We start from the raw sequence: 72,089 nt of genomic DNA, 5'->3' as shown, positions 1-72,089 counted from the left end.
TGGAAAACTGGGCAGCAAACTGGAAAATAAGGTTCAATGTTGATAAATGCAAGGTTATGCAAAAATAATATAAATGCAAGTTATACACTAAAGGGCAGTGTGTTGAGAGTTTCCTTAAATGAGAAGGATCTAGAGTTTTTTGTAGATAACAAGTTGTCTAATTCTGGGCAGTGTCATTCTGTGGCTACTAAAGCAAATAAAGTTCTGTCTTGCATAAAAAAGGGCATTAACTCAAGAGATGAAAACATAATTATGCCTCTTTAGAGGTCCCTGGTGAGGCCTCATCTGGAGTATGCAGTATAGTTTTGGATTCCAGTCCTTAAGAGGGATATAAATGAGCTGGAGAGAGTGCAGAGACTAAGTGCAACTGGTTAGAGGGATGGAAGACTTAAATTATGAGGGTAGACTGTTAAGGTTGGGGTTGTTTTTACTGGAAAAATTACGCTTGAGAGGGGACATGATTACACTTTACAAGTACATTAGAGGACATTATAGACAAATAGCAGGGGACCTTTTTACAAATAAAGAGGATCACCGTACCAGAGGCCACCCCTTTAGACTAGAAGAAAAGAACTTTCATTTGAAGCAACGTAGAGGGTTCTTCACAGTCAGGACAGTGAGGTTGTGGAATGCACTGCCGGGTGATGTTGTGATGGCTGATTCAGTTAATGCCTTTAAGAATGATGATTTCTTGGACACAGCCCCGGACTGGCAATCTGTGGGTTCTGGCAAATGCCAGAGGGGCTGCTATAAGGTGCCATAGAAAGTCAGTATTTAGTGGGTTGGTAGGGGCTGTTTGGGCCTCTGTGTGGGCTGATTGGTCCTCTGTGTACCTGTAATGCCAGGGCCTTTTTTAATTCTCAGTCCGGACCTGATTGGACAGACATAATATCAAAGGCTATTGTGATACTAAGCTCTATAGTTAGTATAGGTATGGGTATATAGAATTTAATTAAAAGTAGGGAGGGGTGTGTGTATAGATGCTGGGTTTTCATTTGGAGGGGTTGAACTTGATGGACTTTGATCTTTTTTCAACCCGATTTAACTATGTAACCTGGATAAAGTTTTACATAGAGATTCCTGACTTCCCACCAGAAGCAATGGTGTTGAGCCCTAAAGAGTTCATACTGAGTTATAATAATAAAAAAAAATGATGCAGTACAAAAAAAAAGTAATGACCATTTATTTAATTATGCAATTAATACACTCGCAATACAACTCATTTTAGTTGCAATAGATCACTGTTACTACACTCACTGTTATTTCTGTTAATCTGTTAATTACATGCATTATTTGCATTAGTTGCATGTTTGAGTGAGTACACAGATATAATATATATATATATATATATATATATATATATATATATATATACATATATATAATATATATATACATATATATATATATATACATACATATACATATATAGAAGAGACTCTTCCGCCCTGCATAGAGATGAATTGTATGCAACTATGGAGTCCTAGTTGCTACCGCACGTTGTAAACACTTGAGAAAAGGAAGGAGGATTCCCCCGAAACGTCGCGTGGGTGCACAAATATGTGGCGTTATCGCTGGACTATGTACTGCTGGACTATGTACAGATAAGTTTATACAATGTTGCAAATGAAAGTACGCTTTGGAATGTTTTAACTTAAGCAAATAAATGCTACGTTTTATCAAGGTGTTGCGATCTGGGTGGAAACTATATATTTATTGAGAGCAGAATTACTCATCGCTATTCAGATCAACACCCCATTAACGACGTGATACGATCCACTTGATTGGTGCATCATAATTGTTGGAATATATATCTATATATAATATATATATATATATATATATATATATATATATATAAAGCTATGTTATATGAGTCACAGTGTAATTATATTGTATATATATATATATTCACATAACTTGTCTGTTTATGTGGTAAATTGGTGCCTATTTGGGGTTATTAGAAAAGGAACTGGTTTGTTCACAGTGACTGAGGGCTAAAAGGGTGTACTTAGACCATCTAGTGTCAGGAAGCAGTAACAGCAGTATTTTGCACACAATATAGTTTATCTACTTCTATACGTGTTTTCCGTCTGTAAAACCTTGTTGACTATATGTGCTACAAACCTTCAAAGCAATAAGTAATTATTAGTTACATTTTAGGAACAGCAGCTCAAGTAGCTCTACTTACAGCTTTCCCTTCCGTATTTTTATATGAAACAATAGCAGGTTACATTTTGCTAATGCCTTACGAACCACAAAATGCTACTTTAATCATTTCATGTACACTATAATAACATTATTTGGATTATTTGTATGCAGTTAGAATGGATACTAACTTGAAAGCACAATTATATTAATATCAGCTAATTTATGGTAATTACAAATTATATATTATAAATCTGGACAGAACTTTAGTGAGTGGCCTTAAACAATTGTGCCCTGGTTTATGCTTGTTATTTATTGGTTAGTTTATTGGTTAGTACTGCTAGTAAGTGACTTAGCATTTATTGACACAACAGGTTATCAAACAATAAACTTTTTTCTCTCTTATAATTAAGTTATAAATCCCAAATCACAGTGAAGAGATGCACTGCTGCTGCACACAAGGCAATTTTGTGAGTTTTACTTGTGTTTTTTAAGAAAAACACCAATGCTGTGCATGGTAATTCCTTGTAAGAAGCAGAACAATAGCTTGTTTGGTGATTCATGCCTGAAAATTTTCACTACTGCATAGAGGAGAGATTTTTGATATTTGGTATATTAGTATGTTGCTTGCTGTCTTCTAGATCTATGTTAAAGGGATACTGTCATGGGGGGAAATGTTTTTTTCAAAATGCATTAATTAATAGTGCTGCTCCAGCAGAATTCTGCACTGAAATCCATTTCTCAAAAGAACAAACAGATTTTCATATATTTAATTTTGACATGGTGCTAGACATATTGTCAGTTTACCAAGCTGCCCCAGTCGTGTGACTTGTGCTCTGATAAACTTCAGTCACTCTTTACTGCTGTACTGCAAGTTAGAGTGATGTCATCACGCTCTACCTTCCCTAACCCCCCCCCCCCCCGCAGCCTATTAACAGAACAACGGGAAGGTAACCAGATAGCAGCTCCCTAACACAAGATAACAGCTGCCTGGTAGATCTAAGAACAGCACTCAATAGTAAAATCCAGGTCCCACTGCGACACATTCAGTTACATTGAGTAGGAGAAACAACAGCCTGCCAGAAAGCAGTTCCATCCTAAAGTGCTGGCTCTTTATGAAAGCACATGACCAGGTAAAAAGGCCTGAGATGGCTGCCTACACACCGATATTACAACTAAAAAATACACTTGCTGGTTCAGGAATGAAATTTTATATTGTAGAGTGAATTATTTGCAGTGTAAACAGTGTAATTTAGAAATAAAAACGACATCATAAAGAATCCCTTTAAAGTATTCAGAGTCATATCCCTGACCCCTGACACAGCACAGCAAGGTTATCGTTATAATGACAACAGGGACAAACTTTAGCTATTATTCTATTCTTGGCTGTCAGCACTTACTAAGGGAGGAAGACTCCGCCACCTCTAGGAGTGAATGACAATGTGTGATGGCCTCTGCTGGGCATAAGGTGTGGATGTGTCTGAGTGCATTTACAGTTTTCCTGCCTGAACTTTACATTGTCAGTCACATTCCTTAGAGTATTTACAGCACCGGGCTGCATTTATGCACTCTATAGGACCAGTACAATATTGTATTCTAATACTGACAAACGTTATTAGATGTTTTATGGTGAAATTTTGATGCAAAGGTGATCATTAACTCTCATTCTTCAAAGTTAAAACCATCAGGATATTGACTTGTTTTGGACAAAGACCAAGCAACACAAACCATTCTATTGTAACAATGCAGAATTCACCTCTATCCAATAAACACACCCACAACTTAATTAATATTTAATAGAACTTACTTGGAGCGGAAAGCATTCACCTTCTTGGAAACAAGGGACACGTAATGGTCAACTTGTGTCTGCAAAGGGAGAGAGAAAAGTTACGATATGTTGTTCTGCAGGGTTCAAGAGGTTCAGTTGGAACCTAAAAATGGCTAGTGCACCTGGCCTGCACTGGCGGGTGTTAATTCCAGGGTTTTTTCCATGTGTTCAAGCACCCTGTAATCTGAACTTTGCACATAATTAGTTCTAAGCCATCCTGAACGAGTATTACATAGGAAACTGACTTCTTTATGTATGGCTACACATGCACAGGTGAAATGTTACAAAACAAAGTTTTGTACGACTGTCCATCATCACCAATATACACTATACTATGGCTATTGGTCTATTCAGGGATTGGGTAGGTTTCAAAATGTAATCTGCAACACATTGGCCAGTGTATGGTGTAACCGTAAGCAAATTGAATAATGTTTATTCATAACAGACAACAGGAAAAATCTGGATATCCCCTGAGAAGCCCTCTTTATAAACAAACCCCTCCATTCCCCAAGCTACAGCCTGTTAGGCTTTTATATAAGAAGCATCTCTTTATATGGAAGGCTTTTTAGATAACTGGTGACTTGTTTCAACTCTTTAAAATAAAGGGGTTCTTCTGATGAATTGTTCTTCTCTGGTGGACTATGATTTCTTTTGAATTTCAGCTTTTGCCCTGTTTAGTGCAAGAAATTGAACTAAAGGGGGAATACCGTTCCTCAGATTGCTAATCATCATGCAGGATGAGCAGGGTCAGACTGGGCCATTGAAAAAAATACCCAGTCCGACACTGATCATGAGTACTTTATAGATGTGCAGTCTGACAAAATACTCATAAGATCCTCATTGTGCAGTAAACATGAAGACACCACACCATGAATGTTGGTAAAAACACCAGTGGGTACTGGTGAAGTATGGGTCAGGGAAACCTCAACCCACAAAATGTTGCCATTGTAGGACAGCACCCAAACAGTAGCTGATGGTTAATAGAAAGAGAATCTTCAGGAGAACTGGAGGAGTGTATCTCTCCAGTCTGACACGCGCCAAACCCTAACTTGATTTGGTTGGCCAAATTTCACCCTGAAATACATTTTACATGAATGTAATGGAAATAACTGGAATGTCGTGGTAAATTATTTTCATTTTTTGTGTGTCTTTAGTCATTTAAGTGGATGGAAAGCGATGATCTGCACTCACCTGGTGATGTTTGTACAGTACAGGAAAGGTAAATGCTCCAATTACACCTAAAAAAAGAGCATGCTCTGTCAGAACACAAATATTCAAGGGGATACTACATCACTGCCCTAAATCCACATCACTTTACCCCACCGCACAAATCAGGCACATGAGCCAGATGGGACCCACCAAGGTTTTCTTACATTGTCGATCACACACTACATAGTTTTGAATACATTTTAACAGTGTGCACTGCATCTTGCCAGTAAATGAGCACTTATCTTTATACCCATATCCCACAGTGGAGCAATACACCAATGGAGGAGCAATGTGAGTAACATTGGCCCTGGACTGGGCATGAGCCAGGGAATCCCTCTGCTGTAGGAAAAAGTGCTTGTGTGACTCAGAACAAGGATCTTCTTCAGGTGTGTCTATGGGCAACTTGTTGATTTCTACACAGCCAGCCTCAAAGGCCATATTACCCTCCAAACAGAGTAATTGCTTATGCACATTTAGCAAGCAAACATAACACTTACATAGAAGTAGTACTGTGATTCCATTGAACACCTCTCCAACATATGTCAGGAGGTAGACAATTACCAAGAACTGCAAAAAGAAAATGAGGATTAGCAGTTATTGGGTCTCTGTAAACCATACAGCTAATGTGAAACGCTGTGACACTGATTAAAAATGTTGTGAATTTACTGTGATTACTGAGGTTTTACTTCTGTTTTAGATACATTTGGTAAATTAATTAGCAATGTTATGGTATTTTCTGTATTCATACATTTTGGGTGTTATTTATTAAAGGAGAAACAAATCCCTTATTAAAAAAAAACCCTACCCGCTACCCCACATAGACCCACCTAGCTGCTACCCCAAGCAAATACCCCTAACTTTTTACTTACCCCTCGGTGCAGATTCAGGGATCGGTGTTCACAGCAGCCATCTTCCGGGTCTTCGTCTCATCTTCTGTCGATTCGCAATTTCCATACATTTTGGTGCATGCGCAGTTGTCAAAACCCGGGAAATTGCTCCGACTGCGCATGCGCCACTCCGCTGGTCTCATTCTCAGATTACCGAAGACCAGGAAGATGGCTGCCTTGAACTCCGGTCCCTGAATCTGCACCGAGGGGTAAGTAAAAAGTTAGGGGCATTTGCCCGGGGTAGCAGCTAGACTGGGGGGAGGGGGGAGGGGGGTCTATGTGGGGTAGGGGTAGGTTTTTTTTAATAAGGGGTTTGTTTCACCTTAAAGCTCTGAATTTTTCCTAGTCGGACTTTTAAAGGGGAAAAATAAAAAATTTTCAGAGAGAAATAAAACTTGATTTATTAAAGTCCGTTGGTGTTAAAAGTCCAATGAAAAAAGTACTCCAACTCAGACCTGCCAAGAACATGTAAAAGTCAATAACAGATGTCCTGTTAACAAGTGGAAGATTTTCTGAGTTGTGCTGGGTTTCTGAAAAGCTTTCAGGCGATTTTACAAAATTAGAAAAATTTGAAAAAATCATAGGAATTGGATTTTTTAAAGGATATAATCATGACTTTTTCCGCACAAGAACATTTTTTGAAAATGTATTGATAATAGGGGAGAAAAGTCTGTGCGGATTTGATCAGAGTAGTTTTAAAAAAATAATGAGCTTTTTGGATTTTGATAAATAACCCCCCTTATATTTGTGCTTCATAATGCTATAAAGCTGTGTGGTTACCTTTAGTGAATCCTTCAGCTCCTCCACCAGGAAGAGGCTTCTAAGGGAGCAGATGGTGGTAGAAGCAAGTGAAAGTGCATGGGCAGTGATTTCTTCGGCTTGTTTTGTGGTTAGTTTGAGGTCAGCATCCAAATAATACCTTGTGGAGAAACACACACTGATTTAGGACCCTTCTAAACCTAGTACTGCCTTGCAGAGTCAACTCACTAAAGGGATTCTTTGCACAAGAACAAATCTTCTTACGTACAAGGGGTGGTTCACCTTTGAGATAACTTTTAGTATGATGTAGATATTCTGAGATAATTTGCAATTTGTTTTAATTTTTTATTATTTAAGGTTTTTGAGTTTTTTTATCTTTTTATTCAGCAGCTCTTCAATTTGCATATTAAGCAATCTGGTAGCTAGGGTCCAAATTACCCTAGTAACTATGCATTGATTTGAATAAGAGACTGGAATATGAAAAGGAGAGGCCTCAATAGAAAGATGAGTAATAACAATCAGCAAGAACAATACATTTGTGGCCTTACAGAGCATTTGCTTTTAGAAGGGGTCAGCAACGTCCATTTGAAAGTTGCAAAGAAAAAGACAAATATTTAAAAACTATAAAAAATAAATAATGCAAACCAATTGAAAAGTTGATTAGAACTAGCCATTCTATAACATACTAAAAGTTGCCTTAAAGGTGAACCAACCCTTTAAAGGGTTATCATTAATTTATTTTAAGTAAGAAGACATAGTCTGTGCAAAGACTTCCTATTCTCTCCATATCTGTAAGAAGAGATATTGCTAAAAGGAATATTTGCAGCTTAATAGGAATAATCCATATATCCTCTTTAAATTAATGCTATTTTGTGGTTTAAAACCACAAGAAGAAGGAACACACTCATTTAAGGTTTTCATTTTTTTCATGCCATAGTTTTAATAGAATGTGCTCCAATACATACAATATATCAAAGGGGCACTTCATTTAAGAATTACCTTTATGTAGGACGGTCACCTTGATATTTACATTTGGTCTTCTTTTACTAAAAATGCTGTCTGGGTCAGTGATGCCTGTACATTGTTATAGTTATTGACTTTTGTTTTGAATATTTTACTAGGGATGCACCGAATCCACTATTTTGGATTCAGCTGAACCCCCTAATCCTTCGTGAAAAATTCGGCCGAATACTGAACCGAATCCGAACTTATGCAAATTAGGGATGGGAAGGGGAAAACATTTTTTACTTCCTTGTTTTCTGACAAATAGTCCCGCAATTTCCCTCCCCGCAAATTAGGAATCAGATTCGGTTCGGCTGGGCAGAAGGATTCAGCCAAATCCGAATCCTGCTGAAAAAGGCCGAATCCTGGCCGAATCCCGAACCGAATCCTGGATTCGGTGCATCCCTATATTTTACTGCTTGCTTGCATGAGTAATTGGGACAACCAGCAGCAGAAAAAAAAACCTTAAATCATTCAAAAAAATTAAAAAGACCAATGGTTAATTGCCTTAAAGGGGCAGTATATCCCCCCTTTTTAAAGGGATACTGTCATGGGAAAAAATTTTAAAAAATTTTAAAAAATGAATCAGTTAATAGTGCTGCTCCAGCAGAATTCTGCACTGAAATCCATTTCTCAAAAGAGCAAACAGATTTTTTTATATTCAATTTTGAAATCTGACATGGGGCTAGACATATTGTCAATTTCCCAGCTGCCCCAAGTCATGTGACTTGTGCTCTGATAAACTTCAATCACTCTTTACTGCTGTACTGCAAGTTGGAGTGATATCACCGCCCTCCCTTTCCCCCCCAGCAGCCAAACAAAAGAACAATTGGGAAGGTAACCAGATAGCAGCTCCCTAACACAAGATAACAGCTGCCTGGTAGATCTAAGAACAACACTCAATAGTAAAAACCCATGTCCCACTGAGACACATTCAGTTACATTGAGAAGGAAAAACAGCAGCCTGCCAGAAAGCATTTCTCTCCTAAAGTGCAGGCACAAGTCACATGACAAGGGGCAGCTGGGAAATTGACAAAATGCCTAGCCCCATGTCAGATTTCAAAATTGAATATAAAAAAACATGTTTTCCGATGACACTCTATACACTCTATCTAATAAGCAGTCCAGGCTCACTTCTGTTGGTCTGGAAAACATACAGCCCTTCAACTACAACCCCAGCATCCTCCAACAGGCAAAGCCGACTTTAAAAAAGAGTGATACGTAATCAGGCCAGAGGCGTCATTATTCATGGGACCTGTGGGGGCTGTTTAGACCTCTGTGTGCTTCAAATGCCAGGCCTATTTTGAATCCCAGTCCAGACCTCTTCTTGATTCTAAAACATGTTCAGTTTATTATAGCAATGCTACCTTGTATATAAAAAACAGTAGTGACATATGTAATAATATTATGAAATTAAATCCCCTGCATTTATCCAATTAATTATACTTCTAATTTATACTCAGAGTCTATTTCACACAAAATATGGGACTAAATCACAGAACTACTCACTGGAAGGGGTTGGCACCATTCCCTCGTTTGAGTGCGTGCAGGAGCTTAATGTACAACCGCAATGTGAGCGTCACACTCAGTATGATGAGACACCCGTAAGCGAACACACTGATCACACTGAACTGGGACGGGCACAGCAAGGATAGTGTTACTCCAGTGAGGCAGCCAGTAGAAAGGAGGGTGTCTCTCCAGTACAGGAGGTCTTTTACTGAGAGCAGGGGAAGCAAAGGGTAGGAAAAGATAGAGAGTGATAGTGAAGGGACAGAAGGAATAGAGAGTTTCATTAGCCACAAGGATTCAGAATTACAGGGATAATATTTAAGGGATGAATTAGTTGCAAGCTAAAAAACTATTATGGATCCTGGGGATAAACAGATGATCAAACTAATCTCTCAGGAGAGAATCCTCCTTCAGTGTTTTTAAAACAAAACTCAAAGACTACCTCTGGGAGCACCTGGATAACACCTGAACTGGCACTTATATAACAGTGTAACAAACTGTAACCCACAGCACCTTAATACCCCTCTGAATTGTGTCTGTATGTTCCCTCTCATTTAGACTGTAAGCCCTACAGGGCAGGGTCCTCCAGCCTTTTGTTTCCTTGACACTGAGCACTTAATCTGTATTGTAATTATATTTTTTATATTTATGTGAATTGTATTTCTAATAATGCACTTATTGTTACTTTTTATTCCAATGACCCCTTGTTTGTTACTACTAATTTATTGTTTTGCTGAACAGTGCTCTGCCCCTGAGGAGCGCTTTACAAATAAAAATATACATACATACATACAACTAATATATGAAACAATGAAACACAAAGGTAGTAACTTCATACTAAAGAAATGTCTTTAAAACACCAACAGTTTTTATTAACAATCAGATCTAAGTTTTACTTTGTTGTCATTGAGTAGTGACTAAGGTCATAACATTACAGTCATGAGACCTGTTATGCAGAATACTCAGGACCTAGAGTTTCCTGGATAAAGGATCTTTCTGTAACCTATCCTATACCTGTACAAGCTGTATTGTAGCTTTGTAGTGACTACATTAAATTACAATATTAATACATTATAAGATACACAGACCCCAAGAAATTAATTAAGGAGGGTAGAACAGGCTGCATAATTCTTTCATTACATGTAAAACTGGTGATCACCAATGCAGCCAGTGACGCACACTTTTGTAGACTTTTATAAAAACATGTTATATATATTTAAATATACAGATATTTAAAGATAAAAAAATGGATTTACATAGCCAAGATGAAAAGCAAATTGGATGCACACAGGACAGAAGGCTCTGGAATAAATAATAAAATTTTCATAGCAACATAAGAATACAAGTAGAGAAAAGAACGTTCTTTGTAAACCTCCCTAGTACTCTGCATTTAGACATGGACAGAGCTCCATAATGCAAGACAGCTCATTGTAGCATTTGTGTCCCTAGGTCCTACAAAATCTAAAATCACACCTACGTCTTGAGCTTCTGTAACATTTAAAGCTAACCGCAGATCTGTGCTTTTAAAGATTCACCTTGTGGATCCCTCATATTCTCTTCTGTTTACAGCACATGCAATGGGCTTCTGTCAGTTACCTGATCTTGGGTACCTACAATTCATAATAATTAATCACCTGCCGATCCAAATTGCTGCACTCTTGCTTCGAGTTGTTTAGTAATCTCTTTCATGACAAATGTAACCTCATGTCCTGCTAAGGTATGTTTATTATCATATGCTGAGATTTTAAGCAGGAAATTATTTTCTTGTGTTTTTTCATGCCGAGATAAGTTGTGAAATTCTGCTTTATTGCTACTCACTGAAAACATATTAAGGTGGCCTGTAAGTTTCTTTTCCTCTCTCTCCAGTTTAGGATCTTGAGTTGAGTTGAGTGACTATTTGAGCAGAGATAAAACTAATAACTAGTCTACTAAGAAACCCTCTGATATTGAGCTGCTCAAAGGCTTGACCATTTGTTCTGAACAAATTGCTCTGTTTATAATGGGAGAGGCGGTAGATGTACAGTGAGAAAAAAAAATTGTGTTTTTAGTGGTAAAAATATAATTTTCTTTTGTCTGCCGTACAAAACAAAAGAGGCTGATCTGGGCCCTTAGTTGTACAGTATTAAATTTAGTGAAGATTCTAACAGCACTTTGGAGTTTTGTTGCCAAACCGCCAATAGCCATATGACAGTCAGCTCTGTAATAATGGTTAAGGCAGGGGTCCCCAACCTTTTTTTACCCGTGAGCCACATTCAAATGTAAAAAGAGATGGAGAGCAATACAAGCATAAAATAGTCCCATGGGGTGCCAAATAAGGGCTGTGATTGGCCATTTGGTTGCCCCTATGTGGACTGGAAGCCTACAAGAGGCTCTACTTGGTACTATACTTAGTTTTTATGCAATTAAAACTTGCTTCCAAGCCTGGAATTCAAAAATAAGCATCTGCTTTGAGGACACAGAGAGCAACATTCAAGGGGTTGGAGAGCAACATGTTGCTCGCGAGCTACTGGTTGGGGATCACTGGGTTAAGGAATGATGTATGTTATTACCCATGCAAATTACAGTACAGGTATAGGATCTATAAAATTGAATTCTTGGGAGATGGTGTTTAGCGGATGAGATATCTTTCCATAATTTGGTGCACAATGTCTGGAAACTGCTAAAAAAACATATACTCAACAAAATAGTTTTGCCATCAATCCTAGTTTAGGGCAGTTTAGCATAAAGCCTAGCTCAATCTCAAAATACAACCCACCTGTCAATCAAAAAAAAAATTAAGCATTGTCATGCGTTTGAGCTCTCTGGATAGTGGTTTCCAGCTAAAAGATCCTGTATCCTGAATGGGGGTGTCTGATCAGGTTTTATAGCACTGTAGTGCAGTCCATCCTTGTAGAGGCCCAGGAATCACATGGCAGAAACTATAATAATGAATGTTTTATCTATTCCCCTTCAGCAAACAACACCTGCAGGCCACAAACACCTATAATGCCATTAAAGGGGTTGTTCACCTTCCTAACTCTTTTTTCAGTTCAATTGTTTTCAGATTGTTTCCCAAAAATAAAGACTTTTTTTTCAATTACTTACTTCCATCTTTTATTTCCATTTTTTTTTTTACAGGGGCAGACTAAACTGTTACAATTTTGCAACATATAGTTGATTTTTCAGCAGCAGCTCTGGAGTATTAGCAACTATTAGCATCTATTGTATCAATTCTAACTGCCTCTAGGGCAAGGCCAGACGTGACGTTTTTACGTTGCATTTTTAAAAAGCTCCATCTGGCTTAAATACGCATAAACTGCACTACCATTGAAACTATTGAAAAACGCACTATGGCATTTCTCACAGGGCGATTGCAAGCTGAAATCCGCCACGGGACACCAGTATTGGCGTTTTTTAGTAGAAACGCCAATACGTCAGGGATCTGCAAGTTTGAAACCACACTTTAGGTAAAGCATATTTTAAATATGGCGTCCAAATTCTTGCAAAATAAATGACGCATATACGTTTTATGGCCAGTGACGTAATTACGTTGTGTTTTTATGATCATTCCTGCTCCATTTTGCATGTAAATAGTTTTTCTATCTCTAAATAGCTTTTCTATTTTCAGCCAGCAGAATTATGGGGAACGAGAACAATGAGAAGTGCATGTTGGGAAAAGAAACTTATGTGCTGAAAAACACATGAAAAACGCAGGTTAACGGTCGCGTGTGTTTCAGTGGCGTATTTACGCCTGACTGAGCTTTTTTAAAAACGCAACTTAAAAACGCCATGTCTGCCCTTGCCCTAAATGAAACTCAGAGATTCTGCTTAGCATAGCAAATATAAGAAATGTATCAACTATATGTATCAATTTAGAACAGTTTAAAGAGTCGGCGACCCCTGTCCGAGAAGGTGGAAAGTGAAACTTTACAGTCACAGTCACACATTGAAGATAGAAAGTAATTGGGAAATTTCTTTATTCCTGGTGAACTATCTGAAACCAACTGAACTCAAAAATAGTGTTGGAAGGTGAACAACCCCTTTAAGTTAGCCATACCTGGCTGAATATCAGCTGTATACTGCAGTCTATTGACTAAAGGTTCCTTACATAATCCTATCTTTGGCTGGAGAGACAATAAGCGGAAAAATCAGTGGGAATTGTGAATGCAAAAGCAAGCTTTGCTAGAAAACTTGAACAGTGCAAGCATTTTTTCCTTTAATGACTGGATTCACACTAGAGAATTATTCCAGCTGTCAAATCTGTAACTCACAGGCACAGAAGTGAGAACAGCTGCAGACCCTGACAATCAGCTGCTTCTTGAGCTGGAAAATGCTCAAATTTGCCCTTGTTCCAATACCCTAAAATCAATTGATGTGGGGTCCAGTAATATTTAATTATAACACTCTCCCTGTAGCAACAAGATATAAGAGTAAATATCTACAGAAAGGTATCAACACAGGCCTTTGTGCAAGATAGAACAAATAGAGAATTGCAAAACATATTGTTATATTCTGCAAAATGATATAACACTGGCTAGACATTTATAATGCACAAATACAGTGCACTGATACATACAGTAAGTAATTAACTTTAAAGAGATGGTTCACCTTCAGGTGAACTTTTACTATGTTATAGAATGGATAATTCTAAGCAACTTTTTAGTTTTTTTTTTATTTAAATATTTTGAAGCTATTTGCTGTCTCTTTCCAGCTTTCAAATGGAGGTCACTGACTAAATAACTCAAAAACCACAAATAATAAAAAATAAAAAAACAAATGCAAATTGTCTCAGAATATCACTTTCTACATCATGCTAAAAGTTAATAAAAGGTGAACGACCCCTTTAATAATAAAATATAAAGCTTTTAAAATCAAATGTATAATTATATGAAAAATATGAGGGATACTGTATGTATTGATAGCCATACTCATATAAATATATTTATAATGAGATGAATGGATAGAAATATAAACTGAGATGGATAAACTGACACATAAAATGGCAACCCCAGTACATCCAACCATCAACAAGCTTACCCCTTAAATAAACTCATCGTGAATCCCCTTTATTTTGTCAGCAAAAAAGTGCTGTATAATTTGGAAATAAATCTGAACCTACTCATTGTATGCAGCATGCAGCTGTGGTAGGGCTGGAGATGCCAATGGACTTTGCCTCACTGGCACTGCCAATTACTTGGATATAACAGTGGGTTGAGCAACAGAAATTGCTTTGCCCTATTTTGAGGTTTGTGGTGCACAATGTATATATTAAATTCACCCCACTGATACAGATATTCAAATATTCTATAACTATGATAGTTGCAAACTAAAATACATACATGTGGCAAATATTCTGTTCTTGCTCACACGTCCCAGTAGTTATTTTAGGTATGTATGTGGGTCTATCTGAGTTTAAGTGACAGCTGCATGTGCATGCCTCTCTTCCTCTCTCTCCTCTCTTCCATGCTCCTTCCTATATTTCTTTTTCTCTGATCTCTCAATGCCTTATTATTTTGCTCACCAACCTTCCTTTTACCCTTTGCTTCACTTACCTGCTTTGTTCATGGTCTCTCTCCCTCTTCTTCAGAGACTAGTAATCAGTTACTCAACACTACTCCTTAATAACTAGTCTCTTGATTCTGGGACCAGTTCCGGTGTGTGCTGACGAGGGAGGAGAGAACTAAATATAGCCTGCTAAGCACTGCCCCTGGTATGTGTGTGTCTGTACAAATATATGATCACTAATGGTCAGTCCGTGCTCCCGCTATAAAAAATATAATTGAATGTTTTCTACTATACTTTGTTTTATTCCACTAGTTACTCTGGTATCAATTAAAACACCCATGATTACACTCACATGAGCATCAGAACATTAAACCATGTTTATATATGGTGACATTTGTATTTTTTACATAGGACTAAATTATGAAAACAACATACATCATGTTATTTTTCTCAAATACCGTGCAGAAATCAGAAATACCACTACACTACAATATAATACCACTGCATTAAGGGGCCTATTTATCATGCTGTGTAAAACATGGTGATTTTGCCCATAGCAACCAATCAGCAATTGGATTTCAACAGTCACCTACAAATTAGAAAACAAAAGCAAATATCTGATTGGTTGCTATGGGTATCAGGCAGATTTGCTTTTAATTTTCTATCTTTAGAGTTTTCATAATATAGCGCTCAGTCTTTCCTATCCCATAATCAGCAATTCTCATACTGTTCTTATGATTTATTGAGGGTTACTGACACTATAATTAATCATTGTAAAGCTTTTGTGATGGTTTCAACTACTGGATCCCATAATGCTAAACTATACTCATTAATTCATTCATTCATTCATTCATTAAAGTGCTTATGAAAACCCAAAAAAGTGGGAAATTATGTGGGAATTGTTTGCTTAAAATGGACTCTGGGACATGGGTTTGCTGTCTTGTCTGATTTTTTTAGACAATGGGCTTCTAGAAAATAGATTCCATACCTGGATCTATTATCAGTTTACATTTTTTTAATGCAAAGGCATTAAGGGCAATGCAAAATGCCACTGTGCTCTTTACTGAGCACCGGATTTTTCATCTGGTGCTCAATGCAGAGAGCAATATCCATGGGGGTGCAAGTTTTTCTAAAATGAGAAATGACGACTTCTCTCAGTGCAGAGCACAGTGTCCAGGGGTGCAAATGCTCCTAAAATGAGCACTAAGGGGTGATTTCATGCTCTTCACTTGCTCCTATTATCTATTAAACAGACCACTAAAATTCACGAAAACAGTTTTTATACCACGACCCAACCCTAACAATCCTCTAGAAAGTACAGTGTACAATATACAGTACATCCAAAACACAACTTATTTATGTGCAGCTAGCTGATTTAAGCAATTTAAAAACGTAAACTGATTTGAGCAATTTTATCCAGTTATTGATGTCTTTCCCTCAAAAATTACAAAATGATGAAAGACAACAAACCTTTAGTTACTGTTCCTCATGAAACATCAGTAGATTGAGAAGTCTCAGTCATTACAGCTCTTACCAATAGTGCCCCAATATTTAGCCAAAAACTTGTTCTCTAATCATGCCAAGTTCATTTATATATTGAAATTTTGAATAATTGGGTATGGAAGACAGTGTGTGTCTGACCTTCTTATAAAAGATTCTTACCTGCCCTGAACATTTCTACTTGGGGCTGGGGTTTTGCCACAAATACTACTTCCTCTTGGATCAGCGGTGGTGATATATTTTTCAGCTGACAGGTCTCTTCCAACAGGACATAGGTCACAACATCCTTAACCTCCTCCTCTTCTGTCTCCTGCCTCGGTGCTGCATGCACTCTACCCTGGCCCAGTCCCCTACGAACCCTGACTGGAGGACGTAATAGGGGTGCAGAGCTTCCAATGGTGATATAAGAAAATGTTGGCTCATGGGGGGAAGGCAGAGGACAGAAGTCAACCTCTGTCACCGGTGTATCAGCTTCTTCCTCCCCTAAGAAAAAAACAAATGTAAATTTTTTACTTAGGTAATGGATGTTAACTATACAGTTTAAAGCTCCTTGATAGGGACCGAAACATTGGGTATTGATGCAACAAAAAAAGATTATACGTTTTACACAAAAGGGAGTTCTGGTTTGGAAACTATTGGTGTATGCACAATTTACCGTGCACCCCTCCTTCTATTAAAATTTACTTTGGAGTGTGGATACTCGTCTGGAAGTTATATATATATATATAGGAGGGGTGCACGGTAAATTGTGCATACACCAATAGTGTATATATATATATATATATATATATATAAATAAAGCTTCCTCTGGGGCAGAAGCTTATGTACAATCACTGTTAAAGTGTTGTGGAATATGTTGGCATTATACAAATAAAGATAATAATAATACATGCGCATTTGCATATTGCATGTGTAACTTTGCTTTTCATTCAGATATTTATTCTGTTACGGTTATATAGAAATAGTTGTTTGTTAAATATAGCAATATAAATTTTCTATGGCCAGGTTTACTGTTTGCCAACAGTTGCTGGAACTTTTTTTAAATACAGGTATGGGACCTGTTATCCAGAATGCTCAGGACCTGGGGTTTTCTGGATAACGGATCTTTCCGTAATTTGGGTCTTCATGCCTTAAGTCTACTAGAAATTCATTTAAATGTTAAATAAACCCAATAGGCTGGTTTTGCTTTCAATAAGGATTAATTATATCTTAGTTGGGATCAAGTACAAGCTATTGTTTTATTATTACAGAGAAAAAGGAAATCATTTTTAAAAATTTGGATTATTTGGATAAAATGGAGTCTATGGGAGACAGCCATTCCGTAATTCGGAGCTTTCTGGATATCGGGTTTCCGGATAAGGGATTCTATACCTGTAATACAAAAAAAAAACAAATGTGAAAATTACCCTGCTACCCTTTTATCTTGACCAACCTGACAGGAAGAAGTAAAAAACAAAACTCTTATCCCTCTTATCTAGCCACTGAGATCTGGCATGTAAACATAATAGGAATCATTTATGAACTGGAAGGCAGGGTAAAAGTGCCAAAAAAGCATGTCATTTATCATTTTTGCACTTTGCTGTCCAGGAGTAATAAACGAATGGATCCCCACTCTCCTTTTGTTACAGGGACAGGAAGCACCCACACATCAACCCCCTGGGCTTTAAGGTTGGTGGTCAATGTCAGTAAATATTGGGGTCCATATGGCCTATTCTTTTAGTTTCATGAGTTCCATTGCAACCTCTCCAAACGACTACCAATTGTGAGTAGGCTGGGTAAATAAACAGAGTTCAATGTAAACTTAGAAACAAGAGCAACAATTACCCTCACAGTAAAAAACAGATGGTGCTTTGTCACTGGTCTCTTACTTGGAATGTCTCAGCTACTGTCAAGCCATTTTAATCTGTTTCTATAAAAGTTTTTTTCTATTTAAAGCTCTGTTATTTTATGAAAGTTGTGTAACATCAAACTTAACAATTGTGACTGCAGTGTATTCAAACTGGACAAAGAGATGCCTGTGCACCAACAGCTAGCTAGCTAGAGTTTATTATAATGCACAATCACTGTGTGTACATGACTAACAAATATATTCATACCTTCAAAAGGGCAGGAATCTGGTGTGCTTGATGCTGTTGATGGAGCATCTTCTGTGAATTAGATAAGATGTCAGTGGATTTATTTAGAGGTGTTTCTCCAAAGTACATATATTAATATGCATAACTCAGCAGATATTTCACACTGAAATAATGATTCAAATATATTGAGAATGTAAAACAGTACATAAGGACACACACATACAGAATGATGGGCAGAAAAAAACATTGTAAAATAAGATAGCAAAATGAACACAGCACAAACTGACATATTCAGATACATAATGATGTTATAATACTGTATATAAACTGACATAAACATATGTGTAGTTTTAACATTTATATACACAAACAAATACAAAAAAGCACTCACATAAATATATGATGCCAGGGCTGTTGGAAACATGGAAAACTCATTGATAATAAAGAAATATTGAATTATATTATCATTTTAAAGGGGTCACCCTTATTGCATGTATACTATGCCATTTGGTAGGCAATTTTGGCCGATGTCACCCATACTGCTTGACCAGCTGGACATCTATGGCACCTTCTTGAGGAACATTTATTAACAGACCATCCGCCCTTTAGGGTATTTTATTTATTCATTATAATGTACAAAACTGTATATCTAAAGGAGAAGAAAAAGCTTGCAGCATTTAGTGACAAATGCAGTTACTTACCTGTAACCCCAGGCCGGTGCTCCTATCAGCAGAAAACTGCACTGACCCGGAGTTATACCAGTGAGCACCATAGGGCGATCTTCTTCTGTCTTCCTCCTTCTTCGCGTGGCTGCGCTTGCGCAGTAGAACGAAAAGCGGAACTTTAACTAAAAAGTCGGCTATTTCGTTCAACTGCGTAGGCGTTCAACTGCCATGGGAAATTTGAAGACAGAAGTGGATTGCTCTGTGATGCCGGTGCAGTTTTCTGCTGATAGGAGCACCGGCCCTGGGTTTCAGGTAAGTCACTACAATCACTTGGGGGTGCCTAACATTTGGCACCCCCAAGCAGGTCCGGACTGAGAATTAAAATAGGCCCAGGCATTTCAGGTACACAGAGGCCCAATCAGCCCACACAGAGGCCCAAACAGCCTCCACCAGCCCACTAAATACTGACATTCTATGGCACCTTATAGCAGCCCCTCTGGCATTTGCCAGAACCCACAGATTGCCAGTCCGGGCCTGCCCGCAAGTGCTGCAAGCCTTTCCTTCTCCTTTAAGAGCTGTGAAGAGTGGGGTTATCTGTTCTGCTGTCCGGACACATATTTCATCAAATTACATTTATTACATATAAATAGTACACAGTTTAGTCTCTATTACTTTCCATTGTGGTGTTATTACAAGACTTTTCTGCATCATAATAAGCAATAATTGAGCTATTTGTGAGAATTACTCACCTTGAACATCCTAGCAAGCTAAGGAGGGGTGAAATGTAGGTGACTTTTTCATTAAAAAATAACACTTAACTACATCATAAATGTGTATAAAAAAAGAAAGTTGCTACCAGCATTATTGGGTACAAGTATGTTTTGAATAGTGTCAAAAGCCACTACATATTGCATCCAAACTTTTGTTTGTAAAGGAGTCCTGATATATGAAAAAAATATGACCAGTGTTTTAGCCATTTTTATGCTTACTGATTTACCATCTACTGAGATTCTACAAACATAATAAGTCAGACATTCACCCAATCAAGAACCGGAAACTTTACTTTTTTTCTGCCTCCTAAAGAAAGGGTTCAGCTTACTGGTGTGTTGTGCCAACTATATGAAAGGGCATGGAGCTATATTAATTATGCATATATAATTCCTATAAGCCCCTTAATAAGATGTTGGACCCACTTGCCACAAAGTACAATAATACATTGTTTTTCAGGGCCAATGGTTTGCCAGTATGTCCTATATGCCCCTAATGTTAGTCCTGATGTTTCTCAAGGGATGTTAATAGTAAATAAGCAAAAACAGACATGTTGAAGGAGTGGGGAAAGCCCTTTATACAGACTAGTGGCAGAAATTTGCAATCTTCAGCTACCTAGTAAATGCCAGACCTAGTGAATCTAGTTGAGAATTGTTTGGAGTAGTAATGCCATTGCGAAAATAGACACCAATGTACATTTTTCTGATTATTTACTGTGATGTACATTACAGCACATACTGTAGATACACACATATACTGAAATCTGCCTTCCACACACTAACACGTCTATCTATCTATCTATCTATCTATCTATCTATCTATCTATCTTTTTGCTTTGAATACAGCAGTCATGTAAATAGTAAAAGTGGAATATGTAGAGGTGAATTTACAAGAAAAAGCAAGCACTGGTTGTAGTACATGTCATTTTACTAGTTATCATCTTAACTACAGTAGAGTATATGAATACCTCCATCCCACTCCACCACCAGAGACACACAGGATCAAGTGGCCCGACAATAATGACAGAGATGGAGCCAGCGTAAATGGACAGGTGAGAAATTGAGCAGGTGGCACTTACTGCAGTGTGTGAAAGAAAGGACTTGTCCCATATCCACTGCCTTCGTGCGACACCCATACGGACACACTGCACACAGGTCCAAACACCCGCGCCCGCTATCATCTCATATTGTTGTACTACAGCTACACACCCGGCTGCACAACTACATAGACACAGTGCCAGCAGCAACAATACAGAAGGGAGGAGGAAGAGAGAGACAAAGAAGAGAGGAGGGTGGAGAGCGAAGGAGGGAGTGGTGGGGAGGGTAGGGTCGAGCACATGCAGGAACAGGGTGGATGACTTATTGTTGCTCTGTGTCATTGAAAGCTGATTAAATATATGATTATATTAGTTAGCCAATAAAGGTATCACCTGTACACCACTTTTGTTATTTTTTATTGCAAAAGGGTTGCCGTGTAACATTTTTACTGGCTAACATGGTACAGCAACTTTACCTGAAAGTTGAATGAAGTACTTTGTAGAAATAATTATGTGGCTGTAGCTTAAAGGGGTTGTTCAATTTCAGTAATATTTCACCTTCTAAAGCAGCTCTGGGAGGGGGGGTCGCCGACCCTGTAAACTGTTATAACCTGATACATTTATTTGATAGAATTCTTATCCTTGTCCCTGCTGAGCAGAATCTCTGGGTTTCATTACAGGCAGCTGTTAGAATTGATACAATAGTTGCTAATACTCCAGAGATGCTGCTGAGAAATGTATCAACTAAATGTTGCAAAATTGTAACAGCTCAGAGTCTGCACCTGAATTACTGAGCTGCCAGACTCAACACCAGAGACACAAACATTCAACTTTAAACTTAGATTTGGAAAAACAGTAAAAAATAAATAATGGAAAGTAATTGAAAAAAGTGTTTATTTCTGGGGAACAATCTAAAAAAAACGGAACTGAAAAAAGTGTTTGGAAGGTGAACAACCCCTTTAAGTGCAATGAGAGCAATCAATTCCATTTTCACGATGTATAAATATATTGTTGCAGAGTGTGCCATCGGTAGCGCTGGTAGCAGTTTGGGCTGATTTGTACTTGCATGTTCCGCGTCTCCGCGCACTCTACACGTGTCTCATGCACATCCCTGTCAGGTTACACCTTGGAGCTGGCGGCGGTCAATCTGAACCCGTTATCTAACTGAACCCGTTATCTAACAGAGACCCAAACAGCCCCCACCAGCCCACTAAATAGTGACTGTCTATGGCATTCTACAACAGCAACTCTGGCATTTGCCAGAATCCACAGATTGCCAGTCTATGTCCATTTAGGGTTGCGACCTGTCCGTTTTTGACCCTTTTGGAAGAGCTGCCCGGGTCAAAATTGCCTGCATGGTTTTCCAAATTAGGAAAACTGGGCAGAATTACCTGAGATTAAAGCGGCAATAGGCCGATTCGCCACGTCATAGTCCTGCCGCTGACATCACCAATCCACCCCTTGAATGTCACCGCTCAGCCATGTCACAGACCCACCCCCTCAACGTCATCGTTAGTTAGTGCTAGGAAAAGGTGGCAACTATAGAGCCATCAGATTTGCCAAGAGTGATGGGAATCACAGTCCTAAATGGGAGTGATCTGTCTAACCAGACCCGGGCTGACAATCTGTGGGTTCTGGCAAATGCCAGAGGGGCTGCTGTAAGTTGCCATAGACAGGCACTATTTAGTGGGCTGGTGAGGTGCTGTTTGGGCCTCTGTGTAGCTGAAATGCCAGGGCCTACTTTGAATCTCAGTCCAGACCTGTGTCTAACATTCAGTTGTCTAGTCCCCAGGTCCAAATTTGTGGGAAGGCCACAAAAGCCCGGGCCTACGGTGGCAAGATTTTAGGGACAGCATCTTGCCCAGCAGCAACAACATTTTTCTGAAGCACTGAGGACGTACAACCTCTTGTGCACCAAGTCAGTGCCGGATTCGCTGGGCGGGCGCCCCTAGGCCGTGCGCTCCGCGCGATCCTAGCGGCCGCCCACACTACCACACGCTGGCGCAAAAGCGCCAGCATGCAAGTGCTGAAGCACTGGGGAGCACAGGTGGCTGGGCGGCATGCCGCCCCCAAAAATGTGCCGCCCTAGGCCCGGGCCTATGTGGCCTCGCCACAAATCAGGGCCTGCACCAAGTCCCAGTGAACCGGAGAAAAACCAACTGCCCATTCTCCCAGTTAGGCCCAGATTTCTAATTTGGCCACCCTTAGGCCAGAGGTCCTTGCACCAGCCCCAGCCACACACGCATAGGGTTGCCACCTGGCCGGTAATTTACCAGCCTGGCCGGTAAAAATTATAGTTGATCCCAATGTTATTGATAGGGAAAAAAGAAAAATATATAGGAAGGCAGGTATTTTTTTCCAGAAAAGGTGGTAACCCTACACAAGCACATGTTCCCCTCAAGACACTGGGGTTTAGGCATGCAGGAGATTTAAAGAGCTGCGCATCCCCAGTGCTTCCAAAAAAAAAATTAGAATGCGACTGAGCGGCAAGCCGCTCCTATAATCTTGCTGCCCTAGACTCAGACCTTTGTTGCCTTCTCACAAATCTGGGTCTGCTCCCAATCTATCTGAAACCCCAGACTGGTGCCCACCACTGGGACAGTATCCCTCACAGGATTGCTGCCTGACACTAATGGTAGCCATGAGATGGGGATTAGGAGACCAGTGCTTGGCCTAGCCAAAGTATGGTTACAGGGAGGGACTCAGTATTAAACAGATCTGGTAATCTTTTGCCGTGATCACTATGCTGTCTTCCTGTTGCCACAATGCAGCATGTGGTTGGTCAGAATAACATTATTGAGAGGGTCTTATTACATACAGTATTATTACTAACCCTAAATTTAATTGTAGCTGGAGTAGCTAATGGTGCTTCTTTGCTGTCTGAAAGGTGCCAGTAGAGAAAACAGCCCATATGCCTTCAGCTATATTCAGCTAATCAATTCTTTAAAGCCAAATGGAAAATAACAGTGCTTCACTAATGCTGTTTATAGATGGGGACAAGTACTTTATTGTTCTTAATGAAGGTTTCCCTATACCTGGAGCTTATGTTGCTAATGGCTCTGTTTAATATTGCAGATATAGCTCAGCTTGCAGTCATGGGTCCTATTTTTTTAAGGGTCTAGTAGCTTAAAATGTTCTTAGTGTATGAATAATGGTGGTTAAAGCAGGTGGTATTAATGTAATAGATCACAGTCTTTGGCAACCAATTCTGCCACAAGGATGCCTACTACTAGAGATAAAAGGGAGAATGAAACCGCGCTGGCCAAGCAGGAGATCCAACAGCTGTTTCTACAGTTATTTTTCATACCTGTACTCTGCCATATCTAGTTTTTCTAGTTCCTATATTTTTAGCCACAGCTTTAATATCGGAGAACCTTGCAAGCATCCGCACTTTCCATCAGTAGTGAACTGGACATGGACAGCAGAAATCTAAAAGTTTTCTCTCCAGAATTTGCAATAAGGATTAGAACACCATTACAAAAAGTAAAAGCCCTATAACAACAATATACTCTTTTTCTCTATTAAAGGAACAGTTCAGTGTAGAAATAAAAAGTGGGTAAAAAGTCTGTATGTGCAAAATAACAAATATTTCTAATATATTTAGTTAGCCAACAATGTAAGGCTGGAGTAACTGGATGTCTAACATAGCAGAACAGAACACCACTTCCTGCTGTGCAACTCTCTAACTCTGAGTTAGTCAGTGACTTAAAGGGGGGCCACATGGGACATAACTATTCAGAGAGTTTGCAATTGATCCTCAGCATTCAGCTCAGATTCAAAAGCATGACCCATGTGGCCTCCCTGAAGTCACTGAAGCCGCTGCCTGGTAACCAATCAGTGGAAACAAAGAGAGCTGAAAAGCAGGAAGTATACTGACTATTATGTTAGACATCCAGTCCCTCCAGCCTTTATGACCCACTCAGTTGACTATTGCTATCTGCCCCAGGCTGTAGGATAAAGCTGCTGACTTTTTAAAGCAAGCTACCTGGACCTGCTGTCAACGGCTTTTTGCTGGGGCCCTGCCACAATTGTGCCCTACTTCACCTACGCTGTTAGAAGTGCTATGGATTAAGATAATATCTAGTTAACGTTCCAGTATGCCACATGTGCTAGTTGATGAGTCAGGGCCTCTCCTGCCATGAGGAGGTGAGAACCTTGCCTCAGGCGGTAGCGAGCGGCCAATTACAAGGGGCGGCAAAAAGACACCTTGTAACTTTAAGAGCCAAATTTCCCGTATTTTAACACAGAAAATCCGCTGCACTAATGCAGAGAGCACTGCAACGCTGTTGTTTTAAACGAACAGTAACACCAAAAAGAAAAAAAGAATGTGTTTTAAAGTAATGAAAATATCATGTAATGTTGCCCTGCACTGGTAAAACTGATGTTTGCTCCAGAAACACTACTATAGTTCATATAAATAAACTACTGTGTAGCAATGGTGGAAATTGAAAAAAGACTATATGGCACAGGTTAAATAGTGAATAACAGATAACACCATTAAGTTCTACAGAGTTTATCTGTTATCTGCTGTGTAGTCTGAGCCTTTTCTCCTTTGAATGGCTGCCCCCATTGCTACACAGCAGCTTATTTAGCAGCCCCAGGATCGCAATAAGAACAAGGCAATCACTCCGCAAACTGTACTTACAATTTGTGCATTATTCAGATCTCCACACATCGTTTCGGACGCTTTTCTTAAGGCTTTTTAGGGGCAGATTTACATAGGGTCGAATATCGAGGGTTAATTAACCTTCGATATTCGACCATCGAAGTTAAATCCTTCGACTTTGAATATCGAAGTCGAAGGATTTAGCACAAATAACGATTCAAAGGATTTTAATCCATCGATCGAACGATTTTTCTTCGACCTAAAAAACATTAAAAAGCCTATGGGGAACTTCCCCATAGGCTAACATTGCACTTCGGTAGGTTTTAGGTGGCGAAGTAGGGGGTTGAAGTTTTTTTTAAAGAGACAGTACTTTGACTTTTGAATGGTCGAATAGTCGAACGATTTTTAGTTCGAATCGTTCGATTCGAAGTAGCCAAAAAAATCATTGAAATTCGAAGTATTCGAGGGTAAATTAACCCTCGATATTCGACTCTATGTAAATCTGCACAGTAGTTAATTAAAATAGAGTTGATATCTTATTTTTATAGGCCTCCTTTTTAAAGGAAGTAAACAAGAGCTGTCACTCTACTGACTATTTTATGGGTGAGAACGAGCTAGTATCTTCTGGCTGTAAAATAGCAAACAGGTGTGATTAGCAATCAATACGCAAGCTGCTATTCTTGTTCACAAACATTTATTCAAGGGTTAAATTTCAAATTCATGTGAGTTTTCTTAAACTCGCATAAATTCAGAATTCGAAATTTATTTATGAATTACATTTTTTCCACTCGGACGAATTGAAACAACCCAAAAACTCGAATCGAATTTGATCCAAATTATAAAAACTCGATTCAAATTGAAAAAACTCAATTTGAGTTTTTTCTCCGAAAGGCTGCAAACATCACCAAATTGATCCCTGGACCTCTCCCATTGACTTATACAGTAATTCAGCAGGTTTTAGGTGGCGAATAGTCGAATTCGAGTTTTTAAAGGACCAGAGTATGCTAAATCTCGAAATTCTAATTCAAATAAAACTCAAATTGAGTTTGGATAATTCACAATTCAAATTTTGACCAAAAAAAAATCTTAAAATTTGAATTCTCACTTCGACCCTTAATAAATCTGCCCTATAATGTACATTATTCTAGAGCATGCAATTTTTTATTTTTATGAATGTCTTTTTAACTATAGTAAACTGTATACTGATGGAATAATGCACCTAAGATAAAAATGTATAAACACAAGGAAATCTTAAATAATATATATATTGGTTAGTCATTCCCCTCCCCCCACACACAAACATATTGTAAGTAACTTACCCAGGGGACGGCAGGGACGCCTGCCGCCCCCTCGACGGGGACGCCCGTCTCGCACCGCCGATGCGGTTAGGCCCCAGGCGCCGGCTCCTATGGAGCGCGCGGCGCGCATGCGCGAGAATTAAAGGCGCAGGCACGCCGACGCAATTGCGTTGGCGTGTTTGCACAGGCGCTGGCGCTGATTCACCAGCGTCCAATGGCGCCAAATTCAAATGTTTAAAGGGCCATCAGTCCTTTTATGCCTTGCCCAACGTAGGTTCTCTATATGGTTCCTGGGTGTGATTTATTCTGTGATTCTTGTTGTGACCTTGGCTATCCCTGATTCCTGTTTGATTTCCGCCTGCCCTGACCCTTTGGCTTGTCCCTGACTACTCTTTGGATTCCGTTCTGTACTTCGACCCTGTTAGTTGCTGACCCGGCCTGTGTCCTCGATTACTCCGCTGCTTACCGATTTTGTACTGCATTCCCGATTGGTTTTGACTTGGCCCGTTCCTGGACTTTGATAAACTTTACGTTACGTTCCCTTGCTCGCCCAGAGTTCTTCCCTCAGTCTCCTCACTATTAAGTCCTGGCGGCATCCAAGTAGCGGAGGGCTCCTCCCGACGTGAAAGGCGGCGGTTATAGGCCGAAGCGTGAGCCGAGCCCGGGACATTGGGGTTTACTCTGGGTTGTGGGATACTGTACGTTACATTACGTTGGGCCTAAAAAACTAAGAAGATGGAGCCAGCTGAAGCTACTGCTTCCACCACTCCTTCGGAAGCGATTCTGGCGAATCTTCTACAGAGGCTTGGTGAACAAGAGGACAAGCAAGACTATATTGTGCAATGTCTTCACGGTCTTTCTTCCAGACTTGACATGATGCAGCAACAACAGCCTGTTCCTGGTCCGAGTAATCCTACTACTCAGGCAAGCACTTCTTTACCTCCACCTACAGGTAGTACCTTCCATGAGCCCAAGGTTCCTTTCCCCGAAAAGTTTGCTGGGGATCGAAGTAAGTTTTTTACTTTTCAAGAGGCCTGTAAGCTACATTTCAGTTTTTTACCCTATTCTTTCCCTACTGAAGAATCTAGGGTGAATTTTGTAGTTACGCTCTTACAGGGTGATGCCCAGCTCTGGGCATTTAGTTTGTCTCGTAGGGATCCGGCCCGGCACTCTTTAGAGGCTTTCTTTAAAGCTATGGCTATAATTTACGATGATCCTGATCGTGCCGCTTCAGCCGACGCAGCCATACGTGCCCTTAAACAAGGCAAACGGCGGGCAGAGGATTATTGTACTGAATTCCGCCGTTGGGCGGTAGAGACGGGCTGGAATGATACGGCTCTTATGAGTCAATTCAGGGTTGGTTTGGCTCCGGCTATTAAAGATAGTCTTGTAAATTTTCCTACACAGTCTTCTCTGGATTCTCTCATGCATCTGGCTATCCAGATTGATCGAAGGCATAGAGAGAGACTCCAGGAAGAGCAGGTTACCTATGTTACACCTCCTTCTGTAAATGTCTTTAACACCCCACAAGTCTTTCCTAGATCTTTAGAAGAACCTATGCAGATTGGTTCTACTCGTCTCTCTCCCGAGGAGAGGGTTCGTAGGAGGAATAATGGGTTATGTCTGTATTGTGGGGATAAGGGGCACTTTCGCAACACCTGTCCCAAAAGACCGGGAAACGACAGAACCTAAGCGGGTCTGGGGAGTCTTGCTTAGGTGATGTCGTTTCTACTCCCCAATCTTCTCAAATTTTAATTCCGGTTCTTTTGAGTTGGGACAGTGGTTGTGTGCAGAGCTCTGCCTTTTTGGATTCTGGGGCAGCGGGTAATTTTTTGGATTCTGGGTTTATTCAAAAACATGGTATTCCCTGGGAACCACAGGTTCCATCTTTCAGATTATCCGCCATTGATGGTAGATCTTTGGGTTCCGGACTAGTATCTACTCGATCTAAGGTTATTCACATGTCCATTTCCGATCATTTTGAATCCCTTTCATTTTTCATTACCGAGTGCCCACAGACTCCAGTCATTTTAGGCCTTCCCTGGTTACAAGGTCATAATCCCCAGGTTGATTGGCCCTCTGGTAAAATTTTGAATTGGAGTCCTGCATGTATGTATTCTTGTGTTAAGTCTGTCCAGACCCTGGCCGCTACTTCTTTAAAGGGTCTCCCTCCTTGTTATGCCGCTTTTTCCGATGTTTTCTGTAAAAAAGCAGCCGAATCCTTACCCCCCCATAGACCTTATGACTGTGCTATTGAATTATTGTCTGGGTCTTCTCCTCCCAAGGGTAGGACATATCCTCTTTCTCTCCCCGAGTCTTTAGCCATGGAAGAATATATTAAAGAGAATTTGGAGCGGGGGTTCATTAGACCTTCTTCTTCCCCTGCGGGGGCTGGGTTTTTTTTTGTCAAGAAGAAGGATGGGACTCTTAGACCCTGTATCGATTATAGAGGGTTGAATAAGATCACGGTCAAGAATCGTTACCCTCTCCCTTTAATCTCTGAATTCTTTGATAGAGTGAAGGGGGCTGTTATTTTTTCCAAATTGGATCTAAGGGGTGCCTATAATCTAATCAGGATAAGGGAGGGGGACGAGTGGAAAACTGCTTTTAATACCCGAGATGGGCATTATGAATACTTGGTAATGCCATTTGGTCTGTGTAATGCCCCTGCTGTTTTTCAAGAACTGGTTAACGATATCTTCCGTGATCTTTTGGGTCGGTTTGTCGTTGTGTATTTAGACGACATTCTAATTTTTTCTTCGAATTTGTTTTCTCATCGTGCTCATGTTCGGGAGGTTCTTTCCAGGTTAAGGCAGAATCATTTGTATGCTAAGCTTGAGAAATGTCTCTTCGAAGTCTCTGCTGTACCTTTCCTTGGATATATTATTTCCCAAACTGGTCTTGAGATGGAGCCCACTAAAGTCCAAGCAATCCAGCAGTGGGCACAACCTCTTTCTTTGAAAGCGATCCAGAGATTTCTAGGATTCGCTAATTATTATAGGCAATTCATTTTGAATTTTTCCAAATTGGTGGCCCCAATTACTGCCTTAACGAAGAAAGGGGTTGACCCTAGTATTTGGTCTGCTGAGGCTGTTGAGGCCTTTGGTCTCTTAAAAGAGGCCTTCATTTCTGCCCCAGTTCTCCGGCATCCAGACTCATCTTTGCCCTTTATTGTTGAGGTTGATGCGTCTGAGATTGGTGCCGGAGCAGTATTATCTCAACGACATCCTGTCTCCGGTAAAATTCACCCATGTGCCTTTTTCTCAAAAAAATTTTCCTCTGCTGAGGTCAACTACGATATTGGCAATAGGGAATTATTGGCCATTAAATTGGCATTTGAGGAATGGAGGCATCTCCTTGAGGGTGCCAAGCATACGGTTTCTGTGTTCACAGATCATAAAAATCTGTTGTACATAGAATCTGCTAAACGGTTAAATCCTCGTCAAGCCAGGTGGTCATTGTTTTTCTCACGTTTTAATTTTCTCATCACCTACAGGCCTGCAGAAAGGAATCTGAAAGCAGATGCCCTTTCTAGAAGTTTTGTCTCCAAGCCTAGGGAGGATTTGGAACCAGTCCCTATCGTTCCTAAGGAGGTGATTGTGGCAGCCTTGAGTCCGGATCTCTCTACCTCCTTGTCGAATGCCCAGGTAGATTCCCCTCCTGATATTCCAGTGGGCAAGTTATTTGTTCCTAGTAATTTACGTGAAGCAGTCTTTCACGAGACTCATGATTCTAAAGTGGCTGGTCATCCGGGTTGTGCGAAGACTTGCGATTTGTTGTCTCGTACTCTCTGGTGGCCGACTTTAAGACAAGACGTTGCCAAATATATTGAGTCATGCCCAGTCTGCCAACGATCTAAGCCATCTAGATCTTTACCTCAAGGGTTGCTGCAGTCACTTCCTATTCCTGAGAAACCTTGGACTCATATATCCATGGATTTCATTGTAGAATTACCTCCATCGAATGGGCATACTGTTATCTGGGTAGTGGTGGACCGTTTTAGTAAAATGTCTCATTTTATTCCTCTTTCTACCCTTCCCTCTGCCAAGACTCTAGCTGAACTTTTCATTGTCCATATATTTAAGTTTCACGGGGCTCCTCTCAATATTGTGTCTGATAGGGGGGTTCAATTTGTGTCCAGATTCTGGCGGGCTTTTTGTTCATTAATGGGTACTGATTTGTCTTTCTCTTCCGCATATCATCCCCAGACCAATGGTCAGACTGAGAGGACAAATCAGACTTTGGAACAATATCTTAGGTCTATCTTAGCTGCTCAGAAGAAGGCTTCAGACAAACATCGGAGAGATTCTCCGGTGTATCAGGTTGGTGACAAGGTTTGGCTCTCCTCCAAAAACATTTCTCTGAAAGTCCCTTCAGCCAAACTGGGTCCCAAATTTATTGGTCCTTTCTCTATATCTGATGTTATCAACCCATGTACTTTCAGGTTAAATCTTCCTCCCGAACTCAAGATTTTTAATTCTTTCCATGTATCTCTGTTGAGACCCGCTCGAGTGGTACGTCAGAATTCTCCTCCTCCTCCTATTTCTGTTGAGGGTCAATCTGAATTCTTGGTTCACAGATTGATTGACTCTCGTATCTCTAGGGGTAAACTCCAATATCTGGTTCATTGGAAGGGTTATGGTCCTGAGGAGAGATCCTGGGTTTTCGCCTCTGATGTTAAGGCGGATAGGTTGGTGAGACAGTTTCATTCAAAATTTCCCAACAAACCTAAGGGTCCAGTGGCCCCCTCTGGAGGGGGGGGTAATGTAAGTAACTTACCCAGGGGACGGCAGGGACGCCTGCCGCCCCCTCGACGGGGACGCCCGTCTCGCACCGCCGATGCGGTTAGGCCCCAGGCGCCGGCTCCTATGGAGCGCGCGGCGCGCATGCGCGAGAATTAAAGGCGCAGGCACGCCGACGCAATTGTGTTGGCGTGTTTGCACAGGCGCTGGCGCTGATTCACCAGCGTCCAATGGCGCCAAATTCAAATGTTTAAAGGGCCATCAGTCCTTTTGTGCCTTGCCCAACGTAGGTTCTCTGGTTCCTGGGTGTGATTTATTCTGTGATTCTTGTTGTGACCTTGGCTATCCCTGATTCCTGTTTGATTTCCGCCTGCCCTGACCCTTTGGCTTGTCCCTGACTACTCTTTGGATTCCGTTCTGTACTTCGACCCTGTTAGTTGCTGACCCGGCCTGTGTCCTCGATTACTCCGCTGCTTACCGATTTTGTACTGCATTCCCGATTGGTTTTGACTCGGCCCGTTCCTGGACTTTGATAAACTTTACGTTACGTTCCCTTGCTCGCCCAGAGTTCTTCCCTCAGTCTCCTCACTATTAAGTCCTGGCGGCATCCAAGTAGCGGAGGGCTCCTCCCGACGTGAAAGGCGGCGGTTATAGGCCGAAGCGTGAGCCGAGCCCGGGACATTGGGGTTTACTCTGGGTTGTGGGATACTGTACGTTACACATATGTGTAAATAGTTAGTTTTCCTTCACCGAAAACACTATTTTAAGAAATATTAGAAGCATATGTGGTCAGCTAATTGTTTTTAGTTCTGTTCTGTTCTTTCTTTGGGGAAGTAAGTAAGAAAAAACATTATTTGTGCCTTTTCAAGATAGTGAACAAATGTCAAATGTGGAGATAATATACAATTGTCAGCTACAATACCCCAGATGAGACATATTTTTGTTCCATAGGGCCTATAGTCAGAAGATAAGTTTATTTAACATGAAGGTTATCCTGCTTGCTCCTCATATGTTGCTAAAACACAACAAAATTATTTGCACATGTATGGCCACCTTTCTTCTGGTGCATCCAATTGCCCAAAAGCTGTGAAGAAGGGTTGTGGCTGTTTTCTGCCTCTTCTGCTGATGCACCACCATCACTAATGGTACATTGGTAGATTACATTTCCAAATTTGTGTGTTTTTTTTGGCTGTAACTGGCTGATCTGGAAAAATCTGAAAAAATGGCAAACATGTCCAGATGGTTGAGTGATATGGTCAAAATAGGCCAACTCATAGACCAGATCTGAAGTATGGGCAGCATTGCATTTAAACAGAATGTGCTGTTTATGGAATACAATTTTTGAAAATATTTTATATTTACAAAATGTATGTTATTAAAGATATAACGGTTTTGAATGTGTTTATGTTATAATGGTTTATTACTTATCCATGTCTATATGACAGATATATTACAATATTGCAGGGTTCCAGCTTATGGATATAAAGAATTGTATAATGCCTGGAAATTCATAATCAGTTCCAATGCCAGGCCACAAACTTTAAAAGTTGGCTAACACTCATAAAAGCCTTTTTAGAAATGCAAATTGGTGCCCAAGAGGTAAATGCTCTTCCATTGTTTCAGGGACAGTCAAATGATCTTTCCTAATTTGCATGGTTTTCCAAATGGCTTTCTATTCAAATTACCAATATAAATGGAAACTCTGCAAATAAACCAAAGAAGCTATGGGAATGCCATAGCAAACACTAAGGGGCAGATTCACTAAGGGTCGAATTTCGAAGTTAAAAATACTTCGAAATTCGACCCTCGAATTGAAATCCTTCGACTTCGAATATCGAAGTCGTAGGATTTAGCGCTAAACGTTCGATCGAACGATCGAAGGATTTTTCGTTCGATCGAACGATTAAATCCTTCGAATCGAACGATTTGAAGGATTTTAATCCAATGATCGAAGGAAAATCCTTCGATCAAAAAAAGGTTAGCAAACCTATGGGGACCTTCCCCATAGGCTAACATTGACTTCGGTAGGTTTTACCTGCCGAAGTAGGGGGTCGAAGTTTTTTTTAAAGGGAAAGTACTTCGACTATCGAATGGTCGAATAGTCGAACGATTTTTCATTCGATTCGTTCGATTTCGTTCGAATTCGAACGAATTTAACCAATTCGATGGTCGAAGTACCCAAAAAATACTTCGAAATTCGAATTTTTTTCATTCGAATCCTTCACTCGAGCTTAGTGAATCGGCCCCTAAGTGATTCTTGTCTAACATGCCATCATTGCTATAGGGATTGTGAATGCCATTCATTTGACAGGGGAAACAGTGGTGATTGGGGATGCGTGTCAGGACAGATGCAGTTATCCTTGAGATCACCCCATCAGGGAGATGGTGGAGAGAGACAAGCTATATACATATATATATACATATATACATATATATATATATATATATATATATATACAGAGCCGGACTGGGAGTAAAAAGCAGCCATGGCAAAAAAATCGAAGCAGCCCACATGTAAACACGCGATGGTTTTAGACTCATCCACACATATATTGGCATAAAACTGCAAAAATGATGTGCATAAAGAGCTGCCTTTCTCGCTTTTGTACGTATTGATTTGTACGTATTGATTGTGTTGTACGTAACTCCATATGTTCTATGTATATAATTCATGTGATTTAGTTGTATAATCACATTTACTTTACAGTGCTACGCAATATGTTGGCGCTATATAAATACATGTTAATAATAATAATAATAATCTATGTAAAATATTACAGTTATTAATTAACTATTATTATTAGTTACCCCAAGGTTATACCTAGGTGTATATGTGTATATATAGGGCCCACTGGCGAGTAGTTAGACCACTGGAAGTCAGTGACAACTTAGGGTGAGGCTCTATGCATACACACACACATATATATAAATGATTATATATATATATCTCCTGATTTTAAGTTTTCCCTCATTTTACATTGTTGTTTTGTGGTCCCACCTATAGATTATGCATAATATATTTCCCTGATTTTACACCATTTTTTTCTGGTCCCCTGAAAAACATAAAATGGGGGTTCTACTGTGTATATAGTGAATAAAGTACCCCCTCTTGTAAAATATAAGGATATTATAAGTTACCGAGGAGTTTCATGACCATATAAAAACACGAGGCCGAAGGTCATGGAACTCCGGAAGGCCCTGAGGCAGCAGCCCCTAGGTTCCGGAGGGGGACCCTGAGGCAGAAGCCCCGGTGGGCCCCGGGCCACCTAGTCCGACCCTGGTTGACGGACAAATCGCACATTTAAATGATCGTTTCGAGATAATCGTGGTCTCACAATAACGAAAAGATCTTTTAAAAATCTTTACATCTATGACCATCTTTACAGTATCTTGTGTGAGCCAAACTGCCTCCACTTCACAAGGCGGGTGAAACTTCTGTTACATGGCTACGGCTCTTATGAAAACGTTTTCCTACGATCCGTTTGTTTTATCAAAAGGCTCCTGTGAGAAAAATCTTTTCCTTCACTTCAAATAACAGAGTTTTACACGGATATTATCAAGCTTCAAAACTGAATATTATGCTGGATAAGAAAGACTCCCATGATTTCGCCTTCCTATGGCATTCTGGGAGTTGTAGTTTAATAGAAAAGGAAGGACTACAGTTCCTGATTTGTTTTCTTTGAAGCAATATTCTTTCTGTCCCATAATTAACATTATACCTGTTTCCTCTCACAAGCATAAGGGAGGAAGGAGTACAACGCTATTCCTGAGAGGGATTATTGGCAGAGCTACCTAGCCATACTTGTAGTCATTTATCCCAGCCTTTGTCTGTATAAATCTCCCCAATCCCCCTCCGCCCCCCGGGCAGTGTATGCCGCGCTGTCTGTGGGGGAGGGGAGCAGACAGAACTCCTGTGTAGAGGTGACATCACCAGAAAGGTGGGTCGCCCTTTTAAGATGGGCTGTGGCTTGTTGCCTCTTTAAGAGAAGGCTGTCCCCAGAACAGAGGAAGTGATTGAATGTAACTGAGAGGGAAGAAAGAGAGGAATAAAGCGAAAGAAGGGGAGGCTGAGGAAGGCAGGTAGAAGTAAGAAGGGAGACAAAAAAAAGAGGAGAAAGAGAAGGGAGACGCAGGACTGGGTGGCATAGTGTTAATCCGGGCACCAGCTCTGAGGCCAAGCATGTGGGAGTATTAGGGAATACACAGGAAGGGCGGGGTGAGGAAGAGAGTTGTAGGAGAGGAATTGGAAAAGAAGAGATTAGGGGAGAAGGGGCATTGCTGGAGGTGAGGGGCACATTCCTTCCTGCAGGAGGAGGCTCAGACTCACAGTACAGTATGAGGTGAGTGGGTCACTAGGCATTTGTCATGTTGTTGTCATGTTGTGTCATGTACCACTATGTAGCACTGAGTAGCACTATGTAGCACTGAGTAGCACTGAGTAGCACTGAGTAGCACTGAGTAGCACTATGTAGCACTGAGTAGCACTGAGTAGCACTGAGTAGCACTGAGTAGCACTATGTAGCACTGAGTAGCACTATGTAGCACTGAGTAGCACTATGTAGCACTGAGTAGCACTATGTAGCACTGAGTAGCACTATGTAGCACTGAGTAGCACTATGTAGCACTGAGTAGCACTTTGTAGCACTGTGTGCCACCGAGTAGCACTGAGTAGCACTATGTACCACTGCGTAGCACTGTTTGCAGGCCCGGACTCTGTGGGTTCTGGCAAATGCCAGAGGGGCTGCTATAAGGTGCCATAGAAAGTCACTATTTAGTGGGCTGGTGGGGGACTGTGTGGGCCTGTGATTGGGCCTCTGTGTACCTGAAATGCCAGGGCCTATTTTAATTCTCAGTCCGGACCTGACTGTGTGCCACTATGTAGCCGAGTAGCACTGTTTACCACCGAGTAGCACTGTGTACCACCGAGTAGCACTGTGTACCACCGAGTAGCACTGTGTACCACCGAGTAGCACTGTGTACCACTGCATAGCACTGTGTACCACGGCGTAGCAGTATGTAGCACTATGTAGCACTGCTGTGTCAAGTTCTGTCTTGTATAAAGTATATCTCTGCACCACTATTGCTTCGTGCAATGACGTGCATGAGGGGGTGTAATTTCATAGCATTTGATGTGATTTTTGTTGGTTGTGTTGTGGGTGTGATGTGTGTCATAGTTCACTCTGGTGTGTTCTGCTGATTTTATGTATTATTTGCATTTCCTTCATATTATACAGCACTGAGCTTTAGTCTTCCTGCATACCACGAGCCCTCCCATTTATCCTTATCAGTGCTCCATGTGTCATAGTCACTCACTGCATCCTGATGTCTGCAAGGGCTTGGTCTCTGTCTTCTGCTTCTCTATATATCATGTTCATACAATATACAGTGTAGAATGGCTTCTGACATCTCTAGTGCAGGGCTGTAGCCTGTAGGTCACTTACTGTATACATCCAAAATATATTCTACTTAAATTGCCTGCTGTCTGTATGAGTGGAGTACTGTTGTATGCCCTATAAACAAAGCTGCAAATGTATAAATTAAAGATACAGTCAATTCACACAGAGTCAATTTATGAAATCAAAAAAACAATGGCATACCAAATGTTGCTCCATAAAACATTAACTACTCCCTCCCATGTAGCATTTTCCAGGGGAGTGTATATATCAGGGATGTTATCAGGGTTGCCAGGTTGGTGGTTTTCTATCCAAATTGGGCTTCTAATTTAAAGCCCACGCGGGTTTTGAAAGTACAAACTAGCCAAGGTACGGATTTGGGCTACTTTTTCGGCCTTTGGCGGAAACCAGCAAAGGTTTTTCTCTTGCCCTAATGTGCCAAGTCTGCATCTCCCAATGCATGTTGGGCAATGTAATTTTCATTTACCAATTTGTGAACTGCCAAGTTGTTTAATGTAATACCCAACATGTGATGGGACTAACTTGTATAGAAGTCGGGAGTTACCAGATTTTGGGCTCTGTACCCCAGTCTCCCGTCACTCTTAAAGCGATACTGTCATGGAAAAACATGTTTTTTCAAAACACATCAGTTAATTGTGCTGCTCCAGCAGAATGCTGCACTGAAATCCATTTCTCAAAAGACCAAACAGATTTTTTTTATATTCAATTTTGAAATCTGACATGGGGCTAGACCAGTGATCCCCAACCAGTAGCTTGTGAGCAACATATTGCTCTCTGACCCCTTGGATGTTGCTCCCAGTGGCCTCAAAGCAGGAGCTTGTTTTTGAATTCCAGGCTTGGGGGCAAGTTTTGGTTGCATAAAAACCAGGTGCAATGCCAAACAGAGCCTCAATGTAGGTTGACAGTCCACATAAAGGCTACTAAATGGCCAATCACAGCCCTTATTTGGCACCCAAGGAACATTTTTCATGCTTGTGTTGCTCCCCAACTCCTTTTACATCTGAATGTTGCTCACGGGTTCTAAAGGTTGGGGATCCCTGGGCTAGACATTTTGTCAGTTTCCCAGCTGCCCCAGTCATGTGACTTGTGCCTGCACTTTAGGATGGAATAACTTTCTGGCAGGCTGTTATTTTCCCTACTTAATGTAACTGAATCAGTCTCAGTGGGATTTGGCTTTTACTATTAAGTGCTGTTCTAATCTTACATCATCTTCCCATTGTTCTTTTGTTAGGCTGCTGGGGGGGGGTGATTGAAGTTTATCAGAGCACAAGTCACATGACTGGAGGCAGCTGGGAAATTGACAATATGTCTAGCCCCATGACCGATTTCAAAATTGAATATAACAAAATCTGTTTGCTCTTTTGAAAAATGGATTTCAGTGCAGAATTCTGCTGGAGCAGCACTATTAACTGATTCGTTTTGAAAAAAAAAACATGTTTTCCCATGACACTATCGCTTTAAGCATTCTTGCATTTTCTGGTGACACTTGCGGCAAAAAAAAAATCTGACCTGTTTTACCAATATTTATTGAAATTGTATATGTATTAGGGCCTTATGGGGCCCCTATACCTCATGGGCCCCCCTCTGTAGTTACGCCCCTGGTGACGGGCGATTCTGTCCCATGTTGCTTCATGGAAAAAATTGAAAAAGGAATATTTTGATATATATTCATTTCTATTTTTATCCTTTTTTTCACTGCACATATTGTGCTATTTTTGGGCTTTTGAAGTGCCTCTTGGCTAGTTTTGGGCTGGTTTTGTAACTGACTTTGGCTGGTTTTGAAAAGTAGACCTGCCAACCCTGGATGTTATACTCTATTAGCAGGTTTGGCATAGAGTGGTATACTTAATAAGGCTAAAGCAATGTACTTATGTGTTTTGAGCTATGCCCATTTGTATTGCTATGGTTGTCATTAACTTATTGTTAGAAGGCGCTTTCACTGGTTTTATATATATATACATATACACATGCAATATGCAAATGCGCATGTATTATTATTATCTTTATTTTTATAATGCCAACATATTCCACAACACTTTTGTGATTGTACATAAGCTTCTGCCCCAGAGAAAGCTATATATATATATAATTAGGCCCATAAATCTTTAGACAGAGACAACTTTTTTTCTAATTTTGGTTCTGTGCATTACCACAATGAATTATAAATGAAACAACTCAGATGCAGTTGAACTGCAGACTTTCGGCTTTAATTCATATTGCATAAAAATGTGAGGAACTAATGCCTTTTTTTAACACAATCACTTAATTTCAGGGGCTCGAGTAATTGGGCAATTGTCTCAAAGTTTAGTTCATGGGCAGGTATGGGGAATTCCTTTGTTATGTCATTATCAATGAAGCAGATAAAAGCCCTGGAGTTGATTTGAGTGGGGGGGGGGTGCTTGTATGTGAAAGATTTTGCTGTGAACAGACAACATGTGGTCAAAGGAGCTCTACATGCAGGTGAAACAAGCCATCCTATGCAAAAACAGAAAAAAACCCATCCGAGAAATTGCTACAAAATTAGGAGTGGCAAAATCTACAGTTTGGTACATCCTGAGAAAGAAAAATAAGCACTGGTGAACTTAGCAATGCAAAAAGATCTGGACATCTACGGAAGAGAACAGTGGTGGATGATCACAGAATCATTTCCATGGTGAAGAGAAACCCTTTTACAACAGCCAAGTGAACAACACTCTCAGGGAGGTAGGCGTATCGATGTCCAAGTCTACCATAAAGAGAAGACTGCATGAAAGTAAATACAGAGGGTGCACTGCCACTCATAAGCATAGATAATAGGCTAGATTGGACTTTGCTTAAAAAAATCTAAAAAAGCCAGCACAGTTCTGGAAAAACATTCTTTGGACAGATGAAACCAAGATCAACCTCTAGAATGATGGCAAGAAAAAGTATGGAGAAGGCATGGAACAGCTCATGATCCAAAGCATAGCACATCTCTATAAAACATGGCAGTGTGATGGCTTGGGTGTGCATTAGGGATGCACCGAATCTACTATTTTGGATTCGGCCGAACCCCCGAATCCTTCGCAAAGGATTCGGCCAAATACCGAACCGAATCCGAACCCTAATTTGCATATGCAAATTAGGGGTGGGAAGGGGAATTTTTTTTTTTACCTTCCTTGTTTTGTGACAAAAGTCACGCGATTTCCCTCTTCACCCCTAATTTGCATATGCAAATTAGGATTCGGATTCAGATTCGGTTCGGCCAGGCACAAGGATTCGGCCGAATCCGAATCCTGCTGAAAAAGGCCGAATCCCGAACCGAATCCTGGATTCGGTGCATCCCTAGTGTGCATGGCTGCCAGTGGCACTAGGACACTAGTGTTTATCCATGATGTGACACAGGACAGAAGCAGCCGATTGAATGCTGAGGTGTTCAGAGACACACTGTCTGCTCAAATCCAGCTAAATGCAGTCAAATTGATTGGGAGGCGTTTCATAATACAGATGGATGATGATCCAAAACATTCAGCCAAAGCAACCCAGGAGTTTATTAGGGTAAGGGCACACCTGGCGATTTGGGGAGATTTAGTCGCCCCGGTGGGGCTAATCTCCTCAAATTGCTTCCCCGTGTCTTCCGCCGGCTTTAATGAAAAAACTCCTGCGCCAATGCACTCGCGGCTCTTTACTTGAGTGTAAACTTCAGGCGACTTCGGAAATCAAATCGCCGCATGTGCATTGGCGCAGGCGGAAGACACGGAAGCAGTTTGGGGAGATTAGTCGCCCCAAAGAGCCCAGGGCCCGCACCCCTCAGGGCCCCCCGGCAGTCCGTGCGCCACAACAAATGCGGCCGTACGGAGGGGGCGGGGCCCGGCTGCGCCTCGCGCACCAGGGCCCGCACCCCTCTAGGATCACTACTGTCGCCGGGCGATTAAATCTCACTGAATCTCCAGGTGTGCTCTTACCCTTAAAGCAAAGAAGTGGAATATTCTTGAATGGCCAAGCCAATCACCTGATCTGAACCCAATTGAGGCCCACAAACAAACAGCAACTGAAAGTTGCTGCAGTAAAGGCCTGGCAGAGCATTAAAAAGGAGGAAACCCAGAATCTGGTGAATTCTCATACTCTCAGGGCTTAATTTCAACTTTAGTACTACTGTGCACTCTTGAGTGCTCTCATCCTGTTTATACTACAGGCCCTTGGCTAACTTTAATCAATGTATTTCTGTGATCAAACCCTAAAGCTGCCTCTGGGTGGGAGAACATTTAGGATATCCAATTGATAATCCAGACAGTCGGATTATGCATTTCTGGTCACCAAGTTACCTGATGGATGCACAGATTTCCATCAACCGTTGGCTTCATTTCTGTGTTTGGAATTTGAATTTTAAAGGGGTTGTTCACTTTTAAATTTACTTTTAGTATGATGTAGAGAGTGATATCCTGAGACAATTTGCAATTGGCGTTTGTGAGTTATTTAGCTTTTTATTGAGCAGCTCACCAGTTTGCAATTTCAGCAATCTGGTTGCTAGGGTCCAAATTGCCCTAGCAACCATTCATTGATTTGAATAAGAGACTGGAATAGGAATAGGAGAGTGCTTGAATAGAAAGATGAGTAACAAAAAGTAACCATAGATTTGTAGCCTTACGGAGCATTCGGGTCAGCGATCCCCATTGGAAAGCTAGAAAGAGTAAGAAGAAGAAATTAAATTAATGAAAAAACTATAAAAAAGAAAACATGAATGCCAATTGAAACATTAATAATAATCCATTTCATTTTATTTTCATATTAACAGTACATGTATACCTTAATATCTTGGAATAAAAACAAAATAAATAATGAATGTAAACGACAAAAGTGCTTAGAATAGCGCACTCATCAATTTTACATTCACTTATTTTCAAGGTGACATATATCTATTGTGACATTCAGGTAAGCAGAGACCATAGCCACAGCACAGTTTAAGCACATAAATTGCGTCTGACGCCACCTTTAAAAGTTCAGTGCAGTTTGGCTTTTATTATAAACAAAGGTTTACATCTTCACCACAGGATTATTCACTTAAGAATAGCTTTAAAACCCACCTTGGTGTTCACAGAAACACAATATTTCCAGCTCATGCAGCCTTGGACATCACAAGTCTCAGAATCCTCTTTTTCCGGAACTCTGTACTCTGTACTCTCTCCCTCTCCAGCCCTTATTAGTCCGTTACCTCTAATGGAGCATGGAATGGAAGGCCCACCCTCATCTCCTACATTTATTCGGCTTTTCCTGAGCCAGTCCACAAATACAGCCACACTTGCTGCAAACCTATACATATCTACAAAGAACATCACTGCATATTTGTGTAGTGCTTTAATACCTAATGAAAGTTAAAGCTGTAATACACCCTGATAATGTAGAAAACTCAGATTTCCTACGAAGTCTGCTTAGCTTAAGTGACACCAGAAGACACCAGAAATATAATCTTTTTCTATATAACCAGCATAACATTGTACCGTATTTTTCCAATGCTTTTAGATTATCTGTCCCATCCCCTCCAAATTTCTGTATGAGTAGGCCACCATACTTGTGCCACGGTAGTCTGTAAGTGTTAGAAATTCTAACAAGCTAAGAAGTGACAGTCAGGTTTAGGAACTTCAAGTAACAATCACAACATTGTAAAATGCTGGCACCTTAAATTATTTAAAATAGATAAGGAGCTATCATTTCACTGTTATAATGTTCCTATTACGGTAAATACTACACCCAATGTCTGCCTGCATACTATGTCATGTTCAGAGACACTTGCTTTAAGTTCTTTGCACAAGATTTGTTGGGGCCTGTAGAGGAACTGGTGGCACAACTGTCATGTCATAATTTTAACAAAATTGCACACACTTCATTTATGACAGATTACATTCACACCAGTATGCAATTTTTGTTTTGTAAAGCTTATTGTATATGAGAATTTAAGTTCACCATTGTGTTTTTTTTTTAATCAGTACTTCTGCTTACTCCATCTCTATTGTGCTTTCTGTGTCTGTTTCACTCTCCTGGTTCTCACAAGTGGTATCTCCCGTCTGTGACACACAGCCTTATAAGGGCAAAACCACAGCTAGTAGCAGGGGGAGCAAGGGGGGAAATAATGGCGGGTAAACCAGTATGACTTTGTCAGTGCGTGTTTGTGCATGATTCTGTATTTTGTTAAAAAATACTGCAAAAAAACTACCCTAGTTTGATGGTTATTGGTAAGATATTGCCATGCCTGTACCATTTAAAAGGTCTTCAGTAATTCATTTGTTTTATAATAAATTCAGTTATATTCTGAGTTCAACAGGATATCCGTAACATATACAGGTAAAAGACAGTTTGTATTGTTAACCCAGATGTTCTAATCTAAACATCCTTCTTATTTTAGTAAATAAACAAAAAGATTTCACCATTCTATTCCTTCGCGAAAGATTCGGCCGAATACCGAGCCGAATCCAAATCCTAATTTGCATGCTTCCTTGTTTTGTGACAAAAAGTCCCGCGATTTCCCTCGCGCCCCTAATTTGCATATGTAAATTCAGATTCGGTTTGACCGGGCAGAAGGATTTGGCCGAATCCTGCGGAAAAAGGCCAAATCCCCAACCAAATCCTGGATTTGGTGCATCCGTAATTTATATGTTAATGTAAATACAACTCCAATCTGTATCTGTTTAATATATTATGTAGCTACTACTGATGTGCGCGCCGACCCGATACCCGCGGGACCCGCCGGTTTACCCGCGGGTCGGGTGGGTTCGGTCGACCTTGCACTGCTCCTCGCGGGTGGCCACCTTCAAATGCCGACTTCCGGGTTCCAGTTTTATAGTCTTGCGTTGCGTCTGCTCGCCCGGCCCCTTTTGTGACATCATTGGCGGGGCGAACGGCACGGGTCTGTATAAGGACCCCGGAAGCGCGGGTGCGGGTCAGGAAAACCCCACTAGTAGCTACCTTATTTCAGAGGTAAGAAGTGCAGAGAATTTTACCAGACAGATATCTCTTAATAGCAATTGCATTTAAAAACCTGTTTAATGTCAGTTTTCTAAGAATGTTTGTATTGTACATTGCTTCTAGCATAGCTATTATAGGTTTGGGATCTATTATTCTGAATGCTTGGGACTTGGGGGGTTTCCAGATAAGGGGTTCTTCGGTAATTTGGATCACCCTGAAAGGGGTTGTTCACCTTCTAAACACTTTTACAGTTGAGTTGTTTTTAAATTGTTTGCTAGAAATAAATACTTTTTTCAATAGCTTTCCATTTTTTATTTTTTACTGTTTTTCCAAAATCTAAGTTTAAAGTTGAATGTTTGTGTCTCTGGTGTTTGTCTGGCAGCTCAGTAATTCAGGTGCAGACTCTAAACAGTTACAGTTTTGCAACATTTAGTTGATACATTTTTCAGCATCATCTCTGGAGTATTAGCAACTATTGTATCAATTCTAACAGCTGCCTGTAATGAAACCCAGAGATTCTGCTCAGCAGGGACAACGATAAGAAATGTATCAACTAAATGTATTAATATGAAACAGTTTAGAGAGTCGGCGACCCCCCCCCCCCAGAACTGCTTTAGAAGGTGAAAAATGAGACTCACACATCAATATTAGAAGTAATTAGAACAAGTCTTTACTTCGGGTGAACTGTCTGAAACCAACTGAACTGGATTGTCGTCCACAGGAGTAAGCACGGATGCACCTCTTAGCGCTCTTGCACTATCCGTAGTGTGTATAAACTACCACTATTACATATTTTGAAACAAATTCAATTTGTCTTATTACTAATATTTCAAAGAGTGTCTTTATTTGTATTATTTGTAACACCAAATAGCCTACCCCTTGTCACTGAATTGAGTTTCTGGAAGCTCCTGTGTCATTGGAGCTTGTAGATGTCATCAGTCATTGTCGGAGCAACCCATATGGCAGCATATATCAGTAAAAATACATGCAGATATAGAGAGCATCTTGTTCAGAATTATATATGCTGATGGAAATGTTATCTTCCCAAAATACATGGCATCCCTGATGCAGAAACCCATTATCCAGAAAGCTCCAAAATACGAGAGTGCATATTAAACAAATAATTCTACTTGTTTTACATGATTTCCTTTTGTCTGTAATAATAAAACATGTTACGTTCTTAGCTACATGACTACATATTGAGAAGTCATGAAGTAGTCCTATTTGGTTTATCTTTTAGTAGACATATGTAGACTTAAGGTATGGAAATCCAATTGACATTAAAGTCCCAGGCATTCCAGATGATAGATTCCATACCTATATGTATATAGGTGTGTATTGGGTATATCTATCTATCTATCTATCGATATTTATTTTTGTGTTTGTTTTTAATTTTATTTGGAAGACTATTGTAAAAGATCAGCATTGGAGCTAATGCTGTTTAGCAATTGTTCCTCTTTGCCCCTTTCTTGTTTAACTACCTCAACAAATGTACACAATTACATTGTATTATACAGTGGTTATGGTTCCCCCCCCCCACAATACTCCTTTGCAACATTGGTTCTCAGTACTGAGTACCATTGGGGAGATCTAGTGATAACACCTGCAATTCCCAGATTATGACCAGTAGACTCTTTCTACGGACTCTTTCTATATTCTAACTTCTTTGTTCTTCCCACCTTCTCTTTTATGTTTGTAAACTACATGGTCAGTGAGACAGCACTGGTCACAGCTCGTGCCAATGTCATGGTCTATGATGATTCCAGTAAAAAATGGGTGGCAGCTGGAACTGGTGCCCAAGGACCCAGTCGTGTCCAGGTCTTTTACAACCCTACAACACAAGCATACCGTGTGGTGGGGAGGAAGATGCAAGATCAACAGGTACAAGTATATAGTACAAGAGTGCTGGTGTGGAACTGGTAGGACAGAAACTTTTTGCATTCATACTGTATAATGTATATCGGAATTTCTCTGATGCATTTTATTTATCATGATCTGTAACTGTCTAATGTTGATTATGTACTATCACCTGCTGTGAACAAGCCCCTCTTTTATTAAGGAAAAACTATACCCCCAAAATGAACACTTAAGCAACAGATGGTTTACATCATTTTAAATGGCATATTAAAGAATCTTACCAAACTAGTCTATATATTTAAGTAATCTTGCCCTTTTAAATCTCTTGCCTTGAGCCACCATTTCGTGATGGTCTGTGTGCTGCCTCAGAGATCACCTGACCAGAAATACTGCAGCTCTAACTGTAACAGGAAGAAGTGTTGACGCAAAAGACAGAACTCTGTCTGTTAATTGGCTCATGTGACCTAACAAGTATGGTTTATTTTTATGTTTGTGTGCACAGGGAATCGTACGATCCCAGGAGGCGGCCCTTATTTTTTAAAATGGCAATTTTCTATTTATGATTACTCAATGGCACATACTACTAGAAAAGTATATAATTCTGAAAATGGTTGATTTGCATGAAGCTGGGTTTTACATATGAGCTCTTTTATGCAATATCTTTTTATAGAAACCTACATTGTTTGGGGGTATAGTTTTCCTTTAACTAAAGTTGTTCCTACTATTGAAGGCTTAGGGGCCATTTCACCATTCACAGGATACTTTGGATTGACGCTACACTTGTTTGTTAGTGTAGTACGGTAAGTATATATTAAACCTATTAATAAAGGCACATTCACATTCAGAAGATTCTTTTTTTTAATACAATTTTTGGATTTTACATTTGCTGTTGTCACCTTGTATGTATTGTAGTATTACATTCAGCTGGTTTTTCAGGTAACTCAAACCTGCAAGCACTGAGAGACAAGCAGAGACTGTGACTATGAGTTGGTTTTGGTAATACTGAGCAGGAAGTAAGGCTTGCATAAACAAAAGTTTGCCCTCGGCTGCTGAAAGTTGGCAGTTGCAACACCATATGTCGGCGTTTCTGAAAACATAAATGATTGAGTATAAAGTACATTAGCTGAAAGAATCAGTAGATGAAATCGGCTGCACTGCATTTTTACTGAAATATAACAGCCTATGCTATTTGGCATTGTTTCATGTTAGAAAAATAAAACTGAGAAACACAAAAAAACTGAATTATACTATTTACAAATGTATTCATTTTAATTATTTTGGGATAAGTACACAACCAGCTCTGAGCAGCATTTGTTAGTAATTTTTGGTAGATATTTTCTGACACTTCTGTGTCTACATTTTAAAATGGTCCCACAAATTCTGAGTTGGATTAAGATCAGGTCCTTGACTGGCCTTATGCTGGACATTCATGTTTTTGCTTTTTAGACACTCCAATGTTACTTTGGCCTTGTGTTTTGGGATTATTTTCCTGCTGCAACATGAGAATCAATTTTTTTAAATTGAGTAATTTTGCAGTATTGTACCAGTATTTTGCATAATACGTTCTGTTTTAAGAAGCTGCCCAGACCTTGCTGATAAAAAAGAAGCCCAATGTCACCATGCTTCCACTACCAGGATTTGTATTTCTGTAAAGCAGGAAAACTGATCAAGGAGTGTATACATTTATATAGCAGTGCAAGCTTTATGAGGACCCATCCTTTTATATCAAAATATGCGATAAGATATCATCATCATCATTTATTTATATAGCGCTCACACATACATAAGATATGTATGTGTGAGCCTAAATGACTAATAAGGCACATAATTAACAGGTGTTAATTATGTGTGTGTGCTGCTCTGGAGTGGAGGGTATTGGTGCTCATGCACCCAGTACCCTGTATCTCAAGGCAGCACAGTAAGCTTGCTCTATGTCCAGGAGTATGAAAAAACGTCTGACCTTTATTTTCCAGTCAATTTATAATGCAAGTCTGTGGGGGCAGTTTCGTGCAATTTGGTGTAAAAGCACTCCAAAGCACTTACGCTATCAAGGTGCAACTACCCTAAAAAGGTTATGTTTTTTTTTCTACTTTGGAGTAGACATCTCTGTCAGATTTGGAGCTAGAAAGGCTCACTGAATGTAGATTAGCTGGGAAATTTCATAATATCTTTAAAATTAGGACATTATTATTAGAAGTAAATCCCTATGCCCTACCATACTATTACTATACTGATCTTATTTGACCCTTGTTACAGGTTGTAATAAACTGCCCACTGGTGAGAGGACTAAAGTACAATCAAGCCACACCTAACTTCCACCAATGGAGGGACAGTCGTCAGGTGTGGGGCCTGAACTTTTCCATTAAAGAAGAAGCAGGGCAGTTTGCTGCAGGAATCACACAGGCCTTGGATGCACTGGAGACTGGTAAGATAGAAAATTATGAGAAATATAAAGTTATTTACTATTAAAGGCCTATGTTTTGTTCCCCACTAAGCTTAAATTTGCATTATACTCCATTTTCAGCATGACCTCCGTGAAAAGAACTTAGGGCGAACATGCTTTTTGCTTCTGTTTTAATCACAAACAATGTTATTTCTTCAGCAAAATGGGGCTAACAGGGAAATTGAAGCTGCTTCATGTTTGCTCCTTTGCTAAGAAGATAATTGGATTGCCACCTGTATAATAGACTTCAGTTTATCTGTGCACTGAAAATCTATTTATCTACCTACCTCACAAGGACCATGCAGTAGCTTCAATTTCCCTTTTTAGCATACACTCTATCTATTAAGCAGTCCTGGCTTACTTCTTTTTTGGCTGAAGGCACACATGCAGTTGCTACACTTCTCTCTGCCTAATGAACAATAATAAGTTGAAATCAGCACTTCTGTATCCGTATTTAAACAACAGTATCCGCCTGTGTGCGGATACACAGTGCAGTGCAGAACAGGGAGGCAATTGGCATGAAAAACGAACGATGATTCGATTCCAATCTCCATTTGGCTCTGTGTATCCGCACACATGCGGATACTGTCGTTTTAAAGGGATTCTGTCATGATTTGAATGGTGTAGTTATTCCTAAATTACATTGTTTACACTGCAAATAATTCACTCTCACAAGTGTATTTTTTTTTTTTTTTTTTGTAATATTAGTGTGTAGGCAGCCATCTCGCGTCCTTTTGCCTGCTTTCAAAAAAAGCCAGTGCTGCACTGTGGAACTGCTTTCTGGCAGGCTATTGTTTCTCCTACTCAATGTTACTGAAGGAGTTGCAGTGGGACATTAGTTTTTACTATTGAGTAATGTTGTAATATATAACAGGGAGCTGTTACCATTGTTCTGCTGATGGGCTGCTGGGGCAGAAGGAGGGGAGGTAGATATCCCTCCAACAGCAGCAGTAAAGTGTGCCTGAAGTTTATCAGAGCACATGACTGGGGGCACATGGGAAACTGACAATATGTCTAGCTCCATGTCAGATTGCAAAATTAAATTAAAATTTTTATTTTTACACTGAACAATTCCTTTAAGGTCACTTCCCCAACCAAGCAAAACATGCTACAAAACTGAATGCAGCCTTAGGGCACTGGCACATAAGATTACAAGCAGCATCAATAAAAAATGCTTGCTGTTCCGTGTAGATTGCGCCAATCTGACATCAGTTATTGAGGACTTTGGGATGCTTTAGGAACAGGAGCTGGTTAAGATAACTTGTGTAGATGTGACCATTAAGTCACTGGGTCGGATAAGGTAGCCACACATCTGCAGATATTTATAGAACTTGGTTATTTTCTACTCGCATGTATGTCATCAGTGCAAAAACATTCAGTTGGTGTAACTGACTTGTGTTTGGCCAGAAATTCATTTTTGGACCTAAGTGACTAATAGGGGTTGTATAGAAGGAGTTGTCAGGTTTAGAGCACTGCAATGGCTAAATTATTTGAAGAACTGCTATAAAAAGCAATGTTATACATATGTTAAATATATACAGTAAATAAAAATGTAAAGGAACAAATGTTGTTAGCATATCTTTAAAGGACCAGTAACATAAAAAAAAAATGTTTAAAAACTCGTTAGTGCACAACGAAAAATAAACACTAAGACAAAAGAAACTTTTAAATGGCAAAGCCTTTATTAAAAAATAACTTACAGAATGTCCACTTCCTGTCTGCTTCAGAAACGGCGAAAAGGCGACCATCCATCCTGCAACGATCAATTTCTTCTACCTGGCTATTCACTGACAGGCATCGCTTTCATCCTCCTCCTGGTCTCCCGACGCACACTTCTTTCTGCTACTGTTGTGGGGAAGTGAATTCGGCTGGAGGGGCCTCCAGTTGGTGGGAACTTGGAGACGGCTGGATCGATGTGCAAAGTCCTGGGGTAGGAGCTGTAGTCGTGTCCCCGCTTCATGGCTGCTGCTTCGTGTCTGTGGCTGGCTGCTGACACTGTGCTCCCTGCGCTGCCGACACTTCAGTACTGGTGGCGGCGGTAGTGCAGGAAGCAGAGGGGTAGTGGCCGGGGCAGGGAGCGGTGGAGGCCCGGGCAGCTCGGTGCTACTCGGGCAGAGCCATCTGTGACTGCCCCAACTGCCATGAAGTTGAGTGGTTGTGTCCCGCCGGGGCCAGTCTGAGAACTGGAGGCGGCGGTAGTGCTGGTGGACGGACTGTGTTCACTGCCCTGCCGGCTGCGCTGTAGTCTGTACCATTTCTCCCCTGAGGGGAGTGCAGCAGTGCCCCAGCCGCTACCCCTCCGCTTCCTGCACTACCGCCGCCACCAGTACTGAAGTGTTGGCTGCGCTGGGACCGTGGGAAAGAGATGGCTTGGCAGAGGCAGCGCAGGGAGCACAGTGTCAGCAGCCAGTCACGGGCACACAGCGGGAGCAGCAGCCGAAGACACGAAGCAGCAGCCATGAAGCGGGGACACGACTACAGCTCCTACCCCAGGACTTTGCACATCGATCCAGCCGGTTCCAAATTCCCACCAACTGGAGGCCCCTCCAGCCGAACTCCCTTCCCCACAACAGTAGCAGAAAGAAGTGTGCGTCGGGAGACCAGGAGGTGGATGAAAGCGATGCCTGTCAGTGATTAGCCAGGGAGAAGAAATTGATCGTTGCAGGATGGATGGTCGCCTTTTCGCCGTTTCTGAAGCAGACAGGAAGTGGACATTCTGTAAGTTATTTTTTAATAAAGGCTTTGCTATTTAAAAGTTTCTTTTGTCTTAGTGTTTATTTTTCGTTGTGCACTAATGAATTTTTAAACATTTTTTTTATGTTACTGGTCCTTTAATTCTCCCGCAATTCTGCCCATGCTCTGAGACACTTGTCTTCATTTTGATTCAGCTCACTTTCTCAATAACAGGTTCCAATACATGGATTCCTCAGAATGGCCCCAAAGTTGAAGAGCCAGAGCAGCCCAGAAGGTAAGCGAATTTATTTATTTTTCTTCCAGATTCTGCAAATTTTTATTATGACCTGGCACTACCTGTAGCCATATGTCTTATGGGTAGATTGGTGCATTGTTTTGTCATTGTTTGCTAAAACCATGTAGACTTGGAAGCTGCTGTTACTAGTGAACCTATGTAATTATGTTCTTCCTGGACTAGTTTTTAATCTGTTTGGATCAGTAGGATTTATATAAAGTAAAAAGAATTAAATCAATACCTCCATGGTTAAAAGTATTAAGTATTATAGGATCAAATTTTTGGAAATTAATTTGCCAACAATGTTTAACTGCATATCAGACCAGACAGATAAGAAATGTTGTTGAGCAGCCAGTGAACAATGAGGGATAGGATAATTGCACACAATACACAGGCTCTAAAATGATTGTCTCCTATCAGCTACTTGCTGTAAGTGCACTGAAAGGAGAGGGAGCATATTTTGTGCAAAAATGCATACTCATTTCCACGGCAAGATCAGTCAAAAATAGCCTGACGTGCCACTGGCCTTTTACAGGACTGATATTGCAGCAGAAATTCCTTGACAGAAGCCAAGTATAAAAAAGTAGGAGAAAAATATGTACATGCACTTTTAAATATGTTCTGTAGCAGGGCTGTCCAACTGGCGGCCCGCGACCCCCCCCCATTGTGTGGCCCCCACATTGAAAGTCTGCCTGCTGTGTCTGCTTACCATGTGTAAACTTTAGAAGGTATCACTGCAGAGATTAACTGGCCCCTGCATTGTTTAAATCTCAAATTAAGACTGTAATCCCCTGTATTCTTCACATATGTAATCCCCCCCTGCATTGTTCACACTTGTGACACCTCTATTGTTCACACCCATAAAGCCCTGTACTGTTCAAACCGGAGACCCAGACTGAAACTGCCCACATTGTTCACCTGTTCACACTCATACAAACTTCTGAAGTGGCACCAGCACTGTCACTGTATGTAGCACAGTATGAATTGTTCATTTTAGAGTGGTCCTGATAGCTTTCCCTCCCTGTGTGTGCCATACTTTGCATGTCCTACTATCCCTGTGTGTGCCCTAATCTGTCTACCCCATGCTGTGTGTGCCATACTCTGCCTGCCTTATGCTCCATGTTTGTGTTCCATAATTTGCCTGTCCTACTATGCCTGTGTGTGCCATAATCTGTCTGCCCTATGCCCCCTGTGCGTGCCATACTCTCCCCACCCTATGCTCCCTGTGTGCGCCATACTATGCCTGCCCTATTCTCATTGGTTGTGTCATACTCTGCCTGCCCTATGGTCCCTGTGTGCGCCATACTCTGCCTGTGTATGCCCTGCTCTTTATTGTAGAACATAAGCCTGGTGTTTGTTCTGGGGGGCATTTGAAAATTATTGTTTGGGGGCCCTAAGGTGTTTAATTATGTGCTGTGTTATCCACAGGGGAGGAGGAGGCATATGTATTTAAGGATATGTCTTAATATGACTTAACTTTTTTCACATATGAGTGATGAGTTATATCCCTGCAGTGAGCACCAACCATTTGGTTTTTTGGTGTGCTGCCACCATTAATGTGGACATGGTCTTGTGGTAACATGAGTGTGCTTTAAAGTGGGTGTGGTTTAAAAACAGGAAGTAGTCAACACTGGTTTCCATTATTGGCCCTCCACCATGTAGGCCAGAAAAATTCCGGCCCTTGGTACCACAGAAGTTGGACAGCACTGTCCTATAGAATCATTACTCCCCATCAATTCCCTCCCACGGTATGCCCCTACCACTGTCCATCAGCTGCAAATAATGTCCACATTTAAATACCTGGGAATAGTAATCAACAGGGATCTTGGACAGCGTGTGTCCCTTAATATATCCCCCATTTTGACAAGCCTTAAGGCACGTCTTGCTGCATGGCAGGGGCTTCCTCTGTCTCTCCCTGGCAGAGTAAATATTTAGAAAATGGCATATCTTCCAAAATTTTTGTAAGTTTTCCATAACTCTCCAGTAACCCCTCCTGCAAGTGTTTTTGAAAACTGGAGTCAATGATAAGGGGATATTTTATGGCATGGAGAAACACCAAGACTTGCCTTCTAAATTTTACAAATCCCTGCTAACGGAGGTGGGCTAGCACTACCCAACTTTATCATGTACTTTGGCCAGCCAACTGGTGTTTGCACACTGGTGAATGTCCCCTAAATTAGATAACCAGGCCCTGATACTTGAGGCCATGGTAATAGGTTCCCATAAAACTTTAGCCTGTCTACCATATAGAGGCATATCTCCCTGCCATAAGACGACTAGCCCCATGTGAACTGTGGTGGACTCTTTATAAATCACTAAAAAACTTTGCTACCTGCAGCTATTTTACTTAAGAAAGCAATATTATTACAATGGAAGTCAGTATTGCCTCCCTCGATGAGTTACTGGAAAAAAAATAGTTAAGTCCTTGGCTAAGCAAAAACTGGTATACATAGTACGAGGATGCCCTGATAAATTTGAAGCCCATTATTGGAATGTCAAACCTCAAGGTGTGCACAGATTCCCTCGCCTACCTAATGTCCCCCTTGTGGGGCCTAAATGAGCCAACTGGGCTCACTCTTTCTTTCTCTTCTCTTTTATTCTCATAATTTCTCTTCTGTTTTCACTTATTATGTATGTGTGGTTAAATTGAAAACTGTTAAAAGCTTTAAAAAAATGTCCTATAGACAAATGGGTTGCTAGGCTCCTTTTTACCTTTGCAACCAGGACGTGGTTTGAATAAGAAATTGGAATATAAGGATAGGGTAGGTCGAAAAAGGAGTAAAGGGAGGATCTTTCTGTGTATAAACATGATTTATCTGGGGATTTGGCAAAGTGATCCAGATGGAACAATAAAAGTGTAACTGTTGTTTGTAGCTTGATTGTTAAAGAGATGGTTCGCGGGTCAAGTTTGTGAACTTTGGATAATGAAATAGCGCTGGTATATGTACTCTTAGTGTTCTTAATCTACTTTGTGATATTTCTATCTACTTTTTATCTACTTTTTATCATGTTTCTATTTATATTTCTGTCACTTGATCTGTCTTGTAAAAATTTGTTAAATAAATAATAAAAAAAAAAAAAGGAAAAGAAATTGGAATATAAATAGGAGAGGATCTGCATATAAAGCTTATTAATAAAAAAACAACTATAACAGAAATTAATTGTAGCCTTGCATAGAAATAGAGGCTGGGTTCGGTGTAAAAAAGCTGGAAACAGAATAAAAAGGCGCATAAAAACTATAAGGCATTCTATAACATACTTAAAGTTAAAGGGATTAGCCCTTTTCACTGCCCCTGAAGGACAAGGTTAAACCACTTTGTATTGTGACCATATCAGTATATCAAACATCTTTATATACAATTCCTCTATTTTCAGGATGCAACAGGAAATTGAACAGAGGATTCAGAGCCCAGGTAAGAGAAAGAGGAGTTGTTGACCATGTATACTTCTCTTTTGCTTCAGATCCCAGGACTGAACCTTTTATCTTGGCAAGATGTATCTCAGATTGCAGAAGAGGGGAATATGTGGGTGTAAATGTTTTTAACAGATTGTTTGCAGTATTGGGTAGCGTTATTGAGCTATATATTATTGATATATTGAGACCAGCTTCTTAGATTTCATTATTGTTCTACAAATAGTAATTATTGTTAGTGTAAATAATTCATATATTCTATAATGTAATCATTTTTAAATGCTTGCTCCGCTGAGAGTATCTTCTTCTTTTTACATTCTTCCAGTTGCCCCAGTTATCCCAACTCCTGCTCCTGCTGCTCCACCTGGCCCACCTCCTCCCCCAGGGCCACCCCCACCACCAGGGGGCCCACCTGCTCCCCCTGGAGGTGGTCCCCCACCCCCACCACCACTTCCATCTGGGGGTGGAGGAAGCTCAGGTGGAGTTTCTGGGGGACTATTAGCAGCCCTTGCTACAGCAAAATTGAGGAAAGTGGCAAAGGTGAGAACCAAAGGTTGGACAATCATTGTATGGGAAGTTTAGAGAGCTATAGCTATGGATCAAAGAAACTATAGTGGGATACCATTTTGAAAGATAAGTGCTGAAGATGGGCGTAAACAAGCCAGATAGTAGGGGACATGGAACACTGGGAAGCAAGAAATAATTGTCAAAGAAAAAAAATGTATAGAAATATGTAAAAATAGATTATTAATATATGTGGTATGTCTAGGGAAAGAGGGCAGTCATTTTTATGCATCCTACTAGTGTTCAAAAATTTGTTTTTTAGCAGGATGATGCTGGGGGTGGATCCTCCCCAGTTGGTGGAGTGCCTGCAAAGCCAGACATAAGTCGCACAAGTGGTGGGGCGGCAACAGGAGGGGGTGGTGGAGGAGGATTGATGGACGAAATGAATGCAAAACTGGCTCGCAGGTAACTTGTCAGCAGATTTAAAGGGATTTTGACCTGGGAACTGTTTTTATGGTGTGGCGTCACAACTGTGGGCACATACAGAACACTTTTTTTTTATATATTAGCTTAAGCTTACTGGGACTGGAAGAGCAGCATTTGTATTCCAACAGTTACCACTCATTGTAATGTATGTAGTATGGACTAGTAGTAAGAATTGTGTTCATTCAAGATGCCTATATATTGAGCTGTTTATTTTATTTGTGGCTTCTATATAAAACATGCAATAGAATTATGTTTCTACGGCATAGGCTTTAATGTAGTTTTAATGCCACACAATCAAGGAAAATAAATGGAAGTTTGATTAATTATCTAATTAAAATGTAATCAAAATAAGCTTTAAACAAGCCTCTCCATGGAGGGAGACAAACAGGGGTAACAGGTGGGCCTTTGTACAAGCTGTCTTTTACCTTCTCACAATTCCAGGAAGAAGATTACACAGCAAGGGGAGCGTCCACCACCCACCACAACCCAAGATGATAATGACATTCAGGGAGGAGGAGGCCAAAATGGTGAGTAAAAATACATAATCATTCCTATTAGTCTTCTCAGCAGTATCTGTAAAATATTTGCAACTATTGTATCAATTCTAACAGCTGCCTTTAATGAAACTCAGGGACTCTGCTCAGCAGGGAAAAAAATAGCATGTATAAACTTAAAGGGATACTGTCATGGGAATTTTTTCGGTTAATAGTGCTGCTCCAGCAGAATTCTGCACTGAAATCCATTTCTCAAAAGAGCAAACAGATTTTTTTTATATTCAATTTTGAAATCTGACATGGGGCTAGACATATTGTCAATTTCCCAGCTGCCCCAAGTCATGTGAATTGTGCTCTGATAAACTTCAATCACTCTTTTCTACTGTACTGCAAGTTAGTGATATCACCCCCCTCCCTTTTTCCCCCCAGCAGCCAAACAAAAGAACAATGGGAAGGTAACCAGATAGCAGCTCCCTAACACAAGATAACAGCTGCCTGGTAGATCTAAGAACAACACTCAATAGTAAAAACCCATATCCCACTGAGACACATTTAGTTACATTGAGAAGGAAAAACAGCAGCCTGCCAGAAAGCATTTCTCTCCTAAAGTGCAGGCACAAGTCACATGACTGGGGGCAGCTGGGAAATTGACAAAATGTCTAGCCCCATGTCAGATTTCAAAATTGAATATAAAAAAAATCTGTTTGCTCTTTTGAGAAATGGATTTCAGTGCAGAATTCTGCAGGAGTAGCACTATTAACTGATGCGTTTTGAAAAAAAACATGTTTTCCGATGACAGGATCCCTTTAATGTATCAATTTAAAACTGTTAAAGAATGACCCCCCCCCCCCACTAGAGTCCTGCACGGGTCAATTTTTTGGAACCCATACCCGACCCGTACCCCCAAGCTGCAATCAGCATTCTTATCTGCTTGGACCCGCTACCCAACCCATAAGTACTTTATCCGCAACCCGCTGAGAATCAGGAAGTGCTGTCATTGTAAACTGGAAGTGACATCATCGGAAGTAGTCGTGATCAGAAAAAAAGGAGTAGAGATCGCTATGGAGAAGACCCGCGTCTATACCCGCACCTGGAACTTCTACCCGCAACACGCAGGTTTTTGAGGGTAACCCGCGGGTACCCGACCCGCTGCAGGACTCTACCCCCCGCCCCCCAGAGATGCTTTAGATTAGAAGGTGAATAATGAAACTTTACACTTCAATATTAAAAAAACGGTCACTAATAAAAAGTAGTTGGGAAAAAGACTTGATTTCCGGTGAACTATCTGAAACTAACTGAACTAAAAAAACAAGGTGAACAACGCTTTAACATGTGCCTTTCCTATCCTGCCCACTTAGTAATCATCCACTAAAATGTACAGAGTACAAAGTAAATGACAGTTTCTTTAATAAAACATGTCAAGTAAGAAGGATTACACACTTATTTTCTCAGACCTGCTGGACAACCAAATGCTTGGGACAGAGATGTAGATATATAACCTTTATATAAAATCTTTTAAGTGCATTCACATGTAAGGAACTTGCTGGTTTGCTAGAATATTCATTAAGGACTAATTTGCATGTCTTCTGCCATGATTCCTTAAATTTGACTAAAAAGCCCTAATTTTTGGTTTTGAGGGAATGCGGCATGAGAATGCCTTCTGTTTGCCTTTCAGTGCTGCCCTGCTGTAAAATATCTAATAAGGAAGGTAATATCACATCTCTCAGTTCTGCTATAGAGTACTGCTTGAGTTCTTTTCATATGGTACTCCCTCTAGTTGGATAGTGATGTGTGAGATATTTTCGCCTAAAATGGTGATTATCAAGCAAAAACCAGCAAAACAACACAGATAATCATTTTTTAAATTAGATTTAATAAATATTAGGATTTCAGGATATCCTGAAATAAAGACCTTGGTAATTAATGGCTGTTTTTCCATGTGCTGTGAGCCTCCTTTGCACTGGAGAAAAATGTTGTGTTCTTGTCTGCTTCTGAAAGTTGACTTTCAGCCCTCTATCATCTACAAACCTCATCAAGAGAGCTGATCCATGCATTTCTAAGTATTGTATGTTTTTCCAGAGCTGAATCTGTGTTTTCATACAATTTATTGTAACGAACATTCGCTTGGCTTAACTAGAAGCTCCTTGGCCTTACAGCAAAATAATTTTAAAGGCTTCAAAATTTCCGAGGTTTTCTGATCTTTTCTTGACAAACACATTTGAAACTTAAACAGTTTTGCTTTGTCAACTACTGTTTTTTAATTACAGATATCAGCCGCCGCCCCTGGGACAGAGGAAGCACCACGTTACCAAGGTAACTTTCATCAGCCTCCACTATTGTAATGGGAAAGTGAAATGCTTTTTTCCAAAGAAAAACTGGGTGGAGAGCAGAGACATGGCTTCTCGTGGCATATTCCATTTTCTATTACTTTTTCAGGATGAAATCCACAGTTGGGAGTACTGAGGTGGCCCCAAATTCAGAGGACTCTGACTCAATGGAAAGAATCAAGCAGGTATTAATGGATTATAGGTTGATTATTTATCACATAAATGACACATCAGAAGGTAGTTTTACTTGAAACAGTATTGGTGATTTGTGTGCATCATTGTGGTTATTGAATTGTATCGATAACACAACAACATGGTTGTCAGTACATTTTAATATTTACAGTGACTTATAGAAGTAAAGATGTATCAGGGATGGGTACAGTATACCTTTTGTGGTGGGCCATATAATTGTCCTATATACTGCCCTGTATATGATTGTCCTGCTGGTAATTTGAGACAGGATCCTTGGTATGGTCATGTGAACTGGACATTGCTGAATTGCATGCAGTGCAGATGTTCTAATATAACCTGGTCATTAATTTTTACAAGAAGCTTAACAATATTATTTTAATAACACAAAAAAGAAAAGCATCACACCACTTAAAACCACTTCCTGTGAACACTTTACGCTTGTGCTTTATTTTACACATCAGTTCTTCCAATACCACTAAAATCTCTTCTATAAGCAGCCTGGGTCCCAGTACTGAAACCACAGATCTTACACTTAGTTTTGCAGAGAGCTACAGATTTTTCTTAACTATAAGATGGGAAGCATTAAAGCCAGTGATAATAATTTAGTCCATTAACACATGTAGCAGTGAAACTTTTAAGAATTAAATTGCCTATACTCCCATCTCTGCAATGTAAGACAAAAAACTAGAATATAGCCCGTCCAATTCATTCTTAGCTATGTGTGCAAAAAAAAAGTGGAACATTCGTTTAGATAATTTGTTAGGTATCGGACAACCTTTGCTGTTTAATAAGCTGAAAAGGAAAACCAATAGTTAGCTTTGTTGTATGGTGATTGTTGCTATACTAGTGAATTAGTATTTTGCTCTGATGTAAGTGCATGGTAGCTTCTAATAAAGTGGTGTAAAGGTCCCCCATACACGGGCTGATAAAAGCTGCCAACAGACCAATTCAGCAGTTTATTGGCCCATGTGTGGGGCCATTCGACAGATGTCCCCGATTGATATCTGGCTGAAGGTGGGCATATCGGGGAGAGATCCACTCGTTTGGCGATACGAGCGGGTCTCCCTGTGTATGGCCTTTAGTGACCACCCTATAGTCAGGCAAGAAATTGCAGGTTAAATTTTGAATTTGGACACAAAAGTATGAACATTGCAGCAGATGGAATCTTTATGCAGAATCTGCACTTATGATCACTCCATTGCCAAAAAAAAAAAAAGTCACACAAACATCAGAGTGCCATACCAGATCAGGTTTTAAAAATGCAAGCCAATCTGTAGGCACTTCTGCTCCTCACAGCACCCCCAGAATGTGATCACACAACCTTTACTAGCAGACAGAAATCTATAATGGAAGTTGAGGAGCATGCACATTATATTTCACACAGTATTGTTTTCCTGGTCCAAAGCTTTTCCATTAAGCCTCTGGGAAATCTTGTCTTTTCTACCTCAAATTCTTGTTGGCCATCCATGATGACAGAAGCAGCAACGTTGGATATCACAGGCTCACAAAAGAAACTTGGAAAACGATTGGAATGTGCATCCCTGGGGAAAATATAATGACAAACTGCAACAGGGAAAAGGTCATTGAATTTAGGGGGTGGAAACCCAAAGGGGTATGTTCTTAATTGATAGCCACACTCAGCAGAGTAGTGGGGTGAAGCTTTAATTAGCAAAAGTCTTTTTGGCATGAGTTTAGATTACATTTTTATAGAAGGGAGTTGTATAGCAGACATTCAAGGTTTTCAAAGCTTTAGAATTAGCCTTGGAAGTCTGAAATTATGTAGTGGCCACCTCCCACTTGTTCTAATGCTTACACTTCCTTGGTATTGCTAGCTATTATATAGAATAGTGGTCCCCAACCGTTTGTACATGTGAGCTACATTCAAATCTAAAAGTGTTTGGGAGCAACACGAACATGAAAAAAGTTCTTGGGGTGCCATATAAGGGCTCTAATTGGCTATCTGGCAGCACTTATAAGAGATGATCAGATTTGCCAGTTTATGTGCCCATAAGCCTTACTACTAATTCCAATTTCCTTCTCCAGCAGTAGAGTATATCTACATCTTATATGCTGGGGCTGGGTCAGATTTCTTTGTAAGGGTTTTAGTGGTCTGGTTGCTGTACCAATCTGGCTATTCAACTAAGTGTTGAACTTTTGCAGGAATTGCTGGAAGAGATGAGGAGAGAGCTGCAGAAAGTGAAGGAAGAGATTATTGAAGGTGAGTGGAGAATAAAGAGGGGCCTGTGTGCTTCTGCTTTCTAGAAACTTTTATACTGAACTATATCAAAAGGAAGTTTTGATATAGCTTTCTGGCGTTTTTAAGATTCACCTAGCAGCATCCCCAAAATAGCCAGGATATGTAGAGAGTTGAGTCAACAATAGAGAGAGCTGCAGGTTGCAAATTTTGACTCAACAATGTTTATGCTGCAAACAAAGGTTATTAAAGCATTGGTTTAATATACAGTGTCGATATCTGCTCCATGTGTCTGCACAGCATAGCAGTACTCTTGTTTTGGTTTTTGGGAACTCACTAGCAGGCCATAAATGTGTGTCAAGATATTGTTTATTTGGGCCAACAGTTCTTTTTTTTTCCTTTCAGCCTCCAGACTGATATTTTCCATTTAAGTCTTTATCAGTGGGGATTATTGGTCTAAACAGCCTTCCAATTTGTTATACATGCCCAGATGTTTTCATTATTGTCAAAACTGCACAGCCAAATCTGGGCATGTATGACCAGTGTTTTAAAGATACCTGTATTGCCAATGTACTTTTGCATCACTGTTGCAGTGCATTATGAAATGGATTCTGCCATGATTTTTTTGGTAGTTTTTTTTCATTCTACCGTTTAACTTTATTCTTGAACGAATACATTTGTTTTAGTTGTAATATTGGTGTGTAGGCAGTAGGGTTGCCACTTTAAAAAAAAAAAAAAAATACCGGCCAGTGGTGGGGGCGGAAAATAAAGGGGCGGGACGTAATGCAAAAAATGAGGCGCCCACAAAGGGGCGGGGCCACGGGGTAGCATCTCAAAAGGGGCGGGGCCACCACCTGAAGCCAACGAAAATTTAAGTTTTCATCGGTGGGCAAGGTATTTTGTAAATGGTATTACAAATTACAGGTAGCTACATTGCCGGTAAATTTTTAATACCAGCCCCGGCAGGTGTTTTACCGGCTAGGCCGGTAAAATACTGGCCGGGTGCCAACCCTAGAAGGCAGCCATCTCGGGTCATTTTGCTTATGTGCTTTTCTGAAAGGGCCAGCACTTCACAATGGAACTACTTTCAGATAGGCTATTGTTTCTCTTATTTAATATAACTGAATGGGGTCGCTGTACTTGGATTTTTACTTTTGAATGCTGTTCTCATATTTACTACTACGTGAGAGCATTTTTAGCAATGCAGGTATCAGGAAGCTGTTATCTGGTTACCTTCCTATTGTTCTGCCGATAGGAAAAAGTAAGTGTGTGTGTGTGTGTGTGTGTGTGTGTGTGTGTGTGTGTGTGGGGGTGATATGACTAACTTGCAGTGCAGCAGTAAAGAGTTTATCAGAGCACAAGTCACATGACTGGGGGTACCTGGGAAACCGATATGTCTAGCTCCAGGTCAGATTTCATTTATATATATATAAAAACTTGCTGTTTTGAAAAACAGATTTCAATGCAGGATTCTGCTGTAGGAGCGCTATTAAATTATGTATTTTGTAAAACACATGTTCTCCCATTAAAGATCCGTTTAACAATTCTGTTCACTGAATATATGGCAGGCATATAGTGCGAACTTCAGCGGTTGTAATGTTTATTCAACTGCAACGGTTTCAAATTAAATTAATAAATTCTCAACCACCCAAAAATAGTTACAGTATACTGGGTTCAGAAACGGATCCATTTGGCTGGTTGGTGGGGCAGGAGCTGCAGATCAGAAGTGACTTACTTTGCTTCCTTACTTTTATGTGTATTTTGATTGCTAGTACGTGGAGAGGAAATCAAAATAACCATTATACTTGAGTTGTAAGGACCTAGTGTAATTGATGTGCTTTAATTTACTATAAAAGAATTTGGTTGCTTTCCTATTACTAATAATGGAGTTAATCAATACATCGTAATTGACTTCAGTTAAAATATTCTGACTTGCCTTTCTCTTTGCAGCATTTACACAGGAGCTGCGCAGAAGGGGTACTCCTTGAATCAAGCCTTACCTTTTAAGATGACTCAGGCTCCACCAATAGTGCTCTACCGAGGGACACTCATTCCTTCTTTTGCAGGGTCCTATATTTGAGGGAAATATGCATTTGCTTGCACAAAAAGTATCTTGTGCTGATCTCTTACTTCTCTGGGCATGCCTACCTGTACTTAATTGTACAAAATCCTGCACTAATCACTGCTGTAGTCATACATTACTGTACTAATCAAGTTCTGTAAACAAATGCTGTACTATGAGATGCTGCACACATTCCACTGCTATCTACACAACAGTATCCTGTTTTAGCCAAACTGCAACCGGTACTCATCGCTGCACCTCACATGGACACATTCATTTTCTCTCTGCCCATTTCTTCTCCTTGCACATGTGCGGCTCTAAACGGGTTAGCAGAAGTTTTAAGCTTCGACCAATAGGACTTTTTTTTTAAATTTATGGGATAATGGGGTTTTTTTTAAAAAAAAAAAAAATCATCATTTCAAAATGTTTTGTATATGTATGTTGTATCAGAGGTAGTGCTACTCAAAGCGATCTGCTGGTGTGCAAATGGTGGCGGGTATAGGGCTATTCATAGTGTTAGAATACTAGGGTCTCACACTGGATAGGGGAATCAGTCAGTCTGGGTTGGGGAAGCACCAAATCCACTATTTTGGATTTGACCAAACCCCCGAATCCTTTGCGAAAGATCGGCTGAATACTGAACCCGAATCCTAATTTGCAAAGAAAATTTTTACTTCCTTGTTTTGTGACAAAAAGTCATGCAATTTCCCTCCCCGTCCCTAATTTACTTTGCATATAAGGATTCGGCGAATCCTGCTGAAAGGCCTAATCCCGAACCGAATCCTGGATTCGGTGTATCCCTAGTCTGGGGTGCCCATGACTGCCCTATATTTCTGCTACGTAATGCACACGTAGCAGAGGGGTAACTGAGGGGATAAGTGCTTTGGAGTATATTATAACCTTAATATATATATATATATATATATGTGGAATTTTTTTGTATCCAGTTTTCTAGAAATAAATCTTGGCCTATCATGTGTGGTTTGTTTCTGCTTCATGCATGGAGGTATTCCATTAGGTAAGTCTGTGCATTATAGATACAATTCTTAACACTCATATCACTGTAGCTCTCCTTTTATTTATTTTTTTAATATGCAAAACATTTTTTCCAAAGGAAAGATCCTGGTGTGTGTACTTCCTTGTACAGCTGGCCAAAGGTCTCCAGTGTTTAGTTTTGTAGAAACAAGTGCAAGGTTTATGCAAGGTCAGTGGAGAAATTTCATGAATTAATCATTTGCCAGCTTGTTGCCTCTCTGTCACACGAGCCCTGGTTTCCAGTTCCTCTGTTAGGAGTCCCAATCGTGCAATCTCAGCCTCCATAGATCCCAGTCTGGCCTCCATTTCTTCCTCTTTCCTATGGCTGTTAGCTGATTGCCTTGAATACTCTGCTACCATACATCCACCACCTATAAGAAAGATGATGGCCTCTCCTAGTAGCTCTGCCCCCAACTCTGCAGCTGCATCTTCATTTAAAGGCTTGATTACTGCTCCACGGAATCCCATGATCCTCATTTTGGAACGCATTTCCACCCAGTGATATACTGCAGAAAGGGAGTGAGAATGAGCTTCCAAGAAAAAGTGCATAACGCTGTCCACTGTATTTATTATATAGTACTGTAGGCTGAAAAGGTAGCAGTTAATTTAACCATAATATTTAGTGTTGGCCACTCTGTAATGACATTTATTGACTTACTATAAACACTACTAATCAAGCAGCGGAACGAAGGGGTGGTTCACCATTAAGATAAGTTCTACAATGGCTAATTCTAAGCAACTTTTCAATTGGCTTTCATTTTTTCTTTATCGTTTTTGAATTATTTGCCTTCTTCTGATTCATTCCAGCTTTTCAAATGGGGGTCACTGACCCAATCTAAAAACTAGGGATGCACCGAATCCACTTTTGGATTCGGCCGAACCCCTGAATCCTTTGCGAAAGATTCGGCCAGATACCGAACAGAAACCTAATTTGCATATGCAAATTAGGGGTGGTAAGGGGAAAACATATTTAACTTCCTTGTATTGTGACAGTCACGTGATTTCCCTCCCGACCCTAATTTGCATATGCAAATTTGGATTTGGTTCGGCCAGGCAGAAGGATTCGGCCGAATCCTGTTGAAAAAGGCCCGAATCCTGGATTCGGTGCATCCCTACTAAAAACAAAACGTTCTGTAAGGCTACAAATGTAATTTTATTCCTACTACTTTTTAGTACTCATCTTTATTTTCAGGCCCTCTACTATTCATATCCCAGTCTCTTTATTCAAATCAATGCATGGTTATGAAAGTAATTTGGACCCTAGCAACCAGATTGTTAAACTGCAGACCTGCTGGATTAAAACCTAAATAACTCAGAAACCACAAATAATAGTGAAAACCAATTGCAAATTGTCTCAGAATATTACTCTCTACATCATACTCCGTGAATTTAATGATGAACAACCCCTTTAAAGATTAAAAGGGGCCCTGGCAAAAAGCTTAATATCACTGTAAACATTCAGACCAACAATTTGCTTACTGTTCGCTTGGCTCAGTGATAAAGATGTAACTGCAAGGGATGTCGCAACCGAGGTGGATTGTGCAGTTACATTGTTCTGTCAACTGCAATTATAGTGTTACCCCCCCCCCCCCACACACACACACACTTTTACATTTTCCCAGGGTCAGCAAAAAAAATCACTGAAAAATCTTCGTAGGAAAGAATGCAGCTGTGCGAAGCAGTGCGAGGAAAATGTCCTATGCAGAGCGTTTTTTGTGGGTACAAAAAAAAAAACTGGGTCCCCACTGTATTTAAGTACAACATTTCGATTGGTTGCACAGTGTATCATATATGTCTATTGTGAATTCCATGGTAGTCAGAATCAAGGCCACAAAATATGAACATCTCATCGATGCAGAAAACACATTTTACGCTCTATAAAACACTATAGCTCCTGTAATGGTTGTGAAAAGTAAATTCCACATGCACTCCCAGGCCCTCCTGTATATAGATATCTGGTGCTCAGTCCTCTAGGGAGACGGCCCTCCCATGAATCCACAGTAAACAAACAACAGGCACACAGAGATAATTGCAAAAGGGGATAGACCCCTATGTGTTTAATGTGTCACGCAATACACAACGTTTTGGGGGCTGGCCCCTTTGTCAGGTGATGGGGGTAACCTGATGAAGGGGCCAGTCCCCGAAACGTTGTGTATTGCGTTCAATTGTTTGTTTCCTATGGTTATGAAAAGGCCATGCATATAATTCAAACATAATCCATAAGAACACAATGTGCCCAGATGTGTAAATTAATATATACAAGAAAAACTTGGGCTGCACAAACCTCTCCTATAATAAAATAATTTTTTTAAAAAAAGTCCTATTCCTTAACAAATAGGATTGGCACGTATTATTCACCCTCTTTGAAGTTTTGTCATAGAAGAAGCAAAAACAGTAGATTTACGTTTTTTTGACACTGATCAAAAGAAACTTTTGGTTCCAAGTGAAGCAGATACATGTTTAGCTCAATAAATACAAAAAACAAGCTTAAAGGTGAGGTTCACCTTTAAGTTAACTTTTAGTATGTTCTAGAATGACATTCTAAGAAACTTTTCAATTGGCCTTCATTATTTATTTTTTTATAGTTTTTGAATTATTTGCCTTCTTCTGTCGCTTTCCATCTTTCAAATGGGGGTCTCTGACCCCATTTATAAAAACAAATGCTTTGTAAGGCTACACATTTATTGTTATTGCTACTTTTTATTACTCATCTTTCTACCCATCTACGCTCTCATTCCAGTCTCTTATTCAAATTAGTGCATGGTTGCTACTGCAATTTGTACCATAGCAACCAGATTTCTGAAATTGCAAACTGGAGAGCTAAAAAAAAACTAAATAACTCAAAACCACAAATAAAAAAAATTTAAAACCAATCGCAAATTGTCTCGGAATGTCAATTTCTACATTATACTACAAGTTAATTTAAAGGTGAACAACCCTTTAAAGGAGCAGCTGAATGTGGGGGGAGGTATGCATTAAAGGAGAAGTAGGAATCTGCACCTTGGATAGGGCCGAAACATCAAATTGAAGTTCTGTTAATAAATGATTATTTTATAAGTCCTGAGAGTGCGTTCAAATATATATATATATATATATATATATATATATATATATATATATATATATATATATATAAAAATATATTTATTATAGAATGTCTAGTAATTATGGAAATAAATAATGAAAATAATGGAATCCCCACTATACACATAGGACAAACTACAGACTCTGTGACATGGCTGCAAGGATTATGGACTCATTATGGTTCATGCTTGATAGAATACTATAAAACTACCTTTTATATTGGTTGATCTGGAAATGCAAGTGCTACAGTCCAAATGACAGATCCAAAAGGACAGAAAGGCAAATTTGTGCAATTTGGATATACATACAGCTATAATAAACAATTTTCAACCAAATAATGACCTATGACTTGATATATGATGAGAAAAAAATGGTGGCCAAGGGGGCACCACAATCTCTTCAAAACACATGTTCCTACAAAAATGTTATATATTTAATTTGTTCATAATAAAAGATAAAGAACACAGATGATTAAGACGAACATACTATTTGTTCCCTCGGGAAAAAAAAAAAAGTTACACTTGGCAAGAACATTGCACCATATTCATCCAGCAAATTGCCCCTAGGAAATAGAAACTGAAAAAATTGTATTTAATATGTATGTAAACCAACAACATGAGCGCAAAGTACAGTATAGTTAAAATGGAAACGGGCAAAGGACAATGTCACTTTGTATTAAGTAATGTATTGCTGTGTTGTTCACAAAAAATAATGAAATAATATAAAATGAAGTTTAAAAAAGTTGTCTTAAACTGCTTTCCATTTAAGAAATGGGGACAGCGGGGTTTAGAAGAGAAGCAGACAGATATAATCATAGGCACTGTCATTAAGGAGCAGATTTATCAAGGGTCCAATTTATAGTTAATGGGAGTTTGTAAAAACTCGAAATTTGAATAAAAAATTATCAATCTAAATGTTACACAAAAAAAAAAATCAAATTTTTCAAACTCGGAAACTCGAATTGAGTTTTTTCTCTGAAAAAAAAAAAATTCGATTTTCAGGAAGGCTGCAAACAACTCCAATTGATCCCCCATAGGCTAAAACAGCAATTCGGCAGGTTTAAGGTAGCGACTAGTTGAATTTGAATTCTTAAATGGACAGTACATAATAAATTTTGAAATTCAATTTTTTTTTTTTAGAAAACTTGAATTGAATTTTTACTATTCCCTAGTCGACTTTCACTAAAATAAACTTGAAAATTCAAAATTCTAATTTTCAATTCGACTCTTGATAAATCTGCCACTAAATGTAATGGGTTACATTTTTGATAAAACTGCTTCACAGGGAGATGTTAAAGGTACATAAAAGGAATTATGGTTCAGTAAGAACTCAAAAAAATGGCCTGTGATGACACAGCACCTACAAAACAATAGAGGGCCTTTTTCATGTGAGAGTACGCTTCCCACTTTGTATCAGCTGCATTTTTAGAAAACGCTGGAAAAGGCTACCAAAAGACTGTAGTCTGATGGATTAAGTAGCAGGGGACCAATACCTATAATAGAGACAGGGATATGATTATCATAGCAATAACCACACAGTACCTATGTCTGTCAAATGGATTTTCTCCAAGGTTTACATGTATTCAGCTTTTTTAGTTCTACAGAAGTCTTTGATGATGATTTATTTAAAAAATTACTTCTGCAATCTATATTCACTGGAAGGTGAAAAACAATTAAAACAATGAGTCAAGTCTTGCCCTGAGGGGCGTTTCACCAATGCTTTTTCAAAAGGCAATTGATTAAGTGAATATATCCAGAATAAACTTGGGCTGCACAAACATCTCACATCATAAAATAATAGATGCCAGCCCTATTCCCCAACAAATAGGGCTGGCACCTATTACCGTATATACTCGTGTATAAGCCAACCCGCGTATAAGTCGAGGTACCTAATTTTACCTAGGAAAACTGGGAACCTGTATTGACTCGTGTATAAGCCTATACTACACTTTTGCCTGCAGGGTCACATTTTCCTTTCCCGGCACAGCTACATTTTACTAAAAGCTGCTCCCCCCTCCCTCCCAGACAAGCAAGTGGAAATAAAGCTCTGAAAAAAGCTCCCCCCCTGCAAGCAGCCTCTGTAGTTTCAGGTCTCCCGTGCACGTTTCTTCATACATTCCTTTCCCTCTGTAACACCGCCTCCCACACAGACAGGCACGGGAAATAAAGGGAGACTGACCGTGTATTTGCTCCTTGCCGAACATTCTTTTCTATGCGCTGAGCACTGACACGCGCGAGTATAGAAGGTGCTGTTTCAGGTGAATTAGGCTGCTTATGTGACATTTGCGCATGTGTCAGAGTGCTCAGCGCATAGAGAGGAATTAAGCCTACACTGAACTACATCTCCCATGATCCCTAATCAGCCAGAGGTTAAAAGCCCCACTAGACTAGATGCCTAGTTTGCGTCACATTCGCCCCAATAGCCATGAAACTGTCTGACCTTTCAGAGCCTCCTGGAGCCGGTCGACGTCCATTGCCGGAAGAGGAGGGTGTCACATACACACACACCAGCTGCCTCCCGTTGCTCCTCGCTCTCAGCCCCATCCGTAATCGCTTCCTCCGTCACAGTGAGGGAAACCCACAGGAGGGAACGAGGTCCAGTCCCCTGCCTCCGGTGACCATGCTAAGCGAACTGAGATCCCAGAAGCCGCCGCGCAATAATAGCGCTCGTGACGTCACCAGAAGAAGAGGCTGGAGTAGGCAGCAGCTTGTCTGATACTGGGCACTGGGAACGAGCACGCAGCAGCAGGGGAGAGACTCGGTACTGAGACTCGCGTATAAGCCGAGGTAGACTTTTTCAGCACATTTTCAGTGCTGAAAAACTCGGCTTATACGCGAGTATATACAGTATTCACTCCTCTCTGAAGTTCTCATGTTGTCATAAAACATGAAATCACAGTGGACTTAAAGGACCAGTAACCAATTTTTAAAAAAAAAAAAAAAAAAATGTGTTAGTATACATTGAAAAAAAACCACCAAGACAAATTAAACTTTAAAATCGCAAGGCCTTTATTAAGAAATAACTTAACGAAATTCTGCTCCTCTTCAGAAAAGGAGACAAGACGCTCGATTTCTCCTCCCTGGCTATCACCTATAAGGAAGGCAGAGGAGAAATTGAGCGACGCACAATGGATCACGATCCCCTTTTCTGAAGAGGAGCGCAAGCGTAGTTATTGCTTACGAATGACTGAGATTTTAAAGTTTAATTTGTCTTGGTGTTTTTTTTTTGTATACAAACACATTTTTTTTTTTATAAAAAAAGTTGATGTTACTGATCCTTGAATGTTTTGGACACTGATCAACAGAAACAGAATCTTTTGGTTCAAAGTGACGCAAAATTCCTGTTTAGCTTAAGGAGTATATATTAATATACAGTGTTTGACTGGTCCATTGGGATACCAGGAAAAGTCCCGGGGGGTCAAGTTGTCAGTGGGCACTCATGCTGCTAAACATTTGGCCTATTTCATGGTCATTCCCTATTTCTATGACAAAAAGAGGCTAAATAGATGGAATAATAGATTATAGTATGTAAAGAAAAGAGATTAGAAGAATGGAGGCCGAGTGAGGAGAGGAAGAATAATAGTACTAAGAGTGGGCCCCTGGTCTAAGATTAACTGGTGGGCCCCTAGTCGAAGGTTTTTTGGTGGGCCCCTGGTGTCCCTGTCCAACACTGTTAGTTAGAAGGAAAGGCTTGGGGGTGACAAATGTTAGGCACCCCAAGTGATTAAATTGACTTACCTGAAACCCAGAGCCGGTGCTCCTATCAGCAGAAACTGCACCACGGATTGATCTTCTTCCGGCTTCTTCCTTCTTATAGCAGCTGCACATTTGTAGTAGAGCGAAAAGCCAAACTTTAACTAAAAAGCCAGCTTTTTCGTTCTACTGCGCGTGAAGAAAGAAGTCGGAAGAGGATCGCTCCTTGGTACTCACTAGTATAACCCCAGGCCGGTGCAGTTTTCTGCTGATAGGAGCACCGGCCCGGGATTTCAGGTAAGTAAATACAATCACTTGGGGGTGCCTAACATTTGACACCCCCAAGTGAAAGACGACTTTCCTTCTCCTTTAAAAGGAGAAGTAGATACATCATATACAATAACGGAACAATGAATGTGTGTGGAGGGGGGGCGTATCCATTAAACAGAGTGTACAGTAATTATGGAAATAAATCATTGCTTGAAGTTGCAGCAGTTGTAATTCTCAAGTATCCTTGGCAACAGTATATAGAACATACTAAAATATATTTTTCCTACTTCGGGCAATTGCAATGTGAAATGATCAGCTGCTGGAGTCACTAACGATATAAGTATACTCGAGGCAACTGAGAGGAGGAACAAAGCCTAGAAATAAAGCAAAAATACGGAGGCGATGAAATACTAAAAAACTGAATTCGAGGCGACGCCATTCATATACAAACATATAACCAAATCATCTCGAAAGTGATATCAGCAGGGTGACCTCTCACCATACACATTTGTACAGCCCCCTTTAAGCAGCCTCTCTCTGATTGGTTAAGAGCAACCAAAGTAACGTTCCTATTGGCCCATTCTCCACTACTCCCGGCCTGTACAGCAGTCATATTAAATAAAGTCACCTTGAGCAGGCGGGAGACAAACGTAGGTACGAAAGAATTCACTCCGCCGTGCGCCCGCCTTGATCCGGTTCGCTAAAGGTTTGCTTATCTGGCGGATCCCCAGGTACAGGAGCTTAGCGATGGGAAACGCTCCCACAACCATCTTGGTGAGGTCACATGCAGCCGGCCCACCCCGTCATCGACGTCATCGTGCCACTTCCGTATAATGAATGAGCTCCTCCTTCTCAGCCCAAACTAGAATTGGGAGCGAGGCAGGTATAGTGTTTAATGGTGTGAGTGGAGCTAATGTGTGGGTGTAGCTGGGAGGAGACATAATGGCGTAACTAGAATTGACTTGATGCAGACGCAAGGAATACAGGAGGTCTCCACTAGTGCTTTATCGTCTATTACAAATGGGTTTGCCCAGCTGGTACTGAAAATGTGATTCCAGATTTAAGCTCCCCATAAACGCAAAGATTTCTCTTGCCAAACGACCAATTTAGGGAAGTCCGACCAATCCTTCGAAATTATCGTGTAGTTAGTGGGATTCGAACGATCGCACATTTTAAGATTTTTCTGCCGACATCTGTCAGGAAATTGATCGGCCAGGTTAA

General features: G+C 40.3%; 3 protein-coding genes across 4 annotated transcripts in view; 1 reads left to right on the top strand and 2 right to left on the bottom strand.

The window, feature by feature from the left end:
• Positions 1-21,100, bottom strand: part of rtn2.S (reticulon 2 S homeolog) — a 23,382-nt gene extending 2,282 nt beyond the window's left edge. Inside the window, exons 1-8 of the mRNA XM_018233157.2 lie at positions 20,913-21,100; positions 18,423-18,473; positions 16,489-16,809; positions 9,343-9,550; positions 6,853-6,991; positions 5,683-5,752; positions 5,168-5,214; positions 3,956-4,014 (exon numbers count right to left, since the gene is read on the bottom strand). Coding sequence (XP_018088646.1) covers positions 3,956-4,014; positions 5,168-5,214; positions 5,683-5,752; positions 6,853-6,991; positions 9,343-9,550; positions 16,489-16,809; positions 18,423-18,473; positions 20,913-20,943 — 926 coding nt within the window. The 5' untranslated portion in view covers positions 20,944-21,100. The remainder of the gene's footprint in view (positions 1-3,955; positions 4,015-5,167; positions 5,215-5,682; positions 5,753-6,852; positions 6,992-9,342; positions 9,551-16,488; positions 16,810-18,422; positions 18,474-20,912) is intronic.
• Positions 21,101-35,419: 14,319 nt separating this feature from the next.
• Positions 35,420-63,762, top strand: LOC108700560 (vasodilator-stimulated phosphoprotein). Of its 2 annotated transcripts, none has more exons than XM_041575164.1 (12): positions 35,420-35,856; positions 45,561-45,729; positions 47,962-48,130; positions 51,056-51,116; positions 54,492-54,529; positions 54,854-55,068; positions 55,358-55,497; positions 55,960-56,045; positions 58,280-58,325; positions 58,449-58,524; positions 60,692-60,749; positions 62,676-63,762. In XM_041575164.1, the coding sequence occupies exons 1-12, from the start codon at positions 35,852-35,854 to the stop codon at positions 62,711-62,713; spliced, it is 1,101 nt and encodes a 366-aa protein (XP_041431098.1). In that variant the 5' UTR covers positions 35,420-35,851; the 3' UTR covers positions 62,714-63,762. The 2 variants fall into 2 exon arrangements, with proteins under 2 accessions (XP_041431098.1, XP_041431097.1); XM_041575163.1 differs by having other exon boundaries at positions 35,423-35,856; positions 55,355-55,497.
• An 83-nt stretch (positions 63,763-63,845) lies between these two features.
• Positions 63,846-71,686, bottom strand: opa3.S (optic atrophy 3 (autosomal recessive, with chorea and spastic paraplegia) S homeolog). Its single transcript, NM_001094483.1, is given in 2 exon segments — positions 63,846-64,328; positions 71,497-71,686. Coding segments are annotated over 2 exon segments (453 nt in total). The 5' UTR covers positions 71,639-71,686; the 3' UTR covers positions 63,846-64,017.
• Positions 71,687-72,089: the final 403 nt, after the last annotated feature.

This window comes from Xenopus laevis, chromosome 8S (assembly GCF_017654675.1).
Source record: "Xenopus laevis strain J_2021 chromosome 8S, Xenopus_laevis_v10.1, whole genome shotgun sequence".
NCBI lineage: Eukaryota > Metazoa > Chordata > Amphibia > Anura > Pipidae > Xenopus > Xenopus laevis.
The sequence above is the reverse complement of the archived record's forward strand: the minus strand, read 5'-3'. Positions and strand labels throughout refer to the sequence as shown.

Excerpts from the sequence above, each read along its gene's own strand:
- LOC108700560 (XM_041575163.1), top strand. Across the intron at positions 55,069-55,354 it reads AATTGAGGAAAGTGGCAAAG|CAGGATGATGCTGGGGGTGG; the intron begins GTGAGAACCAAA and ends TTTGTTTTTTAG. Across the intron at positions 55,498-55,959 it reads AATGCAAAACTGGCTCGCAG|GAAGAAGATTACACAGCAAG; the intron begins GTAACTTGTCAG and ends TCACAATTCCAG.